At 38.0% G+C, this 70,033-nt stretch overlaps 1 protein-coding gene across 4 annotated transcripts; it reads right to left on the reverse strand.

Moving 5' to 3' along the window:
• Positions 1-13,116: 13,116 nt before the first annotated feature.
• WDR11 (WD repeat domain 11) lies at positions 13,117-47,261 on the reverse strand. 4 transcript variants are annotated; one of them, XM_042818563.1, is made up of 29 exons: positions 47,120-47,261; positions 46,498-46,609; positions 44,492-44,645; positions 43,890-44,063; positions 42,389-42,572; positions 41,411-41,576; positions 40,244-40,358; positions 39,799-39,994; positions 38,435-38,535; positions 37,344-37,520; positions 36,690-36,774; positions 31,478-31,584; positions 30,234-30,309; positions 28,997-29,105; positions 28,327-28,451; positions 27,851-27,998; positions 27,285-27,391; positions 26,693-26,807; positions 25,833-26,004; positions 22,998-23,106; positions 21,558-21,620; positions 20,555-20,620; positions 19,668-19,839; positions 19,341-19,436; positions 18,101-18,266; positions 17,766-17,863; positions 16,682-16,827; positions 16,243-16,322; positions 13,117-15,308 (listed from the first exon to the last, which is right to left on the reverse strand). In XM_042818563.1, the coding sequence occupies exons 1-29, from the start codon at positions 47,203-47,205 to the stop codon at positions 15,142-15,144; spliced, it is 3,672 nt and encodes a 1,223-aa protein (XP_042674497.1). In that variant the 5' UTR covers positions 47,206-47,261; the 3' UTR covers positions 13,117-15,141. The 4 variants fall into 4 exon arrangements, with proteins under 4 accessions (XP_042674497.1, XP_042674494.1, XP_042674493.1 ...); XM_042818560.1 differs by having other exon boundaries at positions 37,344-37,523; XM_042818559.1 differs by having other exon boundaries at positions 38,435-38,538.
• Positions 47,262-70,033: the final 22,772 nt, after the last annotated feature.

Below are 70,033 nucleotides of genomic sequence, written 5' to 3' on the forward strand. Positions count from 1 at the left end.
TTAGCCGGCCAGTTGTGCACTGAGACAGACTCCCTTCTTTGTCTTACGGTGTTATTAAATGCCTTCTTCTTTGAAATGCCGCATAAAAGTGATAGATGTCCTTTCTTTACAAGTCAGCCATCCAGGCAAGCGATGTTTTATATAAGTTCAGCCAACAAGAGCCCTCCTTGTTTAAATATAGAAGCATAGGGCAGATAAGGCTGAGCAAACCACTGCTGCCATGAGCCTGGGCTGCAGATAGGGGCTGGGGGCCGGAGGGCACTGCTGCACCAGATTTCACCCAAGAATTATGGGGTGGGGACAGGATACGATGCGAAAAACAAATTAGGATGAGGCCAAATGGTCATGTATATTTGCACTAGCACTATGGAAAGCTATCAGCATCTCCTAAGGACGTTTCATCGTTTTGAAGGGCAGTTTGGCATGGATACTGCCATGGAAACACACAGTTGTACAAGCAGATGAATGAACAGGGAGATGAAAAAGCAGGACTGAGACAGCAGAATGTTCCCCTTCCCAAACCACTGATCATCTTCTCCCAGCAGCAATGCTTCCCTACATTTTTGCTAACTAGCTTTTACAAGGTAAAACTGGTGCTCAGGAGAATAATGCTCACTTTGTTTGCCCCTGGTGGAAACACAAGGCCGTCAAGGCAGGGCTCAGCTAATGTATAATCTATATTTACATGTAAAAAAAAAAAACACCCTTATTTAGGCTTTTGATTTATAATCCCTAGTTTTCATAAAAGTCACTCATTCCCAGTGAAAGAATGCAGAGTAGATTTATAGGATCTGTATTATGCCTTAAATCTTAATGGCATTTCTAAAGCACTTTTATGAGTCATCCTGAGAAATGCTTTCCCCCTATTTCCAAGACATTGTTGTGTAAAAACAGATCCAAATCTTTACCTTAAAAGCAAGATTATTTTAGCCAACCATGCTTGCATCAACTCCACTGCAATGCTAAACACTCTGTCTGCAATGTCTTTATAAGCCCCTATTTCCAAGGGTTCACAGCTTGAATGTAAAATGCACTTTGTACTATGTCTGATAAGTTCTTTAACCTACATGAGTGGTGAATTTTTTTTCACCATTATAGCCAAAATAAAATAAATCTTTGGAGGTATCTGTGGGAAGGAGCTGGTGACACACTGGAACAGGTTGCCCAAGGAGGCTGTGGGTGCCCCATCCCTGGAGGCATTCAAGGCCAGGCTGGATGTGGCTCTGGGCAGCCTGGTCTGCTGGTTGGTGACCCTGCACATAGCAGGGGGAGTTAAAACTGGGTGATCACTGTGGCCCTTTTCAACCCAGGCCATTCTGTGATTCTATGATAAAAGGCCTGATGCTGCGCCCTCCCTGTCCCTCACACCAGGTTCTTTGCTTTGAGATATGAAATACACAAAGCTCAGGTTCAATCAGAAGCAGCACCATCTGATCCCACGTACATTAATCACAAGCACACATACAGAAGTGCTGGCTGGGCATTAACAGTGCCATGCCAACTCTCAAACAGCTCTCTGTAGAGCCAATATCCTTTAGATGGAAATTTAAATGTGTTTTGAAGAAGTGAAGAGTTGAGTATCATAACATGGAAAGGTACAGAAGCAATCTCTTAAACATTTTTTTAGGAAGCCAAGCAGCAACTAGTTCATGCAAATATGTTATTGCAAACCATAAATACGTATGCTCACTGATGAGATGTTTCAGCAGGACTATTCCTGATACCAAGTGCACCATTTAGCAGATGTATCAGCAGAAACTAGGTCCTCAGTGAGTGACGAATTGCGTAGATCTTTGTAAAGCATCTATCCCCTTGTTAACAAACGTGTTGCATCTTTTGGAAGAGGCCAAGAGAACTGACTACAAATGACAGAAACAACAGTATGGGATCCAAAGGAGTAGCACCAAAGTCTTGTGAGCACACACCTGGCTGATTCCCCTTTGCCTTTGACTCTGTATTCATGGCTTCACAGCTCATCACCTACCTCTGTTGCTGAAGCTGTCTCTGCACAGAATAGTCAAGGGCCTGGATCAAGCAGCACAATCTTGGGTGAAGTGGGAGCTAAGGAGGCAAGAGAGAGCCTGTCACCCACCCACCGTCAGTCTACTATGGAAAATGCAACAGCAAATTGTGAATGAAGTTGTCCAACCTAGAGCAGGTACAGTGATAGTCCAGAAGGAGGCAAGAGCTCCAGGGGGGTGACCAGGCACGACACAAATGTTTCAGAACCTGGAAAAGATACAAGACACAAAAACAAGATCTCCATATCAATGTTTCTGGCATAGCTCTGTAAATTCTGCCTAAATGTCATTTTAGTTATGTAATTTTTTTGATTTTTTTTTTTATTATTTTTTTGTCAGGAGTCTTCCAAATAACTTTTTTTTTGCAATAGAAATGTGAACATATCAGAATCCATGTCATAATTCAGGCTAACCTTCCATATTTTATTTCACTTTTTTATCCTGAGATTTTAGTGTTTTCTTTATGATGAAAAAACATTTAAAAGGTTTGATTTTTGTTTTCTTTTTTGTTTGTTTTTAATGGTATTCTAAACTATGTTATGTAACCTGAACATGCTCAAAATGATTGGGAAGTACTTGTGTTCCACACGGCATTATTGTATGCTATGTATCAGATACAACCAATAGAGAAAGACAAATAACCTGGGAACAGCAAACACTTGCAGTGAATTATGTTTCTGAGAATCCTGAATCACATTTCAAAGTGCTCAGAATATTATCCCACTAAATCAAGTATTTACTGTGGATCCAGTCCTGCAGCCTCCATTCGTGTGAACAGTCCCATCCATAGTAAGAGGACTGCAGAGGTAAAGGCCATTTCTGAGTACATATTTTCAGAATCCACTGTTCTTTCCTTACATGCTTTAAAATTAAAATTTTACATTTGCAATCACATTTTCTATGGCAAAGAGATTTTCAAACAGTCTCCGTTTCCCATCTGGTTAATCTTTACAGATAAGATCCATCATAAACACAGACATTACGTTTTGGCAAACATTTGGATTTTTTTCGATAGTTTTTCTTCGAGTCAAAAAATGAAATCATTATTTTAATGTCAAAGTAAGCAACAATCAAAGTCTTCAAACTATGCCATCACATTGTGATCCCCAGTACTAAAAAATACCTCTTCAAAGATTTTCTTAATCATGAGCCATAAAGCCTAATGACTTGTAGGTGTTAATATTCCTGCCATGTTTTGCATACATACATGCATACATGTCACTCCTAAGGCCATAGAAGAGGTCAGCATCAACAAGCAAAGAAACTCTGAATTTCTACCTCTCATATTACCACCAGTAAATAGATACTGATATTTGTATATAATCTGTTAAGATAAATTCTAAAAGAAGAAAGAAAGAGAAGAAGAGGAGAAAACAACCCCCAGGGGTTTATCAACAGAGCTCAAATTACTTCCAGGCATCCAACGTCAATAATATACACATACTTATACAGGTACCAACACGAGACGTGATTATTCAGTATTCAGAGTTCTTGGCTTTGGTCAGCCAAGCAGTTAAACAAGTGCTGAAATTGGAGTGTGTGAGGAGCCCTAGTGAAACATCAGATGACTGCCTGCCAACCACTTAAGGCTCTGCATACTGCTACTGCAGAGCGTGCTTTTGCTGCTATTCAGCTATTTTCAACGTTTGAAGTTAAAACACACATTGAGCACAGTTTCAGTTCTTTGTTACTCCACTGAAGCACGGGAGGTGGAAAAAAAACTTCAGAATTCTCCACTGCTATCCCCAGTGCATATCAGACTGTGATATCCATGGCCAAGACTGAAACTCATAGCAGGTAACCCATGGGAAGTGCGTGTTTATAGCCTCTAAAACCCCAATCTCCAATGGCGAAGGCAACCAAAGCCCTTAGGAAAGCTCCTGGAGTTTAGACACAGACTAGACTGCAGAAGCACTATCTTGCACTAAAACTCAGCTACTCTTTCATCTCAGCCTACTCAATGGACACATCAAACAGGCAGCTGTAAAGCACCCTCCAGGTAAGACCCCCTGTGAAATACTGCAAAGCAAGAATTCCTGTCTGCTGTCTTCATCAAGCATCCTGCCAACTACTCACTTTACCTTCCAGAAATGCTTATTATTAGATGGAATAGATCCATCAGAAGAGGTTGGATAAATCCTCTCCCAAAACAGGGAGCCATCCAGTGACAAAGTACTGCCTCCAAAGACAGATGGTGGAGGGCCACATCTTCTCACAGAAACAGAGGAATGTCAAAGGCCACTGTTCTTACATTTATCTCATCATTACAAATAACCAGAGTCAAGTGCCATAACATGCCAGTACCAAAGCTTTTCCTCATAAGGTCAGAGGAGCAGGCTGCCCCAGAGGCTGTGCTGTCTCCACCCTGCGAGTTTTCAACACCAGACAGCACAAAACCCAGCTGCAGTTTCCAAATGACCATTGTAATGAAATATTGTATTTTCAAATGCATATTTTATAGAAGCAGGAAATGTTTTTCACCTTCGTTCTTTCCACTAGCTCAGGAACATGCTTTTTCCCTCTTAGCAAAAGCTTTTAGCAGTTGAGATGTATAATCTGTGTGGAGGAGTTTACGGCTGCGCACGGCATAATGCCTGGATGTCAACTGAGACTCAAAAAGCAACGTCTTTTCAGCTGCACTAGACGATGTATTTGATACAGACAGTAAGCACATTTAATGCAGACAGAAAATTGTATTGTGGGAGGCCATGAGAAGCCAGCCTTACTCTGTTGCCTTTGGACAATCAACCTACGCTGTTCTTAGCATGTGTGTGTCTTTCTTTAAAAAAGCCTTGTCTGGTGTAGGTTACAAAATTTGCTCTGGCATTTTTTTTTTTTTTTTTTTACTTCAGGACGCCAAATGACAAAGATATTATCACACATCATGTTGGTTTGGCTCTGAGATTTAGTATGTGTCTTGTTCTTAGCCTAGCTTTTTCTTCTTTGTCACACTTATGCTATCCAACTGGAGACTGTTCACCAACCTCAATAGACATGTCTACATGCTGATTCACTAAGTCACATATATTTGTAAATGTATTAGCTGGCAGCTAAGAAGTTTTTCTTGATCACAAAGAGCTGAACATTCTCCTAGCAGAGATAATTAGCATGGACAAGTAGGGGCAGGCTATCAGCTACAGACACTGAAATGCATATTACTTGTTGAAGCACGAGTTACTCTTGCTCTTGAATTGCATTATCTCATACATTCCTCTCTTGAAAGCTTCCTTTTATTAAGTATATACCATGTATGCCTTAAAGCTAGCACTCCCTTTTTGGCTTGATCCAGTTTGGAGTATGGATAAACCACTTCAGAGAAAACGTCTGGAGATGATGAGAATAGTATTGGCTAATGCCTTGTGCTCCTGACCTTCACTTCATATCCCTGTGCTGGCTCAAAGTCTGTTGATCTGGTTACAGGATCACAAGCAGATGTTGCCAAAGTCTTTTCTGATTTACTGAGTCAGCAACTCAAGGTGCAATAAGGTTTAAGCCTGAGACTCCATCCCAACTGCTGAAGGAAATGAGGGGAGAGAGAGACAGAGGCCAGAAAGGGGAACTTCAGTTAGGAATGACAAGAAAACAGGACTTCTGAAGAGTCATTACATTCAGAAAACCAAATGTTATCTGTGAATTCCTCCCCTCCCGCTGAAAAAAAAAAACAAAAAAAAAAAAAACAACAAAAAAAAAAGTAACTGGGAAGCAAAAACTTCAGGCCATGTACTCACATGGTGGTCAGGTGCTCACAGGAACATGGGACTGCTGGGCTGCCCATTTGGCTTTGGTGTCTTCACCTGACTGTGTTGCAATCCTAAACAAGACAGTCGCATCATAAGATCTGCTTTGGGAATCAGATGCACTGCTATGAAAAAAAAAAAAATCAGTCCAAAAAAACCTGCATTTTCTTATCAAAATGAAATATTTTTTTTAACTTTCACCTGCTGACCTGCCCACTCCAGCTGAGGGTTACAGAAGAGAAGACTCTCCCTGGACCATGAGATCCAGCAAACATCTCTTAACAGAAGTACAGACTCATGGAGTGATCAGAAGTTACTTATTTCCAGTACATAACATAAAAGGTATTAACTTGTATTGAATCATGAATTGAGCTTATATTTCACCACTGATACCCATTAGGAAGATAACAGGTCACATTATTCGTTATGTCTAGAAAGACCATCAGAATTGCTGCTAAGGACAGGTTGGAGAGATTACTTTCCATCAATTAGCAGCATGTGGTATGTTCTAAATGTAGCCTAGTCTAGACTTTTCTGCTTTGGGTAGATAACACAGCTGATCTCACACAAGACTGTTTGATGAGAGTCTTTACAGAAAGAATCACTGCTGTGGGAAGTTCAGAAATGATTTTCAGGATCTGAAATACGATCAGAATGAAAATCTCAGCTCAGCTCTGAGACCGACAGGGGTAAAACGACACCTTCCTGAAGGCACATCTAAGTGGGGAGAAACCCACAACGCTTTGGTAAAACTCAAATGCAGTGCTTCAGGGGGAGGCTTCCACACCCCACTGTGCCTATGGAACAGGGCCATGAGCCAGTGGGGACAGGGGAGCAGGGTGAGTGGCACAGCTCCTCCAGCCCACAGCTGTCCAGCCCCACTCGGGTGGGACCTGGCCAATGCCCAGCATCCCTATGTTGGATCTGACACACAGAGATGCCCTTGGCTGCTCTCTGATGAATGGTGAGGAGCTGAAGCCAGGCTGATTCAAGCTGGAAACACAGCTTTTTTATTTTTATTAATTATTTATTTTTAGCAGAAGCTGTGATTTTAAATAAGGATCTAAATCTGCATTGGGTATCTTTCTAAAAGATGACTTTCTTTTAGCTCTTTTCTTTTTCATTTTGTGTGTCCTTAAGAATGTATTAATCCCAAATACGAACTTCATTTCCATCGTATCCTACTGTCCAGAGATGTCAGAGATCAGTTTAATTGCATAGACTGTCAAGACTCCCTGGGAATTATATGCTTTTTTTTTTTTTCTATCTCTCTCAGACAGAATCATCTTCACATTGAATAATTACTGCCAGAGCTGAATCAGAAACTGCCAAAGATGCAGGAAAGAATCCAACATTTTTCTACAAAGATTCACAGCAAATATGAATTCCCTTCCCTTTCCTTTTTCCTTTCCCTTCCCTTCCACCACAACTCCTTTCACTTCATTCCCTTTGAATAACTGGCCACGAATGAATTTAGTGAGGGAATGGTACGCAAGAAATCTTTGGGCAAATCCTCAGCTGTTTCAATTGGCTGCAGTAAAGCTACACTCAGTTACATCCTGAAGATGCACCAGAGTGGATGTGAAAAGCTCTCTTGGAGATTATTCACCTTGTATGAAAGCAACTGTTCCCATCAGCTATCTCAGCTTAAAGATTTTGGTTATTGAGTCAGGGGACGGAACAATGGTATGGGATTGAGCCCAAGCAATTAACTCTTCCCTCAACTTTATTACTGAATCCTGAACTGGAATCCCACAGAGAACCTGTAACAATCTTATTCAGATCAAAGCCCCCACTTTTTAAATAATGAGAAGTTTGGAAAACGAAATCAAAGAGCAGCCTACGATTCACACGCAGAAATTTTATAAAAACCACAAAAACAAAAGGCCCTTAATTGAGGCCTTTCAACCCAACCAAGTATTCATTCTGAGATAATTACTGCCATAAAACCCTCTGCCACGGAGACACCGACTAGAAAAAGTTTGAATTGCACACAGAACTTAAGGAAAAAGGTGGCTGGGATCTAACCCTGCTGAGACCTGAAAAGAAGGAAAAGTTCTGGGGGGAACCAAGCCTTCAGTGCAAGTCATTCCTCTGTAAAAACATGTCATCATTGAGAAGACTCTTCAAGAAAAGACTGGGGAAGATTTGCCAGGAGCAAACCAGGTACTCTTATAAATAAGAAACAAAAGGCAACGCACATCACATGGGTAAAGTGCCATGAGTAGCATTAAACATTGTCTTGAAGAACAGATGAGTCAACAGCCGGCAATGCAACTGATTAAAACGAAAATTAAATTGTTTCTAATTCGTGGTGCATGAAGTGCTACAGTTAAAAAAAAAAAAGAAAGAAAGAAAAAGAAGGAAAAAAAAAAAAAGGGAAGGTCTTCTACTGTTGGGATTCCTCTGTTCTTTCAAGCTACAATAGGTTCTGAGCTGCACAACATCAAAACTGTCACTAATCTTTGCTCCAGTCCTGCCTGTTTGGGCACCTCACCAAAGATGAGGGCAACTCTTGGAGCAATGCAATGCTCAGTCCCTGCCGTAGTCCTGCCTCACAAATAGTTTGGTTTTGTGGTTGTTGGCCAATATCTGAAATGATAGAATTTCCAGACTGAAAGGGATCCACCAGAACCACCAAATCCAACTCCTGTTCACTCTCAATGTACTGATTGAGAAGCTTTAGACTGACAAAAAAAGTACACTTACGAGGTTCTCCAAAGATTATTGATTATTACTGCTAAGAACTTTCAGATGAAATGGCTTTAACATAACTTTTACTGAAAATTCTGTATGACAGAGAGCTATACTAAACAGGAACTACTTCTCTCAATATAGATATACTTCACAATGGTTGCATGGTTAGTCAAACATCCCTACAAACAAATGCAATTGCTGAAATTTTGAAATAAAACAATTATGGCCCTCTTATTTTCTGATCAAGTCAATGATTTATTTTGAAAGTCAGATACGTAGTTAACATACAAAGAGGCACCCCTCCAAATATCATGTTTGGTTCCTATAAAAATATTCCTGCTGTAGTAGGGCCAAAAATACATGCAATCTATAAAATATCTTTTTTTTTTTTTTCCCTTCTTTGTGATATTACGATCAGTATTCTGCATATTATGCTAGGTTATGTGGGTAGGTCCTGACTGATGCAGCCCAGCCCTGCACCCAGCTTTGTTGCTGGATCACAACAGAGGCTGAGAGAAGGAAGTTCATTCCTTAGACCTTTTTGTAAGATGAAAGCTATGAAAAGACTGCATCAGTGAACCCAGGACAGCTTTAGGAAAGAGCTCCCCTGACATCATCCGTTTACATCATCTTTGTTTATGCAAGCAATTTATTATTCTCCTGGGGTGCAACTTCTGTCAGTCTGAGCTGGCTTCAGACTAGATGTGCAAGTGAGAGATTCAGCAATACTCATTGCTCAGAGCATCTCACTGCCTCCTCATGGTCATGGGCAAACAAATGAGCACCACCACAGAAAGATGAAGTAAAACTAGGCAACCTGTTCCAGTAGTTGTGAGAGTAATTTCAACGTGGGACTCATCATGGGCTTTCTCACAGCTTTCTACCATGTTAGCTGAAGAATTCTATCTAGCACATGAGATGCTTTGTATTAAGTGCAAACTTCACCATAGCCACCAACCACTGAAAGCTCCAAGGGGATACACACGTGGTCCAAAGAAACCATGTCCTTCGCTGAGCTGGTGGATATATCTGATTCTCTCTTGATTTGAGCACGCAGGGGTGGATTCCTGCTGAACTGCTCTGCATTCAGATCTGTTTCAGGTAGGGCTGGAAGTGTCACTACATGGCTGTGGGTTGGATGAGAGGCAGCTCCGGCTGGGTTCTCTCCAAAAAGGATGACACCATGTAGCCAGGAGACACAGCAGGGTGCAAGAGTTAGGAAACTATAAAAACAACAACAATATTCATAATAGATTGATTAAGGATATCTGTTGTTCAAAACAGACGGCCAGTTCTGCTGCCAGTGCTTCTTGCTTACTTAAAAATGCTCAAATCATACTGAAACTCACAGCCAGCTATTTGCTATGCACCAGAAATGCCCATTCCAGCAGTGCTGAGGTATGTAAATCTCAAAACGGTCAGAAAGAACTTTTCCTGTTGTAAATTTTCTGTGCTCTTTTCTTCCTCCCACACACACAGAATCAGCTTCTGTGATCCACGGTGCTTCGCAGGAGCGCTGCCAGCATTATGCCATGGGTTATTGGCATAAGCATCCTCTGATTCTCCAGGTCAGAGCAGAAACACTGCTTTCAACACCTGAACAGAGCACACGCTTGCTGTGATTTCTGTGCTCAGTATTTTCTTGGAAGCAAAATCTCCCCTTTATTGTAAATAATGGATGATTAAGGAACAGTTGTTCAACACAGAAACAGACCAAACTAGACTGGGCTACAGCCAGCCACCTGAACGTAACAGATCTACCTGTCTGCATTAGAGGCAAGGTAATGCTTAACATTGTACTTATCATGCATTTTCAAGCATTTACTTATCAAGCCAAAGCAGATTTCAAGAGAGGGTTAGCCTGGTGTTTAAGCTTATCCCAATCTCCAACTTCTTATCGCATTATAAGAAACCTGGCTGTCCTCAATATCCTCCTTTTCTCCCTAGCAGCCTGCAGCCAGTCGTAAATCACACCGAAATCAGCTTGTCCTGCCTGGCTGGTTCCTTAGGGCTGCCCCACTTCGAGGACAGAATTAGGGGTAAAACGCAGCACACCCCTTGGAACTCATTTCATCGCTGTGAGTGACTGTCCCCATTCCCTGAGCTCTGCTGCCCTCTCCTGCATGAACTGGAAACTGATGGTTTGAGAAATTCTGGGAGGGTTTCAACGAAATACCGCAATCTTGCGGCTTCCGGAGGGGATTTAGTTCTACTCTGAGGAAGGGACAGGAGTTGGAGGATGAGCAAAAATAAAGCTGGGAAGGGGTGATGGTGAGAGCTTCTGAATGGAGAGAGGGGAGAGTAAATATAATAATAATAATAGAAAACAAATATAACAATAGTAAAATATATATATATCCAGCCACCAGTCTGTATCTGTGAGGGAGACGTCCAGTGAGACAATATAAAAGTAGGCTAGCTTATCTACACTGCCTACTTACACCACCTCTTGTGCTGACAGGTTAGAGGCATGCTGCCACAAAACAGTGGAATTTTGAAGAAAAACAAACATTTATAAAACTTCATTGAAAATGAAAACGTGGCGGAGTCACAAAGAGAAGAATGCCCTTTGCCCCTAATTCTGTGGTGAGGAATTTGCCTGCAAAGCAGTCCAAAAGAATAAACAGATGATTTTGGTTGGGTTCAAAGAACGTCTCTTGGCTTTTTGATGAGATGGTTGTGGCATACAATAATCATGTAAAAGCTGTATGTTAGCCCAGTCCTACTAGGAGCAAAAGCTGCTACCAGAAAATATCGCATTCCGGACCGGGCGATCGCTGACAAATCGCCTTCCTGCTCTCCTGGTGTTGGAAGGCTGCTTTTTTCTTGCCATGCATCTCGGCTTGGTTTTAATCAAAACCAGGCATAAGTTGAGAAAGTGGAAAAAGAAAGCAGATGTTGAGGTAAACCGCAGAACAGAGCTGGAAGAAATTGTCATAAAGAAAAGTCTCTTTGGCTTGATAAGTATTCGAGAACTATTTTTCTAAAGGGAAAGGAGAAGGAAAACACTCCATTTTGTTTTTTTTTTTTTGTTTGTTTGTTTGTTTTTTTCCAGTATGAAAAAATGGCTGTGCATGCCTTCCTTTCCTAAATGTAGGGAAAAGGAAGCATTTTTCCACAGTATTTTTCTTCAGCTCCTACTGACAAGTTGTATAACATAGAAAGCAGCAAAAAAACAGTGCTAATAATTCATTGGTAAGTCCTCAGACTGTGCAACTAACACTTACATTCTTGGGGCAACAGGAACTTCAGGACGTTTCAGCTGCACGGTCACCTGGTGGTTGTCTCTTCCCAACTCATTACAACTTCGTTTGCTCACACGGGCTGAGGAGACAGCAAAATAGCAGAACACACTGAAAAGGTCAGAGTTCTTTATTGGGGGAGGCTGGGAGCATTCTGGTAGTTTTGAAACTGGTTCTATCAACAAAAGTAGTCTCTCTTCGTTATTCAGCACTGCTAAATTTTGCAGGATGGAAACCAGTGTCTCCCATTTGAATTGTCAGTGTGTACTTTTGTCAGACCTCTCCATTCACTGCCTATAATGAATGCTCGTCGCAGAAGCAAGGCATTTAGAAAGGGTAAATCTTGTATTTGGGGTCCTCTTTAAAGAAATACAAAGATACCACCCATTCTGTCCAATTTTGAACTGCAACTCTGACACTCACAGGAAGCAGTCACAACAAAGTACAGTTCTTTGCAGGCAGACAGCAAAGCCTCACTTGCTGCTTTGCCAACATGTGCCCACCCATTAGGAAGAATGAGCTTGAAAAGAACAAGGAGTAGTGCTCATGATCCAAGAAAACAACTTCACTGTGTTCAAATCTTCCATCCTGCTTCAAAAACCAAATCAATTTCAGACCTTACCTTTCTGGAAAGTCAAGAATAGTCCACTGTAAAGGTCAATAAGATACTCTATTAAAACCTGCATGTCCTTTAAAATAGCAGAGGGTAAAAGCAAATACACGTGAGGAGTAGTCTTATTTTCACACATTATCAGAAAGTCATAAATGGACCAATGGAAGCAATACAACTGTCATGGTATTATGCGAAATCGAGTTCCCCACTAAATGATACTGCTGGGATTCACAGAGCCACAAAGCATGCTTTTAAGTTTCATAGAATCACTAAGGTTGGAAGGATCTCTCAAATCAATAAGTCCAACCATCAACCCATGTCTCTGACCACTCAGACCATGTGACAAATTGGGTAGGCTAAAACTTAAGCACAACCAAAGCAAGCCCAGTTACCTTTCTCACCTGATTTTCAGACCCAGCAGAGAAATGTAAGGTCCCTCTTTTCACTACTGCCCAGGCTGCAGATTCAAACAGTTCACATACCACATTCAGCAAACTATTCTGCATTCCAGCACTTTCCATACTCAGCAGTGTTGTTACTTTATCCACCACCAGCAATTATGTACATAGACATTATAGAATACAGATTTGGGCAGCTGATCAAACCCACTTAGTCCTAAAGAATCTGTGACTGTCATTGGGACCAGTAGGGAAACTGTGCCTAATACATATGAAGGGTGATCACTTCCCCTTCTAAAAGCAGCCATGAACATTGTTCCAGTCCAGAAGGCAAAATAACAATTACACAATCAGCATTCATTCCAAGTGCAACAGATGACATTTTTGCATTAAATAAAGACACACAGATTTAGAAAGATTTTTCTTTTATTACTGCGATTGCATTTCTATCTAAAGAAAACTTTTAAATCACTTCTACACTGTATTTTCATCATAAAAGTTTCATTAAGGAATAAGCACGTGGTATTCTGCACCTTCACACTTGAAAGTATATAGAAACATTCAGTATCAAAAGGCCTTTGCCAGAGACCCAGTGACAAACCATTCTGTGTAATCTGCCAAAGTCTGAGTATGCTTACATTAAGTCTCTGGTGTCCCTGTCCTGCACTACTGCTATTGAAATCAAGCAAAGGAACTCAGGAGTGCTGTTGTAGTCAATGGCAGCTTGAATTTAGCCCACTGATAATGACATTTAACTTTGCTTAACTTTGTTGCTCACCAGCTAATGCTTAAGGCAAATTTCATTGTATGCTTGTTTTCCCAAGCAAGTATGTAAGTATAATTCATAAGCCACTGAACATCTTAAATGATGTGCATAAGATGTGGGACAACCTACATAAGGTACATTATCTATATAAAACATTCACTTTTAGAGCAACGAAACATTTTCAACTTGCACAAAAACCATCAGTATTGAAAATTCAAACCTTCAGTGTGTCCTCAGAAATGCGATGCTGGATTTTAATTAAAAGGTTTCCGGAGTTGAAGAGAGGTAATGAAGGTAGTGCTGCTCTAAGAAGGAATATGGAATATGCATTTACAAATCTTCAAGCTTAAGAAGAGTCAAAGACACAATTACATTAAGTAGTAAAGTCATGAATTACATTCAGATGGGAAACTTCTTACATGATATGATTCTTCTCACTACTGCATACTGAACTTCAGCAGCTCCAACAACTTCCTTTAAATAATTAGCCTTTTCAGCCAACTCTTACTTTCACATGCCACAGTCTTTCATTTGCAAATGCAGTCTAACATTAGCATCCACTCTTCAGCTGCAAAATCTCTCAGTCAAACAGTAATAAATAGAAAAGACATTTCTAATGTGAGGAACAATAATGAAAACAAATGCATCAACACTAAAATACTGTGGGAAGCTGTTTTGATCCTGCTGAAATACTGGCAAAAAAATGAAGAGAGATGCTTTCAGTAGCATCCCTAAGTATATAGACCACAAGATGTGATATCATATAAAGCAATGAAAAAAAAACCAACATCTTTTGTCTCATCCAACGTTCTTTCCACCTCTTGATTCACGACACATTGAAATACCTTACAGAATAGTAACTGTGGAGAAAGCATTAGCACCCTTCTGAACATTCTGAGGAGCCCACCTTACTGCATTTTGAGGTAGGATAATTTTCCCATCCTTTGATCCCATTAAACAGTCAAGACAAGGCAGAATTTAGTCCCTAAGGAGTGCAGGCAGTGCTCAATTATGAATGACATCAAATATAACAATATCTTAATGGAAAAAGAAGACATGTTATACGTTTCTGGAATGTTTGGAATCTTTCGTAAATAAATCTGTTAGATTCCATTCCATCCTGGTGTGAAAAAGACAACAAAGGGAACTCATGTAAAATAACAGTAATTTTAAAGAGAAAAATTGGATTTGAGAAAACAACTTTCCAGGAATGATCTGTGTGTGTTTTGTGATCTGTATTTATTCTTTACATAAATTCATATTTTTATAGTACAGATTGAATCATTTATACATATAAATACAACAGTAGTGAAGAACTATAAAGATTTGATTTTTGGAAGTAAATGGAGCAGGCTCTTACACAGGTACAGAACGCTTTCAGCATTTTGTTCAGTTCGATTTCCGCTATAGTTGAAAAACCTCAAAAATATTCATGTATAATTTTATCATAGCCTTTTTTTCCTTCTCTCTTGAAAATGAAGACAATTTAAGAATAAACAAAACAGTTCTTAAATTTGCCTCCTCACACATTTAACATTATTTGCTCAAATCACACATGAGCTATTACAGCGATTCAAGAGAAAGCACATTTTCACACAGTGCAATATCAATCTGATGGACAATCCAGTTTGATAGAAGAACTCCTCTTAGCAGTAAATACAGAATTGCTACTCTTCTGTCACTTCCATCGCCTCCCCTTTAGGCTGTTTGAGCTCAACCAATAAATCTTTACCAGCTTCTCCTGCTTTTGAGGCAAAGAAAATAGCTCCTTGCCTAAAGCCCAGGAGCTTCAAGCCTCTGGCATAATCTGCATAGACAGCATGGATCAGTTTATGTAAAGGAAGCATTAAGGAAGATACAAAAGCAAAATGAAAATATAAGAACCCATTTTCTAAACTCACTCCTTAGCTCTCCCAAGCTGAAAATGCTGAACGTTGCTGCTATATGTTCTAAACCAAAAAATGGAAAAAAATGCTGCTTTAAATTCTACTACTGAATGCATATTACCATTTACCAGGCAATACATGAAGTGCTATAAGATAAAACAGACAAATTCCATACAAGCAGAAGCATATACAGTAATATAACATCAAAATTTGTGGAAAAAAAAAGGTAGATCATGTGGTCACCAGTTTGATGTGTCTGACATTACCTCCCATAATGGGACAGTGGCTTTTTTAATTTACAAGGAGTCAGTGATGACAGTCAAGTATTATTTACATGTGCATTATCATTTACTGCACACACATAAATAAAAGTGTAAGAGCAAATGTTCAGAGTTCAAGAAGATCAGACCAGAAGGGCAGACTGTACTGCAGAACACTTTAGATACCTTTTCAGATCACCATGAATCCTGACCTTTAACTTCACTTGTTTTCACCTTCCCAAAATTGAAACCTTCACACAGCATTTCAGTCAGCAGTATGGTTGTCAATAGAGGGTTGCCAAACCACTGACCTTACTATGCAGTCTGAAGTAACCACTTCCAAGTTCTGTAAAGAACATTTTATCATCTGTACTTCTATTTTTAACTGTTTATTTGTTTCACAGTGCCACTGACCTCACAGAGCATCAGGAGAAGGAGGTTTTACATATCTATGCAAATGATTCCTTTACAGTCCTTTCCTCACACCTCCTTCAAGCACACATCCTGGAAAACAAAAGCAGAATCTTCTATTCCTGTGCAGGCTGGTTAACCTAACACTGACTCACACAAAACTGTAAATAAGTAACACAGATGAAAAAACAGGATTTCAGAAAAAGGATATTTGTATCATCATTGACTTCAAATGCCCCGTACTTCAGACAAGCTTCAACAAATAAAGCCGCTCTATCAAAATATCTCATACTGCAAAATGGGGGAAAAAAAAGGAATTATTTGTTAGGATAGCAAAACAGAAAAGTATTCAATATTGCATCAAAACAGTTGCACACAGACTTTATAGAAGTCTGCATGTAGCTCTGGAGTGGCAGATCTCTTCTGCACTGACAGCTGTACCGGGCTTCTGAACATCACTGGGGTTAAAACAGTGCCACCACTGAGCTGCCACCATGGCATATGTTCACGTTCCCACATCACACACACACCACAAAACACATACTGAAATAGAAACAAATGTCTAAAAGCAAATTGTAGGCCCCCTCCTTCCCCCTGGACTTCTAAGCTGCTGCGTTCATAAAACACAGATGATACTGTTTCAGTTTTACCTGTGCAACATCTCTGCAACTTTTGTAAAGCAACCAAGTGACAAGAGGACAAGAATGGCTTTGGACTTCTGGTTGATTTGAGGAGAGCAAAGGTGATCCACCCAACGCTTTAACACATCAGCACACTCCTCTGAGTTTAAGCGAACCTTCAGGAGATGGAAAAATGATTATGAATTCTAGCTAAACAGAGCTTTCTTCCACTTATTCCAGTCCTTCGGGCAGAAGGAAAAGCATCTCAAATTTTATTTCAAAAAGTGCCCTAATCCTTTGAGCAAATTCAATAAAGAAAAAAAGAATTACACAGATATATCAGAAGTCCACTCAGGTCACTCAATATTTAAATGTACTTAACTCTTTTCTTCCTCTTTTTTTTTTTTTCTTTAAATAAGACTTCACTAAAACCTCAGGTATTGTGATGTTGGGAATGTTTATTTTTTCTGAAGACTGAAGGACAATGCATCTTTATTTTTTCTTGAGAATGATCCATTTAGAAAATCCCAGAAAGTCTTTTTCCATACTTTCTGCAGGAGAAACAGACTACTCAAAGATAATCCTCAGTGACTTGTTTCCTACACAATTTAATATAGTAGTGCTAAGTCTAGGTACTTTTACAGGTACACGATTTTATAATGTGTACATACTGAACCCAAAGTTGGTGCTAATGTGGCTGGTGCTCATGTTAAAATCAGCACAAATGCTACACGGAGTTCTGCACTAAATCACTGTCTAATTATTTATCAACTTCCAGGAATGGGTTTCTACACTTCACAATGAATTCTCTGTAGTTGTGACTATATACAATTTCATAAATTGAAGTTAGAAAACTTAGTATTCCAACTATTTTTTGGGTCCAATCTTGTCATTTGGATGAGTAGGGCAGACCTCAGCAGTCGAAAGGCTGAAGGACCTGTGAGTGCTAGCTGAAAACATTAAGCTTCTTAAAGCTTAAAACATGGAAAGAACAAATATTATTTTCAAATTGACCCTTCAGGTTTTTAACTTTGGAGATCTTAATACTATCACTGTGCTTCATACCTATGTAGGTCATTCATGTTAGGACAGCAAAAGCAGAGAAACTACAAACCTTTGCAAGCCATGCTGCACGATTCCATTCACCATAAGTTTGCAAGTAGCGACAAGCATCAGCAGCCTTATCTATCAGACACAGTAACTGAACACCCTCTGGAAAATAAGAAATTAGAATATATAATAAGGGAAAAAAACTGTTACTATACAACTGTGAGCAGATCATTCACCACCAGAAAAAAATAGCTCTATTAAATATATCTCTTCCTAGCATTCCTCCATTTTACATATGCTACAGAAAAGGACTCATTCCTCTCCCTGAGGCATTACAAGCATTAATAACACACAGAATTGCTTAATTTATAAGCAAACAAAATTCAAGTCCCATTTTACCTGAGAGCTTTCCATTAGCTATCATGTTGGTTGCTACCAGCTTGATGGTGCTTTGAGATGGACCTGATGATGTGACAGTTGTTACCAAGCAAGCTTTGAGTGAATCACAGTAGTAATGTGCGTTCTCTGAACTTGTTTCTAACAGCAGCTGTACTGCTCTGTCAGTCTGACAAGAGAAAAACATAGAGCTTTGACTTCAAGTCATTCACTCTCAAACAAAAGTCCTTATACATATGTGTTTGTTACTCTTTTTAACACATGAAACAAACAACAGTGAAAGTTATTCAAAAGCAGACTGCAGAGATATGTAGCAGGGTAGTAATGGTTATAGCTTTATTTCAGTACAGCAACCTTAGGATAGCATTCATCATGCACATAATGTTTAACCACAGCCTACAAGTTCTACTAGGGGCAAAAGAAAAGTTTAGTTGAGAACACTTCTTTCCTTGAATCTTAGCAAAGTTATAGAAGGAAGAGAAGCACTTAAAATAAGCAGAGGAGAAATATAATGTAGAGATATAAAAACCAGGATCTGAACAGTTGATTTAATAGCTGGTATTTTGAAACAAAGGAGGAATTCATTCGTTTAAATGTTAGGCATCTCAAGACAGCCATCGACTCTAGAGTAGCTGCTCAAGAGCTGAACTGTGGAGGCTCATACACCAACTACAACCTGCTTCTGAATGGAATGAACCCCCACAGGTGGACCACCACTGCCACTTCACTGTAATGAGGTAATGTTTCTGCCATTTTTACATATATTTGCTGCCGAGCTCAAACACACAGTGGTACAGAAGACATTTAGATTCAAATTATTCATATCAGGGGCTCAGTAAGCAGCTCTCTACAGTGTTTTACTGCTCAGTACAGACCCATCAGATCAGAGACACTGCAGTGAAAGCTCAGACATGCCTATTATTACCTATTATGAGAGTACTATGTGCAGACAGAGTTAGACCAAAGATACTGTGTTTGTTAGACTTTTGGATGATTCAAAATGTAATTTTTCTTTTCTAGTCCCAGGAATACAAGGAAAGGTTTTTATAAGGTTCCCATGAAAATGATATGTGCATTATAATACACCAAGCAGTCACATGGAGGCTACAGAATAATAACACATTAAGACAGCAAAAAGTATTTAGTGGGATGAAACAACATGAGATAAAACAGACATTAACTGAATAGGGCAAAAATATAAAACAGAGCAGAAGGACACAACATTCAAATATTACCCACAAACCTGGCCCAAGAGAAGAAGCTGGTCAGCACATTTCCTGGTATGATCGTATGTTGATCTCTTCACCTCCTGGAGATTTACCCTTTCGAGCTGAAATTTCTGCATGAAGAAGAATTATTAAGAATATAAGACTAAGAGAAGAGAGAGAAGCAAGCAATTAAAAAAAACAACAACAACAAAAAAAAAAAACCAAGGAAATACTTGGGGAATTCTAAAAAGCTCCTATTTAAATAACAGGGAATGACTTAATTCAGAGTTGTGTGCTTACAATATAAGTGAAATATACGTCTTAGGGCTTTTCCCTGCATAATTTGTAATTCCTTGGAATACCTGAAAGTAATGACTTTCACATAGTATGTCATAGCATATATCCAATGGATTAACCAGCTGTTCTTGAAGGATAACTGCATCTGTTGGTTTTGCAGGTTTTTCCTGGGATAAACTGTGCAAATAGTGGGCAGCAATGGTCCAGAAATGCAGTTCAGACTCATCTCCATACAGTCTGAGAAAACAGAATTCAGCATGAGAAACAAGACAGCATTTTTTAAGATAGAAATATTGTACATTTAACTTGTCCTTTTACAAGGAAGTTGCATTATTATGGGACAATTTTGCATTATCAATGGGACAGACTACAAGAAAAGATTCAGACAGATAGATAAGAGGTTGGCCAAAAGACTTTCACAACAGCAAATTAACTCACTGAATTTTCAGCTTGTAAGTGATGGGTTTTTAAAAATTATTATTTCACACTTAAACAAGAACACTGTTTACAAAGTAAAAGAAATGTTTGAAAACACGTCTCTGGATACAGATCGATACAGAGCTACACTACAAAAAAAAAAAAAGAAATAAAATGAAAATAGGCCCTCCCCTGCTTAAACTATCTATTCTGTGTTGTAAAGTTCTCAATTATGGCCTTGGAATGCTGTACAAGTGTTATGTTCAACACATTAGAGCAGAAATACGTCTATGAAAGCATCACGAAGAACAAAGGATCTGTATATGTAGTAAGCAAACAAAACTCTCTCAGCTTTGTAACATTTTCACTTTCAGTCCTGAAAACGCTGTAACAGATGCATAGCAAAGTACTTCAGCAGCTTCAGTGTGCTAACACAGAATTAGCTGGCACCTTAAATTTTGACATATTCATATGCATTAAATGGATAAGGATTTTATTCTGACATATTTCATACAGTTCTCTGAATATCTGCTACCTGGCAATTAGGAGACATCTCTGCAAAAGAGTAAACTCTGGGTCAAGCAGAAGTTTCTTGATGTCACTGGAAAAGGAGAAATCCATAAAATGCTGTGCAAGATTTTTGTTAGCACATATTATCTAACAAATTAAAACAAAACAGAACTAAAAACATATCATTTTCTTTTCTGAAGTAAAAAAAAATGTTACTATCAAAGTAATTGCAAAAACCATTTAATGACATGCAATAATCACAATGAGCAACTTACTCTACCTGTTTAATACCAACACTGAGTGTCAAGAACACCTTATTCTTGCAATAAAGAAAGCAACCACAAGGGTGTATACAATGCTGTAATTCAATATGCACTGATTCTACAAATTACAAAATTAATTCAATTACAAATAAGTACATAATTACACAGTGTATGAAGTGAGAGCTTTTATGTATTTTTCGAAGTGCCCAAAAATACTCTAAGTTTTTTTGTTTTCCATCCTATTAAATGAAAGAAAAGGGAAAATGGAAAAGCTTCCAATCTAATTGCCATAGTTCAAGCAGAATGCCAAAAACCTGTTTTCTTTGTAAGCAGAGCAGAGAGCATGAACATTACATGCTGTAGGTCTATCTCCAGTAGAGTATTTTTTACAAGAGTTTTTCTTTTCCTTTTGAGAGCCTAAATATCTCAACAAACCTTGGAGAAGAAGTATAAATTAATAAACTTCAGCATGTCATGAGCCAGTTACAAATTACACACTAATTCTAATCAGTACCTTTAAATCTTTTGCGGGCAGTCACTACTACAATGTTAAACATTCAGTACTGACTTCCATCAGACTTTATGTGGTCAGAACAACACATTTTGACTGCTGGGTCAATATTTAACCAACTACTTTGAGACAGTTGCCTATATAGTAAGAATTGTATTGTATTAGGGTTTATTCTTTCATGAGAGAATATATTTCTTTTTCCCCCTTTCTCTGAACTCACTACCTTAATAAAACATTAAAGAGAAAACTCTTACTTTGACAGTGAATTCAGCTGCTCTTGAATCAGATTTTTGATGTTTTCATCCTCTGGATAATCGCTGCATTAAAAAAAAAAAAGTTGATTACCAAGATGACACATTATCTGTAAAGGCAGTGTATTACTCTTAGTAAAAAAAAAAAAAAAAACAACCAAGAGTACATACAAGACATATGAAACCAATCTAGCATACTTCTAAAGAAAGCTTTTCTGCAAGGTTTCTGTCTAGTCACTAATTCCATGACAGTCATCAAAGACTGCACTCACTCAACCTCAGATTCAGAACAACTGATCTTTCTTTTCCCTCCCTGTTTTTTTACACTTGAAATTAACGAAAATGCCAACACCAAGAGAGGCTGTGGATGCCTCATCCCTGGAAGCATTCAAGACCAGGCTGGATGAAGCCCTGGGTAGCCTGATCTAGTACCAGATCTGCAGGTTGGTGGCCCTGCCTGTGACAGGGGGTTGGAACTTGATCATCCTTGGGGACCTTCCAACCCAAGCCATTCTATGATTTCAAAACTGAAAGCTTAGCAGTTATACTCTTGTAGTGCAACTGTTTCTTACACATCAAACCTTTTGTTCCTGTTTTTTCTTCCCTGTTTGCAGTCTTATCTTCAATCCTTGCCCCTGTGCCTTACTCATTCTACAAAATACATGTTCCCTAAGCATCTACAATTGCTATGTCCCTCTAGTAGTAATCTCATCCTCATTGCAACATCTGAATTATGAATCTCCATGTATCCTTTAATTTTGTAAGAATTTGATTCCCCTTTCTTCTTTTATTTTTTTATCCCATGACCTACTGCTCCTTTATTGTCAAGAAGTTCTTTGCTGTATATGCTTCATATTTATTCATATCTAGTCAGAGAATAATATAAGCTTATGTGTTTATTACCTTTGAGCACAATTCTTATATACTCCTGGTTGTGTACTGCAGTATCTTTTGAGCATGTACTTATATTGCATTTACAATTTTGTTTTATGGGTCAGTGATCACCAACAGTAAACAAATGCAATAAAGGATAAAGAAAGGTGCTCCCCCTATGGTGTGAAATATAGCTCACTAAAAGTAACTATACATCTTTCAGACATCACTTAGGACATCTTCACTTACACTTTAGGGACCAACTCTGATTGTTCTTAAGTTAACTTCTTGTAAAAACAGAACACACTGATGATTTCTAAAGTAATATAACCTGTAAATAATAAATCATTGGCAGTACCTTAAAGCAGAAATCCTTTTTAAGTAGCTAAGGGCTAATGAAAGTCAAGGAAACACAATATTTGACCTTAAGCCTTTCCTATTTATTACTTTCCAAGTGACACTATTATCTTTCTGACAGTCCCAAAGACTGAGGAAGGCTTGCTAAGAGTTATTCACACAAGAATATTGATAAGAGACATACAGGTAGAATTCAAAAAGACACCTCCTTACATGTTCATAACATCCAGAGAATATTTTTCATTCCACGGCTGATGCAACAAGAATGCTTTTAAAGCTAAAGAAGCCCTTGGAACAAGTAGATAGGGACACCATGCAGGTTCTGAAACAAACAGAAAAGATTCACTGTTGAATGGCAAAGTGCAATAACACTCTGTTAGGTAAACCATTAAATGTACCACCTTGTTTATAAGCACCAGAAGAGAATTGTAAGTCATACAGTCATATATTTACACACAGCACGTGTTACTGGAGATAAAAGCTTATTGTAACATTTAAGCAACAGCATTTTGTAGAAGGCACAGGGTTATCAACCATGCTCAAATGAGAATTTCAGGACATCTCATATCTAATTTAGTTACAGACTTCTGGAACACGACACACTAACATTGAGCAGAGCCATATATAATACTTACTGCTGCCACAAGGGCATGCTTGAAAGTAAGCACAGCTACACCAAATGCACTGTAATGTGCATTTTACTTTCAAATCGCAATCAGAACTTCTGCAACATACCACGTAGGTTAATACCCATCACCCCAAAGGGATGCTGTGAAGTTAAATACCTGCTTATATGTGCAAAGAAAAAAGATGAAAATTATAGCACTACCTGTGTTATACAAATATAGAGGTCAGAGACTCTGTATTCAGGATAAGGGTTGGATGGTATGCAGTACCTGATACCCAGTGACTTATGGGTAAAACAGGTATCAACCAGTTACATTATCAAATAAATATTCAGAAATTCCAGTGCTCTGCACATACTGAATGGTGTAGGAGTCCTGTAAATGTATTTTTTTTTAATTAAAAGATTGTAACAGCATAGAGGAAGGCAACCTTAGTCCTGGCATATCCTAATGTTGGTGTGCTTGGTTTTGAACATTAATTTTTATAGTTCAACATTACAGAACATTCATTTGATTTAAAAAAATGGTTGTGATAAATGATGTTTTTCCCCAAACACTCCACACCATAATTTCCCCACATCGTTATTTTTTTTATGAGCATCATAATCAGAATCTATTGACTTTAAGGAGATTAATGAGTCAAGGCAGGACTGACAAAAAGAAAAATCACAACAAAAGCAGTTATTTATAACAGCAGAAAAAAAGGAAAGAACTCCTCATATTCCTTAGAAGTTCAATAGTGAGGCATTTTAATTATTTCCTGATTTGAAAGCTCTAAGGAACCTGTGCAGATGGGCCTGGGCTACAAGCGAAACAGTAAAAATAGAGAAGGTGAAGGTGGTTAATGAAAGCCCTCACAATCAATCCTGTCTTTCTCTAAAGAGAGAGAGCTTCTTAAGACATCCAAGACATTATGAAAAGCCTCCTCATAACCCCCAGCCTTTTGTTCTGGGCTCAAGATCACAGACACAGACCATATTCACTCTTTATTTTTTTTTATAGGGCACTGTGAGCATCAGAAAATATAATCTTTCTGCATAGCTGCCTTGGAAAGAGTGGGACTCGGGTAACAATATCAAAGACTTATTTATCCATTAATAGTTTTATGTTCATCAGTTTGCTATTAGTAATGTGTCTTGGTGAAATTGACTCTTGTGATTCAATCTCCTTTTCCTTTGAGGATACTTCTGTGCAAGTACAGCTTTGTGATACCCTGCAGAACAGACTGGCCTCACCTTGAAAAAAGTCCTCAGGAGGTCAAACGCACATCATTCTCCTGTGATAAGTGACCAAAACTTACCATTCAACTGTACTTTACAAGCCATACTTTACACTGGGAGTCAACCTTCTCTGATAAATCATATTTCAAAACCCAGAAGAGTTTCTTTTTTTTTTTTTTTTCCCAATTAGAAAGCATTTTTTGATATATGATATAGAAGAACATCTACCTGCATTAAGCACATGCCAGCAAGCCGTCTGTTTTAAGTCTTGCAATATATGAACCCCTGCGGATTTTGTTTTTCTAGTAGTAAGAAAAGAAGGCTAAGTACCTAGCTACAGCAAGATTAAAGAGAATTGATTTTTGATGTCCAAGAAACAACGTGCCGTTAGACCAAATTGCTTGTTTGATAGCTAAAATACAAAGACTTTATTTTAATTAAAGTAACCTAAATGATTGCCAGCTTACAAAACAACATTGATACATTTAAGCCTCCAGGTGAAGAAACTTAATATGAAGCAAAAGAAGGTAGTATGTATTATTCACGTGAAGATTCTGTGAAAATGTACTCAAAGCACAAATACAACTCTGTGTTACAACAGCCAGTGTGGTCTGTCATAAGAAAAGCAAAGGATGTCAGCTGACAGAACTGTCAGTCCAGCAAGGTTCCTTAGCTATTGGGCTGTAAGCAGCATACCAGAAAGGAACGGTAATGTACTGAATCATGACAAGGACTCAGTTTTAATTTTCATTTGGAGTTTCCCAGATCAATAACAGAATCGTGCACATGGAGGAATCTAGTAGGTAGATTCCTTATGTACCTTTACAAACAAAATGCATGACTGAACTGATTATTTACCAAATTCAATTTGCTTTTTTAGATGAAAATTGACACAGATTCAAATAAAAATATTTATCAAGTACAGCAACAATCTACACAAAGCATTACTCATTTTGGATAGCAACTCACTGCACTCAACTGATTCCTAATTTAAAAACAGTATTCTCTATCTCAAAATTTTCTGTGTTTACCATTTATCTGCAGTTTGATTCATTTTAGTTGCAACTGTGAAAAACAGTGCAGGGATACCTAATCATTCACATATGACAATTCTATTTTCTACTAAAGTTGTTCAACATTTTTAGCATTCCCTTTCAAAATGAAATATCCAGCAGTGAATAGCATAATAGAAATCAACATACCTAATAAGTCTTGTTCATCCATTCTAAAACACGATGGTTTCATGGACATCTCCAGAACTCTAATGCACCCATCATCTGATGCCAGGATCACTTTGTCTGAAGTGCACCAGTCTACATCCAGGATTCGGTAATTCACGTTTCTTCCGCTTCTTAAACTGCTCACCATCTGTACCTTGAAGAGTTGAGGTATTTTTCACTTTTAGTAGGATCTCCATCATACAGTGTAAGACTCTGTCACATGCTCTGAGGCATGCCATGAGATTTGCAATAAAATGTGAAGTTAGTTGTAAATCATTTCAATCTCGGAGAGCTGGCAATGCTCAAACCTTTAAGCAAGGCACTTAGTTGCCCTAAACCAATGTTTTTTCCCCAATCAGTAACTACGAAAAAATTCTTTTTGAACACAACTGTATAACTCTCTTTTTGTTATCCTTCTTATAATAAAATTTCCATGGCAAATTGGAGAAATCCTTTGTCAACTCCAATCCTTTGCTTCTGCTTTGATGCCTTTATGTCAGATTAACTCATTCTTTCACGAACTTCCTCGATAAATACTGAACTTGCCTACAAATATACTTAAACATACTATTAACACAGTATTATGGGAATGTGATGATTAGCTATTCACAAAAAAATAAAAAACAACCTGAGATATGTTTTAGCAACTGAACTACGTTTTTATGTCAGAAATTTGCAACCCTCCTGTAATACCAACCGGTATTTATGTTGCCTCCTGTAATGTAAAAGTGTCAGCAAGATATCATGAATAGGTAAAACTTCACCTTTGACTTTTCCTCATATTCAGAAGCAATACGTGTATTTTGCAAAGAAACATGTAACAAAACACAACCAATGTTTACCTCTTTTGAATCCCAAACTTCTGCTCCATCATTGTACATAGCAATAAGTTTTTGATTTCCTTTCCCTGGGGCAAAACGTATCTTCTTCACCCAGCTTCGGTGTGTAGGAATCCCCCTAAGAACAGCACAGCACAAGAATTATTATCAATCGTGCTATAGCTAACACTGTGGGCAGTTACATCCCTTCTGTGAATACCACACATCATGATATGGTACAGAGAAAGAACTGAGAAGAACAACAATCCATACCAACAAAATAGGTACATCTGGCTATCCAAGATATTGTGAAAGTAAAAAGGTAGTTGTTTGTTTCAGGCATTTAATATTACTTAAAATTTTGAGAAGCCATTGCAGATTTAACATGAGAATGATATCTAGCTAAACTGAAATATTTGATAAAATGTTAATTCACCTGAAAACACAAAAAATAAGATGTAGAGAATTGTGCTGCATTTTCTGAAATTGTATTTCAAAATACTTCTGTTTTTCCCCTCAAACACCTCCTGCAGCGAAGATCACACATGAGGGACTAAAACCATTCTATTCTAACATTCATTATCACAAGCTTACCAGACACCATTTGCATTCATACCTGGATACTCTGGCTTTCAAATCCCAGAAGTTTAAGTTTCCATCAACATCTCCAAGAACCAGGGTATCCCCTTTCCAGGCAATACATGTAATGCTACCCATACTTCCCTGGAAATATTTCAGAAGCAGGACAAAATCTTATGGTAAGTAGAGCCAAATAGGAATAAACATGGAAACTTTAATATTTAATTTTTAAAAAATTGTATGAAATTACAAATGCTCCTCAGTTAAAAATTGGAAAGAAGTCTATTCAATGTCAGTGATCCCCATGGGAAATTTTGGATTTAAAGCAACAGAAATCAGCTCTCTATCTCTTGTCACAACGAAATGCCAATGTGACAGTCATCAATTATTAAACACAATACTAGCTAAAACAAAGAACAAAAATGAAACAATTCTTATCTGTGGGAATTAAAAGAAGGAATAAAAGGAAATGAAGTTTCTCCAACTTGATAGCTCTCAGCTTCATTTTATGTAGATCAGAAGTAATGGATCTGTGACATATTCATAAACTTTTCCACAGTTTTGGGATCATATCTAAACGTTACACAAGAGATTTAAACTTACATCAGGAGGAATTCTTGCACTATCTTTCACTGAGTTTCCTTCTACTGTGAGATGATAGACCTGCCCATCAGCATCTGTAAATACAAAGTGCTCCCTGGCAGAAATGTTCTGGCTCAGCTCAGATTTACTTTCGGCTTCCTGTAATAAGCTTGAAAAAGAACACAATGAGGCAGAAGTGTTTGTTTCTTGAAAGCAGAATTGCAACACTTAACTCATTTATACACTCCTGGAAAAGTTCAGGGGGCAAAAGAACAACTTTAATGGTCTGCAACAGACACTAGTTCCACTTGGTACAGTTTTCCTCGTTCTGCAGTAAATTAGAGATCAATGCCTGAAAGTTCAAGAGTGGCACAGAAAGTTGTTTTGCCTGGTATGTACTCAACAATCAGCTTGAAAATACACTGTTTTTTAGAACAACAGCATATGGGGAAATGAACAACTGATAAATCACAGCACTAAATCTGAGTCAGAAATACCTGATAACAGAAGATTCGACGCTGCTCACTTCAGTATCTGATGCAACTGTCTGCCGGGCCATGGCCTCGCGGGCTGCAAGCTGCTTCTTTCTCAGGCTTTTCAGGTTATGAGAAGGTGACCACTCCTGCAAAAATTCGTTGAAGAAAAATGAAAAATATTAATCATAGAATTACAGAACTATTTGAGTTGGAAGGGACCTTCAAGGATCACTAGGTCCAACTCCACTGCAATAAATGCAACATCTCCAACTAGATCAGGCTGCTCACAACCCCATCCAGCCCAACCTTGGACATCTCCAGGGATGAGCCATCCACCACCTCCCTGGGCAGCCTGTTCCAGTGCTTCACTATCCCTACTGTAAAAAAGCTTTTTCAGTGTTTGCTTCCAGAACTCACAGAGGAACCTGTCTGCTAATTATAATGGTTTCAATGAAGATTGCCTTCTCTGACACATTCCTTCATCATCCAAAAGACAGACAAGTATCTAGCAGTATCTCCTTTTCCTTCCTGTATTTGGTAACAGATGGGGAAAAAAAAAAAAAAAAAAAGAGAAAGCACTTACATATCTACTATAGATAAAATAATATTCTGATGCAGAAATGTTCATAGGTTTTCATACTTTCTCAACAAATTACATTTAACAAATAGCAAGGAAGATTCTATTCCTTACCAGAGCAGTCACTGCAGGAAAGTTTTTAGACATTTCTCTGAGCAGAGTGCAAGTTCTGACATCCCATATTTCCAGTGGCTTGTCTTTAAATACCACAGCTAGATACTGCCTGAAACACACAACAATTTACTATATCAAAAGAAATCTTTCCACTTTAAATTTAGCATTTTACTTCATACATTTTCCACATCCATATTCCAGAAAATGCTGATTTGAAAAGAAAAAAAAACCACCCCACAACTAAAACTCAAAAACTAAGACAGAGATGAGTAAATTAATGTGGCTCAGATCCCAATCCAAAGCTTGTGATTTCCTTGCGTTACTCAGGTGCTTAAGACTCAGTTTGAAATGAAGGTCTCCTTCAAGGCTAAAATAATCAGACATTTCTGTCAGGTTGGTGGCACTGTTCAGTTAACGTACAGGAGACAAAGTAATGAATCCAGAGAAAGCAGCAGCCCCTCTAATTTAGTCACATTCATCCCAAGTCAATGACTGCACAATCTATCAGAAAGATGCACCAAGTCTGCAGTCTGGATAGATTTATTTTCTGCTCCAGACACATGGCACCTTCCTAATCCAGTGATAAATGACCATAAAATCCTCTTACACTAAACCACTTGTCAGTCATGTCTTCAGATCTTTCATCTGTGCAGCTAATTTAGGAAAACACTTTCAATCTTCCACTTTTCACATGTTGCATGAAAATACAGACGGGTTCTATAGCTTTATGTACTCATCTCAACTTCATTAACCTCTGTTCAAACAAACTACACTTCCTTGTTCTCACTCAACTTTTTGTAGTCTCTTCATTTAAGCCAGTGCTGTTCTTAAGTATTAATATATCAGCAAGACCATTATATGGCTGAGCACTTGACCACATAAACACTTTCCAAAATATTACTATGCAAGCCAGAGAAGATTACTTTTTTTCCCTCGATTTTAAAGAAAAAAACTCTTAAATTCAACACTATTTTAATTCCATTTACACAGGAAAGCAAAGCAATCTTTTGTGATTGGATTCTGAAGCGTGTGAGAATGTCTACCACAAAAACATTTCCAACTTTTGCTCTAATACTTTACATTATGCTTTCATTAATGCTGTTACATATTCACTTATCCTTTCTGGACTAGTGGGTTTTCTTTTTTTCCCGATATTCTTGTTATTCCTATTGAGCAATGAGGACCTTCACACAATACAGTAAAATTTATTAACTTCAGAAAGGTCATAATTACTTACTTCAAATGAGACACCTTTATCATTTCAATAGCTGGCTCATCATTGCCTCTCTCCCCACGAAATGGAATGCTCCTGCCTGGAACACAATCATGATATGAACATAAAAATTTCCATGGTGGATTGGAAGGAAAAACACTTAACCACACTTACCTAGAACATCCCCAAGTGACCTGCATAACTGACATTACTCCAGTCATTGTTATACTGTATCTCAAAATCTGAATGTAAACACTACTGTGTATCACAATCCCTGACTTGCTTCTGGAGCACAACTGAAACTGATGCACCTCTTCTGTTTTGATTTAAACAAACAAACAAAAGACATTATTGAGAAAAAAATACACAATATTACCAGTTAGAAGGACAGCTTCTTTTAGCAGCTATGGAAATGCAAAAATTGAGTCTTCTACATAAGTTTAAAAAACAAATCACTTTATGCTACATAAAGCAATTGAGAATTAGCCATGCGCTGCAAGATTCAGGCTCTTCAATTAGAAATTAAATGGCTCTAGGGTTTCCCACTCAAAAATAATTTAAAATTATTATTAAAGTGTTCTCTAACATTTCAGATTTTACCTCCTGGTATTCTGCAAATAATAATCACAAATGTTCTTGGTATTCTTGGAATGGTTTGAAAAACACAAAGTTAGGCTTGCTAGCAACTATATCTTTAAAAAAGATATTTATTTTTAACCCTTCCAATCCTTTATAGAATAATCCTATTTTATTATTTAATTACTACATATATAGGGTTAGGGTTATACATACATAATTACTACAATACCAATTTTACATTCATACACATTTATGTATTTTATCTGTAAACTCCAGCGTTATACCATGCAGAAATACAAAGACAAAAACCAACAGACTACTCAACTCAGAAGAACAACCTGCAACAATGGGTTCAGGCTCTAAAAAAACACATTTGGAAATACATGCCTTTTGTCAACACGCTATACCACTAATAGAAATGTTGTCTGAATGCTCCTAAGATACTGCTGACACACATGCATATCTGAGCCACAGGAATCTCTACAAAGGTATTGTTTCAAATCTGGCTGTAGAGCACCAGTTGGAACACACACCACGTGGCTTTCACAAGGAAGAACAGAATCAATTACATTCCTCTTTATTTTTTTTCCCTTCTGTTGTCATGACAAAATAAAGTATTAACAACTTTTATTTGTGACTCCTCAGCAAATCTGACAGCCTCTTCTACAGGTGTCTCAGGAAACACCAACCTGTTGGCAGGTCCACCAGCTGCAGCTCGTTTCTTACCAGCCCTAAGTTGTTAGGTGTTGATGTGGCAAAGGAAATAAAACCAGACAAGCTGATCCATTCTATTCCCCTATGACCAAAAGAAACAATACAGAGCATATTAACTGTGATACTGAAATGGATAGAAAAGACACTATTTATTCTCATATTCTTCAAGTTTGAAAATACCACAGAGGTAATTTTCTACATTTTATGGAAATACTGTATTTGAGCATAGAAAGAAGTCAAGCATTTACAACTATGATACAAATACACAAATAAAGATTACTAGTTTAAGTTAAAACCAATGCCTTTCTTCAGGACAATGTTGGTAATAAGGTTCTTGTTGGGTTAAACAAAAATTTCAGTCAGGAGCACAGATAATTTTTATGGAACAATCCCTCATATACTCAGCACTGGAGTAGATTACCAAATCACAGACCATTGAGTGGCCTGGGTTGAAAAGGACCACAATGACCATCTAGTTCCAACCCTCTGCTATGTGCACGTTTGCCAACCACGAGACCAGGCTGCCCAGAGCCACATCCAGCCTGGCCTCAAATGCCTCCAGGGATGGGGCATCCACAACCTCGCTGGTTCTTCCCACTGTAACAGGTTGCCCATTAAGTAACTCAGATTTTTAAGCACAGAAGAAGGGAGAAATATTCACGGACAGCAGGGTGAGAAGACAGGTATCTTGCTGTCTAGAGAATGGAGAAACAGAAGTGATAAAACAAGGGAGGCCCTGAACACATTTCACAAGCTATCAGAAACAAACTAACAGTCTGTATTATTTTTTCTGCTCCTTTAGATCACGCAAAGGCAGCCACAAACCAAAACGCCTTCAAGTTGTAAAGTTACAATGTTTGTAACAATGTAAATACCTTTGGGTCCCGTCCCACCCTTCCCCACTGTCCACACACACTGCCAGTAGGAATATCTGAGTGCTCAATCTGTGAATTAAATCAAGTACTAATCTGAAAGAAAACTGAGACTGTCCTAAAATACCTTTCCCTAAATTAATTTCAACAGGGATTAAAGGGTTAAAGTTTTCCTCAAATCCTTCAAACACTGATTACTTAAAAACTATCTCCAGGAGAGCTCACTCTTTCATTACATCATTTCTAACATCCAGGTCTGTTGTAGGGAATACGTGTGAAATATGTAACACATATTTATAATTTTTATCTATAAATCCAATTTACATTGCATTGAGTAGAAGTTTCCTAAACACAATTTAGAGCAGGAAAAGCAAAAAATCATTCCCGTAACATTTTATACATAAACTATATACATAAACTATAGCCATATTTATCTTTCTTTTCTTCCTAATTCAAACTACTACAACAACAACAACAAAAAAAAGAAAAAAGGAAGCATTACTTCCAAGTCCTCAAGAAAAGCTTAAAAATTCAGAATCCAATCTTTTTCCCACCAAGACAAACAAAAGTTTAACCAGAAACTTCAATCATCATTAGAAATACACAATTATTAAGCAAAACACTACAAGAAAGACTGAACAGAAATCTATGATTGCAATGTCTCTCATTTCAAGCCTCCAAACAGTCCTGAATACAGGGGATATTCTGAAGTGGAAGAAACATTAATTCTGACACCTTGGCAATCTATTATCTTTTATTCCACTGTGCTTTTTTGGGAAAAGCACAGAATGCTCATAATGCATTGTTATTGACAACAGTTATTCATCATTCTCTCTCAAAGACCTGAGGCATTTTCTTCCCCTCACTCATCTGCACAGATATAACACCACAAGTCCTTTTGTTTGCTGCCAGCTGGCCATGTGTCAGTGCCAATAAAGGTAACAGAATCCAAGGGCACCCATCATCAAACACAAACCTCAGCCTAGCTAACAGCTTGCACCTGAAACAATACAAATTTTTGTTACTGTCCTACATGTAAATTGAGAAATTTGAAGGAACTACTTATTCACCAAATTAAGGAAGACAGTGGTTTACCTTTTAATGAAGGAAGCTACTGATGCCTTCCCTATTGCAGTAATTCCATTTGCAGGATTTCTCCATAAGAGACCACTTTATTTCCTAGAACTACAGGTTACGTTCAGCTGCAATCTGTTTCTCAAATAGCATCTACTCTTTCAAAATGTAAAATTCAGAGATTCTAGACATGCAACTTATTTCAGTTACTTTGGGTGTAAAACTCAGTTGTTCTGATGAATGGTTTCATTGCAGAATTACAGAGTAGACGAAGAATTACAGAGTAGACGAAAATGGATAAAGAAACAAATGACATTTCTAGCTGGGAAAGAATTGCTGTGATCTTACAACAAGGCAGCTGTTAGTTCAATTAACTATAAAAAAGAAAGAAAGAGGTAAGAATGGAAACAAAACTAGGAGATGTACAAACTTTTTACAGTCCACTTGAACCCTTTTATACTCTGCTTTTCACAACCTCACATAATGATGACTTTGGAATTCAGCTCTGGATTGGCAGATTTCATTGCTATGCCACTTAACACTCATCAGACAATACAAAACACACAGAAAGAAGTCTAGCACGCCAACACCTGTATGGCAGAAGTGGAAAACATTTTATTTATCTTACCCTGGGCAGGATTTTTTTTTTCTAGAAGGTGATGAATGTTTGCAGAACAGTTTCCCAAAGGAGAATGAGTGTAAACTCAACTGTCAAAACTTGAATGTAACTCAGCAACCCTTGAGTTTTGCCTGCAGGCCATCCTATTTATAGCCAGTGGGGCATTTTAATGTACACATTGAATACATTTTCCTCTGCACTGAAAATGTACTATCTTCACATATCTAACCTTAGTTTGGATATAAGGATAAAGTTTTTTTACAGTAAGGGTGGTGAGGCACTGGAACAGGTTGTCCAGAGATGCCCCATCCCTGAAGTCACACAGGGTCAGGCTGGACAGGGCTCTGAACACCTCATGGAGCTGTAGGAGTTCCCTTCCATTGCTGCGGAGTTGGACCAGACTGCCTTGAAGGGTCCCTTCCAATTCAAATGATTCTGTGATTCTACCTCATTAATGTACAAGAATAATTTAGATTGCTCAACTTAGAAAAAAAAAAAGTTGTAAGAATCAGTTATTGCATTTGTCTTCACATTCCATTTATCAGTAAAAAATATTACATTTCTCTGTGTCTTAATGGAAGACTGACCTCCTGCTCACAGCTTCTTTTTCCACACATGCTATGATCTCTGCTGTTTTTTGCCCACTAATGCTCCAAGCTTAGCCTGATTGAGTTTTCATCTCTGTGGACTCTGAAGCATTACTGCTTCCTCCTGCCTTGTACTCCTAATAGAAAGCAAATTAAACTCAAAGGAAAACTAATAATCCACACAGTCCCAGTGAAATGGTAAAGTAACAGCCATGAACAGAAATAAATACATTCAAAAAAAATAACCCACGTGTGACCAAATAATCTAGCTTGGAAGAAAAGAGCACTAATCTCCAAAAGGTGCAATAATTGCTGGTATCTAGAAAACTTACTGGCTATTATTTTAGCACAACTGACATGTAAAGGATGGCTGCCAATATAAAGACCCTTAGTTCCATTACATTTTCTGTGTATACTACAAGGCACTGAGTTATAATTACAGGGCATTATTAACTACACGCTAAAATGGTGCTCCCTGAAGGTGTGTTTTCAGTTAAAACTGACACAGAGGCAATATGCAAATTATCTGCATTTCAGAAGTAAAGTAAGAATTCCCACTGAAAGAAAAACTGTTATGCTCCAGGAATATTAACTTAACATAACCACAGTGCTTTTTTCTACATGGCTTAAAGCGCTCCCGGGAACTTCTGAAGATTATGTAGAAAGTCACTCTTGCCATTAAGGGCTGGATTGAGAAACTGAAATAAATATTTAAAGGATTTAATGACTGAGCTTTGAACAAAATTCACAATCACTTTGTGTTCTAAAAATACCACCTGGGTGAGGACAACTGCTAAGGAAGGCAATGCATTCTGAACACTTGTTAAACATTGCAGAAATTTTGCAACATGAAAAGCACCTCCTAACAGCACTCCCAGTCACTCCTGACACTGACACGAACTGGAAGAAAAAGAAATATGTTCTCAAAGCTGCCTCTCCAATTTTTATTCTTATTTTTTATTAATCTGTGAAGCATCAGTGGTGGTTTTAATTTTTAATTCTAGAAACTATTGTGAAAAAAAAAATCAGCATCTCTCCAGGCTGCATAACAGAATATAAAATTAGATTTATATTCTAAGTATTCTTCATGGCATTAAACAAACAAAAAAAAACCTAACTCAAATGGATTAAAACAGAAAGAGGAATTCTATTTTTGAAGTGTTTGCTAATCACACCACAAATGCAAATTTGCTTATGTGATTTTTGTGGTAGATTCAAAGCAGTTTTACATAATGAGCTCTCTCAGATGAAGTTATTCTCAGACAGCTCTGTTCCTCTTCTCTTTTTGTAGAATGAACAGTAAAATGAAGACCTTAGTCTTAAGAAGGCTTCAAGCCACAACTCTGACATAAACTTAACTAATATTGCTACTAAAATATTTTTATTTCCCTTGGTTAATCCTGTCTGAAAATACACATCTGGTCAGCACCATCTTGAATATTTTTGCCATTAGTTACATGAATAGTTATTCCATTGTGTACACACAAACACCACGTGCAACAGGTTTCAAACTGACTCTGTTCCTTAGGATAGCTAAATCCTGAGTCCTGTATGTAGTCTTCAAAGTCTTTGTGTGATTTTTAATGATAAAATTGTTTGGACTTCAGTTAGGTATAGAACTATGTTAACAGCAATTTCACAAGTGAGCAAAGGAAATAAATTCTGATGTACAAAACAGAATTATTTCAAAGTACACAGTGTGCTAGTCAGGACTATCAATAAGACACTGAAATAGTTCTTGTGCTAAAAAGATTTCTTTGTACCAAAATGTGCAAAAGAAATGGAAAGTAGCTGACACACACACACTAGATCAGAAGGAACAGAAAAAATTCAAATATTTATAGTTCAATGGATTTTTCACTCTAATCTCAACACTGTTCCTGCTTATATGAAGATACCATCCAGTCAGACTGCTCAACAGGCAATTACTTGGGTGTCATTAACAATGAAATAAGACATCACACTTTGCTTTCAACGCATTAGATGTTTTAATTTTTGGCTCCCTGAAGGGTTATGCTAGGAATTAAACTCTTACTTGACTTCGCAGGAATGGATGCTCAACTCTTTGTGTAATAGTCCACTTGTAAGGTGAAATACCAGGACAGAGCCATTACTTGTACCTATTAAAAATGATTTAATAAAATAAATCACAGAATATTCAGACTTGTTTTATTTTTCTATTCCATATTTTAGTGAAAATGCAGGATTTACAGCTATTTCTCCTTTCTGCCACTTTTAACTACAGTACTCTACCCAATTTTAGAAAAGGTATTTTGATTTCTAGCTCCCAAACCTCAGATTTCATACCCTCCAAGATTCTGCAGCCAGCAAAATCAGTTTGAATAAATGAAACAGTTTCACTTTCCTGAACCTATCCGTAGAGCCTACGGAAAGCCTGTTGATTCTTCCTGTATTATCACAAGGCATCCAGATGCAGGAAAACAGGAAGGTTTTTTTGTTTGTTTGTTTTGATGACTCAAAGATGAGCAAATGTCTTAAGGAAGAGTATTAACTGTTAATCACCAATAATCCAAGGGGAAAATCCCTGCACAGATTTTACCAAATCATTAAAATAAGTCCACTTTCTCACCCATGAAATAATGACCTTCTGGTAACATATGACTGTATTTGTATTTAATCCAGAATGCATAATTTGCAGAGTAATCAATAAAACAGTCAAGATACTTACCAACAGCAAGGAGTGGCTCATACTGTTTAATGTTTTTTGTTGTAAGAGGTGGGCACATGCGGATAGCAAATGGAGGCAAAGGAAGGCCTGAAAGAAGTCCAGTCAGCAGGAATTTGAGATGAACTTCTTGCAGAAAAGAACTTTTCAATTGCTCTTCTCCAGCAACTGTACCCTGCCCTGCTAAAAATTGAAGATCTTGTCAGTATTCAACTTTAATCTGAGATTACAGAAAGTATCACAGGAGTTTATAAAAGAAAAACTACAAGTAATTTTACAAACTACCAAAACTTCTCTGAAGAGGCATTTCTTCTTGTTGAACTTGGTATGATAAAACTTTTTGGAGCAATGTACCTCAGCTCATTTCACCAATATTACAATCCTAACTTTCTTCCCTAACACTGGAAAAAAAAAATAAATTAATTAAAAAAAAATTAAAAAAAAACAAGACATGAAGGAAGATGGGCTCAAGAACAGGTGGGCCCTCTGAAGATGGGTACAAAACCCATCTGCTGCCCACCTGCTGCAATCAACTATGCAAGTCCAAGTGTCATCAAGTACAAATTAACAACAGCTATGAGACCAACAACTAAAGAAAATTCAGATCAGAGAAAAATCATGCTCTAAATATCCTCTTTCCAAAAGCAAATCCAAATCTGCACCTTGAGGAGCACCAGTCACTTTTCCACTAATAAATTAGTTTTAAAAACATGAAGGTAACCATTTTTTGGAAGTTCTTTGTGGAACACTTCTCAGTACTGATATTGCCATCTAGATTTCACAAAGATGGATTTTATCAAACAACATTGTCTTCATACAGTTAAGAATACATCTAAAAACAAAAGGGGTTTGGGGTAAATTCCATTTTAAATTCCATTTTTTTCTTAGAGTAAGTGAACTTCGAATGTTGGTCTTCAACAGAATAACCTCAAAATTATTAATATTTTCTAACAGATGGGTATTATGTTTCTTTTCTTTTAGAATTAGTACTTAATTTACACACAAAATAATTCTAACATATGCAATCTTAAACCAAAATGTACAATGATTCAAAAATCCTAGAAATCAGTAATATTAGTAGAAAATACTCTTACCTATCATGTTGTCTAATGACAGGTCAGGAAGTTTATTTTGGAATGCTCCTACAGGAATTCCACAGAATGAGACTGGGGAATACAAAGGTGATGCACTTGAACTGCTGCAAAAGAAATGAAAAGAAACTCCTGATGCAAACTGATCACTTATTGACTCAGGTTCTTAGTTTTGCTTTCTCCACAGGCTGCTCTCTCACTTACTGCTTGCAGAGTATGTTGACAAGACTATACCCAACTCTTACCAGCAGATGATGCAAACAGAAATACACACATCTCAAATTCATGTATCCTTTGCTCTGAAGTGCACCTCATCACTCAGTGGAGGCTTTTCAATGTATTAGAGTTATGCTAAGAAATACAGCTAAGAAAGATTGCTATGCATATTAAAAAACAGATTTCCAAACCTTCTTACATCAATTCCAGATAAAAAAACCTATAGCTGAAGCAATGCCTTTCATGTAAACAAAAGAAACACAACTGCCTTTGTATACTCAAAGCTGCAACAAAACCATGAGCTAATGGAGGAATACTCCTTAAGTAGCCATTAAAGACTCTGCACCAACTAGAAATATGCACTGCTGTTCATTGCAATCACTGAGCCAGATTCCTCCAGGCTCAGAGCTGCTTGTAATATAACATTCTGCTGGATTATATAGCCACAACAAAAAATCAATGCTTTGGAAATGAGCCTAGGAATCCAACAAATACATCCCAGCAATGCATAGATCCTATACAGCTATACTGGTTATACACCACAGTGAATCCATCTAATAATATTTTTGGGAATGAGAAGATAAAAATGTTGCAACACTGATGTGCAACAAAAGAAAATGTTAATTGTTTAAAATATTAAGAAAAGTATTTCTGACATTTAAAAGTATATTAAGTATTTTTTTAAATAACAACAAGTTATCTATTTTATCCAATAATATATTAAAGGTTTAGTACAACAGAATAACCTTGATATGTATGAGAGGCTGCTTAAAACCTGAAATTGTAAAAGCTTCATATGTAAAATCATTAACAGTTCACACAGGCATATTCAAGCCACCTACTGTGCATTCACACTGCTTTGTGTCAAACTGACAAATTGCAAATGATTGAAACTAAGGGCTCCAATCCTGAAGAAAATGATACAGTTTGCAGAAAGCCAGATTACAAGAAAACGTTCCCCTGAAATAATGTGAATATTCATTCCTATCTTTTGTTTCCTTATTCCAAATGTCTCCCTCATCCTTGCATTCATACACAAGTATAGCACATGTCACACACAGAAGCACACCACCATTACTTTCAGAATATAATAAAATAGCACTTGTAAATACATCAGATGGAAACTTTGATCAGAAAAACGAAGTCATTACCTGTTACGCAGATTTTTGCTGGCAATACTGGATTTTAACTCCCAGATCATTACCCTGCCATCACTGACAATGAGAGCTGCAGAATTCTCATTCACTGGGCAGCACACCATACTGAATGGCCGAACTGTTTTTGTTACCCTAATTGCATCACATTGACTTCTTAAATCATAAACCAGCTCCTGAACTGGGTCTGGATCTGTAACATCAACATGCCACAACAAGCAATTAGATCAGAAAACATACAAATATCCACAAAGTAAAAAAATTAAAAATAAATAAAATAAATAAATTTGGTAGAACACAGCCTAAATTTACTGAAGACAAAAAACACTAGGAAAGTTGTAATTCACCACTCTGCACAAGGCATGATGGCTGATACTAGTGCTAACGTACTGAATAAAATGCCTTGAAGTTGATTTCTTGCCATTTTTAACACATAACTTACCTGGCTCTTCATTTGGAATTCCAGTTGCAGAGCAGTTAGATCTGCGAACTCTCAAAGTTATACAACCATTTTCATGTAGGCAAAATAAGCCATCACGCTGAAAACAAGGAATTACCTACACAAAGAAAACATATTATATAAGGTTAAGAAAATTTGACCTTTGCAAAAAACTCTTTAACTAAACATAAAACTCAGAATGAGTATGTAAGTCACCAAAAAATTACCATTAAATCATCATTTCAATGAATTTCTGTAGCTACACTACTTGTAATGAAGGAAAAGTCAACAATCTGTGCCAGGAAAAAGTTAGAGGAAAAAAAAAATAATCAGGCAAGAGCACAATAGTGTTTAAGACTGATATGATTTTAAGTTTGATTTCTTAAAATCATTATTCTTAAAGAGAAATTTTTAAATCAAATAGTAAAACTACACTATGGCATATTCATGTACCAACAGATGGCTTTGAGAACTTCAGTGAGCTGTCTGAATTGTTTGAATTCCTTCTTTAAACTTGTATGCAGTCTCTAGTTATCACTTTGTTTTAAAACATTATGTTTTGGTAACAGAGGTGTTCAGAAAGGGTGGTCAGGCACTGGAATGGACTGCCTAGGGAGGTGGTGGAATCACCGACCCTGGGGGTGTTCAAGGAAAGACTGGATGTTGTGTTGAGGGACATGGTTTAGTAGGAGCTATTGGGAATAGGTGAACGGTTGGACTGGGTGATCTTTTAGGTCTTTTCCAACCTTGGTGATTCTACGATTCTATGATTCTATGATTAAAGATGATCATGAAAATCACTGAAGATGTTCATGAGAATAAAGATACTTTGATAAGATCTCAGACTAGATGCAGACATCCAGTTAAGCAAAGGCAAACACCCAAGGAACTAGTATTAAATTCTGGATGAGCAGCTTAACCAGAAGGGAATGAAATGCCTATTCTTCACAGCATTGTTTCCATGCTGGCAGCTTCTGCAGCAACAAAAGGAAGCAGGTTTGCTACAGACACCAGAACACTAAGTTAAACAGCAGTTGGTACAGAGGATACTTCTCCTGATGAATATATTTCTTTTCATCCCCTAGCATTAATCAAAATGCAACAATCAGTAGGTCGTGAACTTATAATTCATTTCAATGATCCATTACAAACCAATCCAATTTTCGTTACCTGTAGGAAAGGCACACCTGTTCTTTCAATTGCAATCACACCCACTGTCTGATTCACTTCCAAGTCAAGAATCAGAATTTCTCTGGGATAGAGTAACAACATGTAGTTCCTTTTGGAAGGCAAGTAGGATAACTGAAGGCAGTCATTGAGTGTCACAGATTCAGCACTGCAAAACATGAAAAATAAACTTTAAGTGGCCCACAAAATGAAAGCAACTTTCTTCAAGTTAGGTGTATAAAATTCAATGAATTGCATGTATGCAAGTCATGCTGAAGAAAATTATTCTTACACTGTGTTCAGTTTGGACATGTTCTTAACTGATTTAATGCCCTTTTTTAAGGGTTTTTTGTTTGTGTTGATCACATCTGCCGTACACTAAATCCCCATTATCAGCTTCTGTCTCCAGGACTATAAGCCACCTTGTGTTTGTAGTCACTTTCCCATTCCTCTTCTCCTTATCTGATATAAAATCAATGACAGTCAGAACTTTCATTCAGAGCTCAGGGATATCAAAAGAGAACAACATCCAGCTTTCCTTAAAGGCTGTATTTGCTTTATATGGCAATAAGTGATTTTTTGCAAATAAAGGATATTTGTCTATATCATAAATAGATGTGACTAAAAAAACCAAATCACACAGTGTAGATATTATATAAAAATATTATATTAAAAAGAAAGATGTTACTAAAATGAGGGACCATTTTTTGAAAGAGGGCATCAACTGAATCTCAATTAAAAAAACAAAGTTGAATAAGCATGAATTAAAAGAAGCCAAGGACCTTCCTCACAGATGCATCTTACTTTCAATGCCATGAAGACAAACAATAGAAATTATGACCAGCCTACATACCCCACAACACATGTATTTTTTTCATATTTAATTAGATTTAGATAATTAAATTATATTCAGTCTAACAGTAATCTAATACTACTTACTGAACACAGGCATTAAAAAAACGTATCCATAAAGAAACCTACCTTGGTTTTTCATTACTGATTAAGATTTTTACTTTATCAAGGGCCTTCTTGGCCCCTGTAGTAGCAGCCAGCCTATGAGAAGGACTGGAATGGGGACTGGAGATGTAAACCTTCTTCCCTGAGCTGGCAGGAGCTTTGGAAGGAGAGAAGTCAGAGATGAACACTATCCCTTCACTGGTAAGCACTGTATGGGGAAAAACAATTATTACAAAATGCAATCTGCAATTTTATTTTGGCATTTTACTTCAATAAAGTTTTGGTGGAGATAAATAATAGCCTAATTAATGCATTAACACAGAAAACTCATAATTCTAGACAACAGGCACCTTCTACTCAAAGAGCAAAAGATAGCCCACTACCATTAACGAAAATGCATAAAAAGCAATTAATTTCAGAATTAAGTCAGTATTAAAAAACACAACACTGCGTGGATGAATGGTAGAAATTTCTTGTTTGTCACTCCATATTTGTTCAGTACAGTTATTCTGTCATCAGCTATTGTTTGTTAAGTCTCACAGTACCAACAGAAAGTAGAGTTGCCCAAAAAGGCTGCATAACCATTTGATCTTCTCATTGCTCAAAGAACCATTAACACATGCTATTTGTGTGGCAGGATAAAGATTCAGCTAAACTGTGAAGATGTAGCTAAGGTTTTACTACATGTTTATACTGCAAAGCTCTTTTCCCATGCTGAATGGTACAACAGATATAAAAAAAGAAATCACAGCTACAAATCCTGGAAACTGCAGTTTGTCTCTTAACACATCAGGAGTGATCAACATAAGCTAAAAATAGTGACTCTTATTTATCTTAGTTTCTTTCCACTAAAACCTGAATTAGCACACACTACATCCCCCTTATCATTTGAATTGTTTCTGAAACTGATACTCACATTCCTCCTCTAACAAAAACTTCTGTTCAAGACACTGTTCAGTTGAGGTCTGTTCTTATCTCACTGAATCCTCTCTCAGCATCCTATTATTTTATAGCCTTTTATATCAGTTCAACAGGGTTCTCTATGCCTGGCTTCCTCTCCAAGGTGCATTCCAACTTCTTTATGAAATCACAAAGGATTCTTTTCAGATCTCTATATTTTCTGTTCATGAGCACTTTTGCCCTCCCCTCTCCCAATTACAATTTATTTTAGACAATCTCATAGAGGCCAAAGACTCCCTGTCATCGTTTAGAGACTTCTTCCTAGCATTAATAACCTAATCCCATCTATTCCATTACTTTAATCTCAATTTCTCTATCTACTTTGACATTTTGATCTCACATTTTTCCTGGTCACACCTGCCAACTTCCTTCCTATGTTACTTAGAGCACGCCTTTTTTCCCCTCCCTTACAGCTCCCCTCAAATTTGAACTAATGATACTATATCCTATAACACAAGTATCCACAATTCTTGACACAATCATACAGACATTTTGTTTTTTTGCTAGCTCCAATTAACTAAAATTACATCTGTCTTTTCTTATTATTTTATACAAACAAACTTACGTGCTAAGTGGGATGGATCAAATGGGTCAAATGAAAAAGACAGAATATTTTCTGCATAACTTTTCTTCCAAAGTTTGGTGCCCGTGTCTGCATTCCACAGCACAATATAGTTAGGTGGGTGAACTGCAAGCAGTAAATCTCTAGAAGCATCCTGATTCCACAACCACTGCATGTCTGTCAAAAGAAAGAAGGACCAGTAAACACCCAAATTAATTTTCAGAAAAAATCTGTTCTGTTTTAAAACGATTCTTTTTCTGTAATACACTGTGAAAGGCAACTTGTTAGTAACAAGATGTACAGAAGTCTTCTGAAAGCATTCTTCTCTGTGGTTTTATCGGTCATACCCTTCTATTTCTATTAAGTGCATTAAGACTATTAACAGTATAGAGAAGAAAACATCTGTTTCCAGGTCCAATACTAACACCACCCCACTGTCAATCTGAGATGGCGCATGGTTCTTTTCATCGCAACTGACATAGTTCTGTACAACATAAATACAGAGTGATGTTTCAGATTGAAATTCACTGGCTGAACTGAGCCGAGGATATGGACTTGTCCATGCTACTCTGTAAAGCAACCTTCAATCAAACATCATGCATTACCTTGTATTGGTTTTGCATGTTCTTGTATTTCACAGCGAGCTGTTCCTGTTGCCACATCCCACACAATTATTTTACCAGTAGCATCAGCAGAAGCTAAACGTAAAGAATATGGAGAGCCAATATTGTGATGATAATTTTCTTTAGCCCATTTAACCTGAAGACAGAGATGAAAAGTGGTCAAATGAGAAAAACACATACAACAGAAATCCAACTTAATATTTTTCAGATTGACGAACAAACAATAATTAACTCACCAAAAAACCATAGCAATACTTGATAATATCCATTACTGCATCTGCTATCTCTATGCCATTGAGCATGCCACCACTACTGATTTTCATACACCACTTTCTGGTTTGGGATTGCATGCTGCACTGGCTTGCAGGAAGATGGCAATACACACGTAAATTAGGTATCTTGACATACAAAACATTCTGTCTGCAAGTCTGCAGAGATAACACTGAGATAACACAAGGAGATAACACTGACTCCTTCCCTAAATATTCAATCCAGAATTGTTTTGCTACTTGCTGCTGACAGAGAACAAAGATGCAAAAGGAGTAAATAAACCTTAATACTATGCTAATATAAATTCAATTACTACAAAACTGATCTTGCAGCTACCTTGTTGTATTTTGTCCCCATAGCTGATGGAGAAAGGGTTAGGTCAAACACAACTCTTTCTGCAGGTATTGAAAAGGTGATTAGGTAATACAGTTGATTGCAACAAAAGTTAGATTTATAACTGCACCCAGGGCCCTGTGCTACCCCTGTCAGAGGACCAGGATGCCTTATCAGCCCTGTTCATTAAGATGGAGAAAGAAAAACCAAGGCAGATTTCAATCCACTTTTTTTGCGATGCATCAAAAAATCTTTCCTGTAATTACACTTTCATTTGTAAAAGCACTCCTTCAAGCACTCTTTGCAAAGCTGGAAAAAAAAAAATAAATAAAAAAGGTATAAACTACTCTGTACAAATTTATCAGTCTCCCAAGAACACAGAATTACCACCCTGACAAACGACATGGGATATTTTTCAATGCAATTGCTGGCTATTCCAGATGCAGCTGTAACACAGGAAGACTTAAAAGATCAATAGCTAAATAGACTGCACAAAGTTTATGAAACAACTGCTTCTTTCTTTTTTAAAAACAGTGGTGTGTTTTGAAATGTTTCAAAACTGAAGCATGAGGATTTGAGGAAGAAAACTGTTTGCTGGTGTGAACCTCTGCTACAAAGATTTGAACAGTCAGACAAACATAGCAGATCTCTTATATATCTCCTCCAGTCTATATAAGCTATTAGCAGTTATAAACTCTTAAAAAAAATAAATAGAAACAGGACTTGAAGAATATTTCATACGCATATAAAGATATCTACCAATGATCACAGCTCTCAAATAATCTCTACTTAAAGTGGAAAAGAATTTCAGTCTTTTTCTTCACAAATAAGCCAATTTCTTACAGTCTGTTTCTGATAATAAGTCACCAAAGAGTGGATGTGAAAAACGCATCTTGTAAGTTACATAGAAACTACTTGGACTACTGAATCTGGTTTCCTATTGAAACAGTTACTCCTCAAATCTGAACATAACTGAAGTACACTAAAATGCTATCATTTCCTGATAGATGTCTTATTCGTTTTCAACGCTAGCCCAGAAACAACTGAGGCTAAGGGGATGCTTGCCCAAACAAGCTGCCAAAAGGTACGACAGGCTCTGGTTAACTGGTTAATCTTTTATGTGTGAAAAATGAGAAACAACCTCTCCCTACTAAGAGTCAAATATGATTTTATAAATCTAAAAGTCTACCGCCAGCCGCAGTCCCAATTTGAGTATGTGTGGTTTGACAATGACAATTTCAACTGCTTAGAATATGTGATTATGTAAACATATATGCAATATAATTTCAGTTATTTGAAGTGATTAAACATACATGTCTGTATAGGTACGTACACCATATGTATACCAGAGACAAGTGATACACCTCAAATCATGTGCACCTCACCTTGACAACATTTGCTTTGTGCCTTTCCAGAACCTGCAAAGTCTGGGCAGTATTGGCATCCACCACCAGCACGAGGGAATGGCATCCGTATGCAATCAGACCCTGCCAGCCCCTAGGAAAGCACATCTCATCACCAAACCGGCAACAAACAGAGCAAGCAGCACTTCACATCATAGAATCATAGACCTGTAGAATGGGCTGGGTTGAAAAGGACTAGATTCATCTAGATTCAAGCCTCCTGCTATGTGCAGGTCACCAACCAGCAGACCAGGCTGCCCAGAGCCACATCCAGCCTGGCACTGAATGCCTCCAGGGATGGGGCATCCACAACCTCCTCGGGCAACCTGTTCCAGTGCCTCACCCCCCTCTGTGAGGAAAAACTTCCCTCTAATATCCAACCTAAACCTCCCCTGTCTCAGTTTAAAACCATTCCCCCTTGTCCTATCGCTATCCACCCTCTTAAACAGCCGCTTCCCCTAACATCAATACAGAGGCGGGTGTTTTGTACCGCCAGGAGGGATCAGCACTGCATCAGTGACCATTCTGCATCGTGGGGCTGGGAAGGGATGAAGCACCGCCTCCCCCGTAGCCCCACACCCGTCCCCGGCCCGGCCCCTCTCACCAATCCGCCGCCCCCCGGTTGGACGCGCTGAGAGCGCCCGTCAGCGTCCGCGCCGACAGCTTGATGTTCACTGTGAAGGGCTGCATGGCGAAGCGGGCAGCACCGATCCCAGCCCCGCTGCCGACAGCCTACCGACCACGGCCCGACCCGCCGCCGCGGAGCAGGAAGCGCAGCACCGCCCCGCCCGCCGGTCCGCCCCGCCGGGCTCCGCCGCGCCCCGCGCCTCGAGAACGGCAGTTCCGGACCGCCCCGCCTTTTGGAGAGCATATTCCGACCGTCGGGCCCAGGGCGGGGTTCATAGAATCATAGAATGGCCTGGGGTAAAAAGGACCACAATGACCATTTCGTTTCAGCCCCCCCCGCTATGTGCAGGGTCACCAACCATCAGACCAGGCTGCCCAGAGCCACATCCAGCCTGGCATTAAATGCCTCCAGGGATGGGGCATCCACAGCTTCCTTGGGCAGTGCCTGTTTGCTCTGCAAGGCACCAAGTACAGAGCACCCAAACGTTATGAGCAGTGCAGTTGATACAACAGAAGGAAGGGATGCTGTCCAGGGGGTCCTCGACAGGCTTGAAATTGGGACCATGGGAACCAATGAGGTTCAACAAGGCCAAAGGCAAGGTGTTGCACTTGGGTCACGGCAATCCTGGATCCGTGACAGACTGGGAGAACTCATTGAGAGCTGCTCTGCCAAGAAGGACATGGAGTTTCTGGTGGATGAAAAGCTGGACGTAAGCCACAACTGCATCCTGGGCTGCACCCAACAGAGAGGTGTCAGCAGGGTGAAGGAGGGGTTGTCCCCCTCTGGTCTGCCCTCATGAGGCCCCATCTGCAATCCAGATCTTTAAGATCCCTTCCAACCCAAGTCATTCCCTGATTTTTATGATTCTACATGTATTTTCTATGCCACAGCATCAATAACAAGGCAGTAATCATGTAGCTCCAAGCAGGTTTCTTGAGCTGTGCTTGATGTGCGTTGTGGTTTTTGGGGGGTTATCTCTCTTCAAAATAGAGATTGCTAATAATTGTTTATTTGTTGTTTTTCATAATGGAAAAGATGCCACTAGATGGCCAAAGTTAGCATGATCATAATGCCAGCTTCATGTTTTTGCAGTGCTGGAGCATCACTTTGCCACTGAAAATGCTATTCCTCTTTTCTTCTCTTTCTTTTTTCTCTTTTTAATCACAGTTCAATTTGTGCAAGCTGGAACTCAAGGAGAAATCTGCAGCTGGTGCCTTTTCCAACTCTCTTCTAGATAAATGGAACAGTAGAATCACAGTACATTGCTGACCACCATTTTCAGCTGAACTTCAACTTTTTATTTCTCAAAATCTTCTCATCTGAAAATGTCTCTGTCAGTGTTAAAGCTGATGAATTACTGTTTGGAGATGTAGAGGACTTCTTTGTTCCTTTATCACAGTTTGAAGACAACATGATCTATAGATCCACCCTGCAGAATTCTTAGCAGTCATTAATCTCACTAATTTTAGTTATTTTTTCTGAGTTTCTGTACTCATGAAGTAGATATGGGGAATGAGTATGTGAGTGATCATAAGAAAAAATAAGGCCAAATACTTTAGATAAAGTGAATAACAAGACCTGTGAGCTTTGGGCTCATGTCTCTAAATAATTATGGTGTGAGCTTGAAGTAGAAAAAGCAGGATTAAGGTAAAGATATATGCACAGTCTCCCTTTTGCATTTCTCTTTTATGTAATAGTGATTACTGAAGAAATAATCCTGTGAAATCTTCTGGGACTTCTTTAATTTCCATGGCCTTAAGTTAGAGCTTCAGGAGTTTCTGGGATCCACCAGTAAACCACCATAATTCTAGACCATGTGCTGTTGTATTTCATTATCCAGAATCCCATCTGAAATCAGGATATGTAACTAATTCATATATGCTATTGGGCACAGCTATATTTGCCTTACAAATTATGTTACTGTTACCTTAGCATTATCATTTCTACTTCATGTATTTAAAGCTTCTTATGTTCTCTCTTAAGTGTCCCTTGTTGAGCTGGGGCTGTCAGTGAAAAATACAAAGCACCAGGCTGCTCTCATCTTTGTCAGGTCTCATGCACAGACCAGGGGGCTTGCAAAGCTATATATATATACTTTGTGCATCCACAGCACTGTGCCATACCCTCTGCCACTATTAAAGCAAGAGTTTGTCCTCCACATTCAGTGCAGCTCCAGTCTTTGTGGGAGATACTTGGCTGCTGTGAAAGACTGCTGCTATCGCAGCCTGTGGTTGTATTTTCCAGTTCCTAGAAGGTATCAGCAGCTTTAGATTATTGTTTCAGCTAAAGCATTATGTATTAAATGTCAGTAGAATCCGCTTCTAAAGTTGGTCCCTTGATAGTGACAGTAGAAGGCAGCTCTACAGAAACATCATGTGCATATGAAGTGAGAAGAAATGAAAGTTGATAGTAATAAGAGTACAGGAACCATGGAAAAAAGAACATATGCTTAACAGGTGAAGGCAGTCCCAAGTGTTTCTTCAACAAGGCTTCCTCCTTCAGTGGCTGATTTTCATGCTTTAGACCTCTTTCTCACATGGCATTAAGTTATGGAGAATCAAGTGACCCTTGGTACTTCTACTGCAGTGTGTTACTGTTCAGATGTAGAATTTTAAAGAGTTTATGTAAATGCTTCCCATAAGTACAGTATATTTTTTATCTTTGAAATAGTGCTGAAAAACAATATTTATGGGACTGATCAAGGCAACATAGAAGCAAAATTCCTCACAAGACATAAAATCTCCTATTCATCTGCCTGTGGAGTGGAAAGTGACTTGGCTGAAATACTGTATTAACAGGTAAATGCCATGTATGCATACATTTGAGAATCATCCTCTGAAGTGTCCATTTAAAAAAAAAAAAAAAAAGATATTGGAATAGACACCTGACCTCTCCCCAACTAGCAGTGAATTAAAATGTATTCCTTTTCCATCCTGTCTGAGCTGTATGTGTTGTTTTACACTCTGTGGCATCAGCAGTATGTGTCTGTTTTTTCACTGCAGTAAAAGTAGTGGATAGAAAGTTGAATCTTTGATTTACTGATCATTTTCTAAAATTTTCACATCCTCGATCTTAAAGAAAACTCTCTAAAACGTAATCCTGTTTTCTCAACATTCAGTGGATGTCATACACACACACACAAAAAAAAAAACAGCTGTTATTTGAGTACATTCCCATGCATGCAAGAGACTATTTGGCTTCAGCCATGTGATAAGCAGACTTCTAAACCTACCTACTATGACAATATTCCCATACTTGATTTTATTTACCTTTCCATTTCTGACTTTACTCTGTTAAGCACAGAAGACAAACAAAGGGAGGTTTAAAACAAACAAAAAGGAAACCAACCGGGCCTCCAGAGGTTGGCGTGATGTTCTTTCTAGGAGTGCTATCAGCTGGAGAGCTCTCAAGCCTCAGAAGTATGATCTCTGCTCAAGTGGGAATTGCAATGAAATTCAGGACTTAAATCTCTGAAATGTAGGACTTCTACAAGGACACATGGTGTTCTTCTGCACATCATTAAGGTCAACTGAAGTCACTCAATAAACATTGAAAAAATCTCAGAAAAGATGAACTACTTGAGAAATCCTTTTGTTTTTCCCTATGATATCATGAAGGATGAAATATATTCGGTTTGAAGCCAATTATCTCAGGAAATATTAGCGTAACAGATTTAATGGTTGGCATTCATGCTGGGAGAGAAATCATAGGAATGAGAAACTTTTGCTTCCAACTACTGTTATATGTAACCACTGAGTTTCAGGGCTTGCATGTGTGTACTAAAAGCACAGTATCTGTTGTCACCAAAATCCTCATCTTCAAAACCTTAATGCACAGCAGATGTAAGCCTCGGGTGGAGAGATGGAATAGCAATGGACAGAATCATGTTTTCCTGCATGCTGACTGTGCAAGGCTTAGTACAACGAAGTGTTTCTCACACACTTTTAAGAATCAGAAACTAGTTCCATTATGTCTCTTTGGTATTAAGTACAGAAGTGGGAAAGAAAGGAAGCTTGATGGATTTGAGAGGCACCAGTCTGCAGACTGTGCAAATGAAAAGACACTCATATTTTTTCACAAATTATTATCCACTAGAAATTATCAAAACAGAATTTGGTTTATTAAAATAAGTGGCATACATCTCAGAATGCCAGTGCCTCCTACATTCAGTGGGAAGATGATCACTTTTCTTCAGTCCTAGGATGGTTATTCCTCACATCAGCTCTCCTGGGGTTTGTAGGGTGCCTTAGTTTTTCAAAGCCAATCAGAGCCACAGTGCTTCTAAGAAGTAACTGATGCATTAAATGAGAGGCAGTGGGGAAGTTCAAAAGAAGAAGGACTCTGAAAATACAATTGAGCGGCACTGATCAACGTGGCTAATTAAGATCTCAGCTGTTACTGACCCAGAGTAAGCTTAAGTCTATCATAAATGTTATTTTCACAGATTAAGTCTTCAACTCTTCTTGAAAGATTTCCTTCACTTTATTTCCTATTCTGCAAACTATTTCTTTTGACAATTATGGAATTTCTCCCATGAGAAGGCCTGATACTCGGTTTTAATACAAATTAAACAATCATTTTTGCACTGACAGGATCTAAACTGAAGATCTAAACTAAATCTAAAAAAGATCTAAGACTGTGAGGCTAAAAAATTGTTGCTTGCTTATCAATTCTGTTCCATCTTCATCCTTGTATTTTCATGTTCATTCTTTCTTTCCCCTTGGCTACTTTTTGACATACTGGAGAATACGGAAGTTTTTCAAATAATGTGTTCTTGGAGATCAATTTTCAAGGATCAAACAGTTCTCTAGCTCCCTATTCTTCACAGAAATTTCAATAAAATATCCATGATTTGAAGAGAGAATCATCTATCTGAATCACATCGCACACATGCATGCTTCAGAGCGAAAAACATACAAAAAATGAAATATTTAGCAAGAGTTATACAGTACTAAAGCCACAGGGGATTTGAAATCAGAGTGGTGATATTTATAAAGCATTCTTGATTTTCATAATGAAAAAACGTCTGACCTATAAACAAATAATTTGTCTAAATTTTTACTTAATGCATTTCTGACATTTTAATGCCCAAAGCTTCAGACTTGCATTTGAACAGGTAAAAAGCACGCTGTAATTATACGGTGGTTTTCTTGTTTTTACTTCTATCTATTGTCTACTGTCATCATCAGTATCACCATTATCCTCCAAGAAAATGTTTATACATAGCAAATATTCCATCTGCAGCTCTGTCCCTAATATCCACAACAGTTGCTTTCTATGTGGGTCAGCACTGAAATTCTGTTTATCAAAGAGTAAACATTGATTGTTTCATTTACAAGCTTAGGATTGCTCTTAGTTCCTTTTAAAGGATTTCTCAATCATTTATCTGGGTTAGGAAAAGTTGTATATTACTGCCAAAAATAAGACTTCTCACACATATGGTAAGTACATGCAGTTGTACCCAGTATAGCCAGATGTATATCCATTTCCTATTCACCAAGATTGTGGAAATAGGAAATCTTAAATTCCAGAAGATTATAAGTCTTCTGATTTTCCAGGATGCAGAACAGCTTACTGGCAGACAAAATCCAATAAATAGGATACATGCAGATAATTTGCATGGCCAACAGCCATGATTTCTTTCCTAATTTTAAACCAGCTCTGAAATATCATTTTCTGCTTTGTAATTTTTTCTAAATTAATTTAAACACAAGTAATCTCAAGGGCTTAATTTTTACATGGTACTGACAAGCATTGTGCTACAATTTACTGAGAGATAATTGCTCATTTACAGGAAAGAAAAAAACAACACACAAAACAAAACACAGCAAACATAAAAAAAAAAAACCAAAAAAAAACCAAAAAACCAAAACCTTCAGAGATTCCTTCCCCTGCCATGATACCACATTTCTTCACTTTTTTTCTTTATTTTTCCTGCTTTCAGAACTTGGAAGGATTCATTATGTGACTCACAATGAATTTTTTTTTTCAATGGATGAGACTAATTATGGTGGCACTGTAAATATTTACATTGTTCTAGCCTTCTTCCTATCCTTACTTATGCATTAAATGTCAGAGAGCAGTTTAGCAATTATTGTGGCAAGATTAGCAATTACACGAGGTTGTGGCAGGGAGGGATAAAGAGAACCAAATAGAAACCTGATTATATCAGATATTACCACTGGGATCACATAATTAAGCACATTCCTCATTCAATTAGGAAGCTCAATGAAAAGTATGTTATTGCTAGTCAGCAACACTTTTTACCAATTTTCATGTTGATTTCATCAGTCCTCAGAAGAGCTACCAGGCAAAATGAGTTCTTACATCTTTGATTAGCTGGAAAACAATCTGATTTATGATTTTTTCAATATCTGTTCAGTGAGTGAGTGGCTCAGGATCCTCAGCGTACAAAAAGGTTCAGCAATACCTATCCTAAGAAACCTGCTTTAGCACGATGGTTGGATGAGCTGGTCTCCAAAGATCCCTTCTAACCCTTACAGCTCTGTGATGATGTGATTCAGTAATAGGCAATTGAATAATGTGGCAGTGCAACTGAACAAGTTGCATATAGATCACAAAGTACCAATAGGCATGTGAGTGGGAAAAGGGAGTTTCTTTACTAGGAGCTGTGAATGCTACCCATTGGCTATGCTTTTAAATCACAAAAGCGAGTCCTCACTAGTCAAAAGCCAGTGGTACCTTGGACAACAAAAAGTTTGCCTTTGGTTAATTGTGTTTAATTGGTCCTGCTTAAATGAGGATAGGAAAATAAGAATCTGTAGAAGGGATCAACAGTGGTTACTATTTGCTTAAAAAAAAAAAACCAAAACCACCAAACACAGAATTAGTTAATCTTATAACTTCAATGAAGGAGAATACTTCTGTGCTGTACTGCATATTAGCATTCCTCATCACACATTTTCTAGGTGCTGATTGCGCTCTAGTAAAAAGCTTGCAGGATCTTGACTGTTTATGAAGGTGTCTAGTGATAGATCAAGGGGGAATAGTTTTATAATGTGACAGGGGAGGTTTAGGTTAGATATTAGGAGGAAGTTTTTCCTCATACAGGGTGGTGAGGCACTGGAACAGGTTGCCCAAGGAGGCTGTGGGTGCCCCATCCTTGGAGGCATTCAAGGCCAGGCTGGATGTGGCCCTGGGCAGCCTGGTCTGCTGGTTGGTGACCTGCACACAGCAGGAGGGTTGAAACCAGGTGATCATTGTGGTCCTTCTCAATGCAGGCCATTCTATGATTCTATGATCACAGACAGATAATAAGCTCATCTAGAGCAGCCAACAAAGTGGTGACACAAGGAAGAAAGTGTGAGGCTCTTACATCCCAGCCTGCTGCCCTGAAACATGTTCCTTCACCTGAAAGGGTTCACAAGCAGCAGGAAGCTGCTCAACAAAAACTCCTCATTAACTCACGCACTGTGGCTATCTTATCAACTCTTCCTTGAAAATTACTGTTTAGCTGTGAGTAACCCAGTTATCTCCCATAAAAGTCCTTGTAACACAAAAACCACTTGCAGCTACTGGAATACGAAGCACATCTGTCAAAAGAAAATCCTCATTAATAAAGTATGAGAATTCTGGCTCTTTTACAAAGCCTTAATGTGACACAAACCCCTTCTCACCACTTGTGATAATTTTGCCTTTGAAAAGAATGAAGTTTTCTAATGCGAGCTCACATCAGTGGATTTATTGCAAGGATGAATTCGATCCCTTCTTTTCTCATAGCGGCAATGAAGAAAGCAAGTGCAATAAAAGAAAGGGTTGTCTGAGACACTAAGAAGTCAGCAGGCTCTTCCAACTCTTGTTTTTTTCACTTTTCATTGCAGTGGAGGCAAGGCACAGACTGGGCTTTGAGCAGCCCTGTGTGCTCATTTGGCCAGTCTCTCTCAGCACAAAAGGATGATACCTGGAAATAGTGTTTGATTCATCTGCTGTTGGTGTACTGAAACACCAGCCTGCCTGGAAGCATTTATCATATTAAGTAACCTCCACAGCATCACTACAGAAGAAGCGTGACAGCAAGGAAATCAATTGTTTCAGTGAAAACTTTTTGCCTTGTCAAGAGTGTTCCCAAATTTCCACAACAGCAATTGCTATGAAACTTGAGGCATTTACATTTATAATTTTCCCTTGCCACAACTGTTCTAATGAACCAATATTACAGTGGCAGTGATGGGCACAGATAGATAATGGAACCAATTACTAAGATGGCATGAGTTAAGATTTAAAATGTGGATTTAATTTTGGGAAACAAGCACAATATAAAAAAATCTGCCCTGCAGCTTTTTTGAATATAACTGACTGCACTCACAAGATGAATTTTATTTTCCCCTCACTTGCAGGAAAGTGCATTTTGCCAGCATATTTCCATGCAGTCCTCTGCCCTATTTACTGTAGCCTTCTCCAAAGGCCATTGCTCATGCGTTTACAATTCCCATCCATCTCTTTCATGAAACAATGGAGTTTTTCTGTTTCTACATATTTGGATCCACTTGCCACTGTAGGAATATATTTTCAAAGCTCTGTGCACAAGGTTTGCAAAGACTTTGGGAGTTTTGATTGTACCACCTGCAGTCCTCAAAGGCAGTAACATCTGCTAATTAACAAATAACTCAGTGTATTAAAAATCTATCCCCGTAAGCTTTTGGTTGAGAAAAGAAACACTTTGGTAACTATATTTGCTTTTCAGTACGATTGCCCGCATGCTTTTACATGGTAGGTGTTTTCTAATAGTCAAAGAGTAGGGGAAAAAAGGACCAGAAATAGGAAAGAAAGCAGAAATCAAAAAAGAACAGATAAAGGACTGAAGAGTAGGATTCCAGTCACGTTCAGTAAGGACAAAACAAAGGCTTCTAGAAAGCTAGGGCAAAAGTCTGTGTTGTCCTCTCCCTACTCTGTTTTACTCATACGATCAGCCAAAGCTGACTGTTTTTCTGTATAATCAGCGTAAATCATTTGGGGAAAAGTCCTGCTTTGTGATCTGGCCATCTGTTACTATTTCTCAATATCTTACCGTTAAAAAATTTGGACATCAGTCTTTTCTTTGTCAACTTTAAATACGTGTTCTGTTTATATATTTTCTAACACATACTGCAAAATATTCCTTTGTTATTCGTGATTTTTAGTTTATTGACCATGTTCCATATGTAATTTTTTAATTAAAGTTCCTTTCAACTCAGTCTTTAAAATAGTTGCTTTTTAAGGAGTAGGTAGAAGATTCCCCACATTTCTCCTGTTCTTAGCTAAGGTTTGAGGTCCATGATTTTGGAGCAGATCTACTTTGTCTCATTTTCAAGCTATGGACCTTCTTTACAAACTGAACATTCATCTTTGTCATAGCTCAGAAGAGAGTCTTCCTAATGCTGTTTGAAATGTATCCAACAAATCCTTCAGGGCATGAACTGTTTTAGAAAGTCTCATTCTAACATTGCCCAAAGCACTAGTGGAAAAAGCTCTCTTCTGGATTCATTTCTCTTTGATTAATTTTAGCCAATTTCTCCTTTAATCACCGAACTTCAAAATACAACATTTAGATTGACACCTTTCATTATCCCAATCAGTTTCCCAAAAGTCAGAAATTATACCAATCATTTCTAATTTCTGACAATTAAGTTTCTATCTGATGCATTTGCAGAAACACTGTATTTAGCAGAAAATTACAGGCTACCTGTAGAAGGATGCAATCAAGGTGAAGCATGACTTTTGGCTTAGCATGATTTCATGCACTGAGTTGCATAAAAGATGATAAGCATTAGAGCAGCCCATTTCTAATGCAATGCAATCAGGACCTCATGGTAGGTGTAAGGCAGCTGTCAGGTTTCTCTCTATGAACTTTAGGGAGGGAGGGAGGGAGAGAGGTCCATGCTGCAGCAAATGTGCATTTCTTTTTAGTTGAATTCATATATACACTGCTATTGCACAAAACTAAGATAGTATTTCTGTAATCATCAGGCTGCTTGTGAGAAGGGATTAATCAATGAGGTGACACATGCATCTATGTTAAAACTTATTGTTTCACAGATGAATTTTTCAGACCACAGATAAGATGTATAGTAATGTACTGTGCATTCCAGGGCTTTCTGAGAGGTTTGGTTCTCTCACTGTTATGAAAAATAGACCAAAATATGTAGAAAAATGATCAAGGTTTCAGGTTTTAGACAAAAACATAAAAACAAAGCTCTAAATGCTTTTGAATTCAAAGAAATTGTGTGTTACGTGTGAAAAACAGATACTGTCTGCTGCAAGCTAAGCATTATTTTTATTAAAAGCAGCTTTATTTTGGCCATACTGAAAAAGAAATATTGAGATGAATAGAATGTAACTTCAGCTTTTGTCCACATTTCGATTTAAAGCAGTGTCACTGCCAAGTACCTGTGTTGGGCATGACAATCCTTCATGCTCACACTGAACAGGCAATGAGGGAATGTATTTAAGCAAAATTCCCGAGCTGTGAGCTGTGTTTTATGAAGCTGTGTTGGATGTCACGTTTCACTGCCTTCAGGATGTTCACAAGACCTTCTGTAAAGCAATCACCATCACTTTGCGCTTAAAAGAGAAAAGAGGGCTTTCGTCTCAAAAAGACAGCTCTGCTTATCAGAACATATAACAGAAGCAAGATAAATTACACCAAAATAGATCATTAATAGTTACTTTGTAGTCAATGGTTACTGGGTACGATAGTCACTAATACTGTTACATAATGCCATTTTTGTTTCGTTCATTTCATTTTAGACAGCAGATGTAATTGAAAACAATGCATTTTAGGCAGTGCTGTACCATGCACAATGATTGCAAAATGAGTCCTGAATGAAAATATGAGTTGAAAGTTCTATTGCATTTTACAGGGATTTTCACAATGAAAGCAAAATTTAGTTAGATGATATTACTCTAAATGGAAGGATGGAAACTGAATTTAAGTTAAAACTTAAATTCTAAAGGCACTCCAACTTGAGCTCTTAAACACATAATTTGCCCCTGAAAGCATAAACTCATCTCTGCCAGCTACATCTGGAACACGAAACAGAGAAGTTGTTGCTGTCACTGACTATGGCAGCAAAACACTACACAGCAACAAGGTGCATATGCACAATAAGATGTCTCCAATAAATCCTTGTTCTAGTATTATCTACTTGTTCTGTCCACAAGAGCAGAGGAAGTTTGATTCCTATTGCAACAATATCATCAGTTCTGCTGACTTCCAAAAATAAAGAGAAAATGACACAAATATTTAATTCTACACTTGAGCTATCCTCAGTAAAGAGAATAATTTACTTCATTTAGGTGGTGTGTCAAAAAGAAAGGAAGCAGAATCCCTTACATCACATAGCTCTCTTCTCAGAAAACAAAACCTATTTTCCCAAGATGTCTATAAGGATGACTAATCTGGTCTATCATTTTTTATTAACACAAAATGACTTCTGTGGTACCACTTAGGCTGAACTGGATTTCATGCAAATCAGTGACACAAACAGATCTTATCCTGTTTTTCTGTACAATATATGCAAGTTGTCATCCAGCTGCCTGGGATGCTTGCAGTATTCCTCCTGCCTTTACTCTGTAACATCTGGACACTTCATTTGCCTATTAATAAAACATCTTATTTCTTACTCCTTTGACAGAAAGCAAACCAGAGCCCTTTTGTCCCTCCAATCCACAATGCGTGACAAGCTATAGTCTGTCTTTTTATGGCCTGTTCTTATGAGTTAGAACCATAGAATGGTTTGGGCTAGAAGGACCTCTGAATTCCAACCCCCTGCTGTAGGCAGTGACACTTCTCTCTAGACCAGGTTGCTGTAGCTGTAGCTGTAATCTGCTCATCAGAGAGCCCTAGTACATCAATGACACTTCTCATGGATGCTACACTTACCCGGGGTCTGCTTAGGATCAGAACTGAGATAACTGGTTTAGCTACAACTGCTTTGATGACTGCATGACAGTCATTGAAGAATAAGGTTAGGATACGACCACCCACCTCCACCTTATTGACTATAACGGCCTCAGACTTGTTGCTGATGCTTCAAGTAAAGTCAAAAGCTGAATCCAGATGTCCCCAAGCCTCAAATCAGAGATACCAGAGTGCTTTTTTTCCTCTAGGCTTGCAGGACTGGGAGGGATGATGCAAAGAATTTGTATGACTTGGATAGGATGAGAAAGACCATTTCCAGTCTGACATTTATTCTGAGCTAGAATTCAGTCTTCTGCTCCAGATTATATCTACAAGCGTGCTGGACTCAGTGAAAGATAAAGGGCAAACCTATTTCCTTTAACAGGTTTCAAGCAGCCAACTGAAACTTTATCGAACTGAGCCTACAGCTATTAAATCAGTGGTGGAAATGGAAATGGTCCACTCTTCTTCTCCAGACAGATGGCAGAGCATAACAGCTCTGTTTCATCTTTATTTTCACTCACACTGCCCTTTATCTGAATTTCAGCCTCATAGGTCTGTGGAGGATTTCTGTAGTGCATTTGTTTTGTGAAATTTCTTCCCTGGAAAGCTGCTCTGTTCCTACAAAGAGTTATACTCTGGAACACAATACTCACTGATCCCAAGCATTATTTCTGAATTCCATCTCTTCTCTGCTACTGAGAACTTTACTAATTGCTGAATTGATAAACATGATAACATAAAGAAAGATATATAAAATCATGATGTAAAGGCGAGTGCCTTAACTCTACAGACCCTAAAGGAGAAAGAAACAAATCTGTAAGAAGAGAAAACAACTTGCAGCTCCCTGTAATTGTACCCTGCAGTTTGCTTGTTGGTACAACTTCTGTGATAATAATATCTATAATTGATCATCTCTGGCTGAGAAAATTTGATGAACGTGGTGTAAAATGATGCTCTTCTACTGAAATGGAAGCTGCTAGGCTGCCTCCTGTTTGAGGTTCAAATTTAGCTGATTCTTGCATGAGCAGGAAAAGTTTGAAAGAAAAAAGTTTCAGGCAGGTGGAAAGAAATTACTCAGATTTGAGAGGTGCTAAGTTTAATATTCCCACATGTATAAAAAGTGACAAGCAATTTTTACTAACCACAGCTTCTCATGTACATGGATAACGTCTTGCACAAGTAAAGAACTTACTAAGTCACCACATGTATTAAATTATTCCCTCAGATTGGAAAGGAAAAGGTGCTTCCCCAGTCTCAACTCCAGTACATTACACCAGAACTCACCCATTATACTGTCACTTCAGAAAGTGGTTGCAGGTGCTTTGTTCTGACAGGCAAATGGCACTGCTGAGGTTGGGGCTGTCCCTAAGCAAGAATGTTCATAGCATTCATGGTTAGGGATCACTGGGCAGTACTATCAGGAATAGAAGCTTTAGAAGCTCAGGATATCTTTTGAAAAAGATATATATATACATATATACATATTGTTTTTCCTAAAGAGCAAATTCCTTCAAAGACATTTGCTCAGGAAGACATCTCCTCATGCTTCTTCCCATCCCCTGCAGCAGAATTCTCTGTGCTAATGAGGACCTCATCCATCCCTCTGACCCCTGTTAGGTAGACTCCTGAATTTTCCACTACTGTCAGATACGAATACAACTTTTACAATTGCCTGGAATGGAAAATTTCCTTTTCCTTTCCAACTGTTCTTAATCTGCCTTATTTGCTTAAACAAATCTCCCGTGAAAACAATCTGCACACTCATGTTTGTATTTGTCATTTCTTCGCACCTGTGATCAGAGATAAACTGGATTTATTTTCAAATAAACCTCATTTAACCCCTTAACTTAATTCTAAATTACATATTAGTTCATTAAAATTTCCTTCCTAAATGTGTCTCTGAACATGTACAAGCATTTTCCCATTGCAAGCACTGCCACTTTATTAATGCAGCCCTAAGTATTTCAACTTCCATCACAGAGCTGAAAACCATTTGTCTGGTTGAAATGTCCCCTTTTGCATCCAGGAACTCAGTTCGCTTCTCTGACTGCAGTGGCTGTATTACACTGAGGAACAAATTAGAGAAAGCACTAAGAACTGCCAGCAGCCAGCACCTTCCAGCCCCTGCTCTTGCAGATGAAGATCTGTAAAGCCTCTGGAACAATAAATAGAAAGATTCCAACTGCAGATTGTTGCCACCTCAGAAAACTGTCTTACTGGAAGATTCATGAAGATGTTTTGTGCTGCATTTGCATTTATTACTATTCTGGATGAGTAGTTGTTCCTCCACTTGCAGTCCACCCATAAAAATCCACTCTGTGATATTATTGCTAAAATACAGAATTTTGTTCAAGAAACTAAGCTGATCTAAATCAAAATATATAGCATATTAAAAACAGACTAGATACGCTGTAGCAAACAAAAATTCAGCTATTGTGCAATGCTTTTTTTGATGTGATTTTTACACAGTCAGATATAAATTTCTAACAGCATGCCAGCTCCTAGTCCAGGTAATTTGCTGAATTTAAGGTTTTTGAGGAAGAAAGTTTATTCAGAAGTGCTTCTTGTCCTTTCAGCCAGTTTCTTCTTTCAGAGCTTCATAACGCTGTATAGCCTGGGACTTCTGCATGCATGGAAAGAGAGGATTAAGGAGGTGAGGAGCGCTATGAAGGAAAGCCTCACTTTTGCTTAGAGCTGCAAATTTTAAGGATGGTCGATCTAAATTCTTCAAACTTCTCTGCAGTGCCATGAAAGCTGAAACGTGTGGTTATACTCTTAGCACTCAACCTCACAGCAGAATGAGTAGAATGCAAGAATTTTTTACTTTCTCAGCCTAGCCTGTAAATATTTTTTTGAGAGTGTCTGTAGCAAGGAGGGTGTCAGGAGATACTCAAGACAGTGTCTTAACAGGGATATAAGAAAGAAGAAAGCAGTACAGAATAATACAGTTGTTTGAATTGGAAGGGCCCCTTAAAGGCCATCTGGTCCAACTCCCTGCAGTGCACAGGGACACAGGCAGCTCCATCATGTGCTCAGAGCCCATCCCCTGACCTTGGATATCTGCAGGGATGGGCACCACTATCTCTCTGGACAGCCTGTGCACTACCTACCCTGGAGGTCTCTCAGGCTGCTCTCACAACAGAAACATCTCCCTGGTTAATGGGAAAGGGCTTGCATAAACTCTAGCACAGTAAAACAAAGAGCTTTCTCAACTCACCCCTTTGAAAACAGCATTTTGTTTTATGAAGCATCAGCAACAGTGTGCAAATAAATCTAAGTGCCCTCGAAATGCTTCATAACCTTTCAGCAAAACAACAGCTGTACATCCCCAAGCAGCACAGAGTGCTTTATTAAGTCTCTAGGTTGAGGTTTTGAGGAATAAATAAATAAATAAATAAATAAATAAAATCCATTCCTTCTGACAAATGCTGTTCTGACAATTTGGCCTGCGACCTTGTGAGCTTCCCTGCTCTGTCCCATCCCAGCTTTATGCTGGGAGCACTGGCAAACCTGGAAAAAACAGCCTTGTATTATTTGCTTTTAGTAAATTTTAGCCATTGAGGATTCCGTGTTAAGATAGTGACAGAATAACGCAAGAATATGAGGTTACAATCTCTAATTTCATCCTTGGATGTCCACCATGTTGTAAATGTTCTTCTGGAAACATTTGCAAATGATTTAAAAGTCAGAATGACCCATTTATAGTATACTATCCTTTCACAAGTGCAAAATATTGAATTTCTTTTGCAGGAAGGACAGCATGAGGAAAGAGAACAACAGATGAAAGTAACACTCAGAGTGTTGTTTAAAACTCAGGGGTGACATACAGATGTCATGAATTTGTACCCACTGTCATTTCAGTCTGGGTTGAATATTCAAAAGAAATCTATAATGAAAAGCAAACAGTAGACTTAAAGTTCTAAAACAACTCAGATTCAGTCCAAATTGGCTACTCTCTTATGTATAAGGATCTTTTTAGTCTAAAACACTAGGCAGGAATTTACAGCTATCACTTTGTTATATATGGAATGTTAGCAGACAAAAAGAAGTGTAGCTACTATATAAGATTTTCCAGGTACGCTGTGCCAGAATTGCAATGTACTACTAGCAAGTGAAGTAAATGGTAACCAGTTCATTGGGATTTATCCTTTCTTTAAACAGTGAAATGAACTCCTGTATTTGCTGAATCAGTCCCAAAGAGCACATACCAACTGCTCTGCTTAATTAGTTAATATCTTTTCTACAGTGAGTCTTAAACTCCCTATAATAAAATGTGGTGAGATTAAACAATGCCTTAATTACTTGTTAAACTGTACAATATTGATAAAAAATGCTAAATCACTGTTTTGCAGAGGTGGGTAGTATTTTCTGAAATCTGATACAGCTCCTGCTGAAAGAAATTTCAGTCTCAAGAAGTCAAAGCGAAAAGTAAATGCAGCATGGTAATTTTGCTGTAGGGGTATCATCATTTAGGTGCCTACTCTCTTTCAAACCATTTCATTTCCTCCTTTTAGTGGCATATGCTAAATATGCATCTTTAGTACTACTGAAATCTGCCTAATGCAGAGAGGTGAGGCGGGGATAAGATTGCAAGCACAATAAATCATTTATGACAGAAGTTTTCCTGGCTTGATTCTAAGGGCAAAATTAAGGTTAGTAGGAAAAAAACACTCATGTTGGTAAAATTAAAACTGTTTTCCACCATCAAGAAAACATGCTGTTGGATTACTGGTAGATACTGATAACACTTTATTGCAAAGCTGATATCTTTGGCAGCTTTTTAATCGCATCCATTGTCTATGACAGTGTGGTCTAACAAATCATATATGATAACTGCATGAGTGTTTCTTGAAAGTCATCATTAACTGATGACATTAAGCTAATGATAAAATAATGGCCTGTGAAGGACTAATGTTGCAATTATAATTTAATAACTCAAGCGGGGTATATTTAGGATCACTCCGTTATTTCCTTTAAATAATTTTCAAAACTGCTTGATTTATTTTTTTTTTTGAGGCTATTTTGCCAAAATGCCCAGTAAAAACATACCATTCCAGTGTGCAATGGACTGTGCTTTGATAAATAACTGGCTGTGGTGACATTTATGGTAGTAAATCCTGTCCATTTTTTCACAAGTCTGAGGCTTGAAGGGACTTTCCTGCAGCAGTTACATGTGGATTTTACAACCTGTGATAGAAATGGACACCCCCATCACTTTCTCATTCCAGCCACTTACCCACTTACCAGAACAGTCTTCCCCAGCCCAAATCTTTTTTGTATATCCAAACTTGTTGCAGGCTTGGCTGGTTTCAGGGCAGAGTTTTCTATAAAATGCTCTGTTTATTGTCCTAGGTAAGGCTCTCTGCCTTGGATGTCATGGCTGTGTGCTGCTAAAACAAGATAAAAGAGCTAATTATTAGAGCTAGAGAGAACAAAAGAAGTTAAAATATTTTCCATGATGCAAGGCATTTGTCCATATAGTCTTCAAAAGGGTCATCAGATAATGAACACAACAAATAATAGCCCTTAAAAATAGTAGCCATTTTTTTTGCTTTTAATTAGGCAGAGCACTTTGATTGCAAACACTGTTTACAAACTGTCCTTAAAGACACAGATTAATTTATATTTTAAAAAATAACCAAATAATCCAGTTTTAAAAATTCTGGGATGGCTCAAAGAGAGAACAATTAAATGGTTTAAGGCAGTGAAAGTCACTCATGCAATACAAGCCAACATTAGGTCTTACACAGCTTCTATTGACTGCATGTGGTCAGAGAGAAAAATGATGCCCTCAGCTGCCGCATGGAAAAGTTGCTCGACCACATTTCCAGCAGAGCAGAACAGGTTACCACCACCAATGCCACCAATTAAATGTCAGAGAGAAAGGCAATAATTATCTAGAATTTGGTAGCAAATAGTTATTTCTCTTCCATAACCTGAACAAAAGCTAACTAAATTCAGCAGAAAGAATTTCCATTAAATAACAAGCTTCATCTTAGGACTTCAGTATCTTATTATCTAAATGCACTGTTGGGAAAGATGATTTAGTGTAGGTTAGCATTTTCTTAATCTTATGTATTTGTAGTGCGATTTAAATTACTTCCCCATGCTTAAGTGAAAGGTGATGATGTAACTATCAAGTTTCCTACAGAAACAGTAAGTTTTCTTAGCACAGCCTGTAAACACTGGAAAAGGAAAGGCATTCCCTGTGCTTCAAATCACATGGAACATGGACTATTTTACATTTCATCTGAAGTGTTATAAATAATAAACATTCTAACATAAGGTCACTGTTTCTGCTTTTGCCTCTGGAACAATGGTTAAAAAAAGAAATCTTTTTCTTCCCTTCTCTCACACACAACACACATGAAAGATTCAGTGTTTGCCTAAATAATCCATATAGTTCTCCTTACTTTTTCCCTTACAGATTTTTCTCCATGCTTTGGTGATGAATTTTTGGTGATTTCTTCCTCAACACTCCTTAATAATCCCTGAAGGCTTTCTCTAGTTTTCTTTCATCTGTTACCTCCTCTTTGATCTTGGGGATTCTTTTCTTTACCAGTCTTGAAGCTTGTGAGCCATATTTTCAGAATTAAAGCTGAAATTGTGAAGAACAGCACGGAATAAAGATATGCATATTAAATGAAATATAACATCTCAACCTAAGAAAGAAATCAGAAAATGAATTAAGTAGCTGAAATATACTAATTTAAACATTAGGTTCTAGCTGTTGTTGCCTGGAGGTTTTCCAAATACCACCTGTTTGTGTCCAGGAACCTTTGGCCTTAGGTCTCTCAATAAAAGTATCTCGTAAGGATGAATTTCTGTTTGGCAAATCAAAGGTGTTAGGGACTTTGCTTGATGATATTTTAAAGTTTGCTGCACCTCTGCACAAGATTCACAGTCTGCCCCAGAAGTTGTGGTCTTGAAGGCAAGAGATGTGACTGCTGCTGGAGCTGCGGTTCTGTTAATAGAAAGGCTCAAAGCAACTACCTTGCTCTTGGTGAGCTGCCCTTCTTTTGCTTGAGATAGGTCGACATGGACCTGGGGAATGAGTAGGGGAAGAACAACTGGAAGGAAACCTAGAAGCTGGGAAGAACACACTCGTGGAACAGCAGAGGTGGGGAAGGTTCTCAGGCCCTGTCCTCTCAAGAGACTTCTGGGCAAAGAAGGTTCCAAAGCAGCAAAAATGGGCTAAGTGCTCTCAGTTTGACCAGCTGGGCTCTGAGAGTTGATGGTCTGAAGTCGCACCAGGGGAGGCTAAGAGTGGATTTCAGGAAATATTTCTTCTCCAAAAGAGGTGCTGGAAGGGGCTGCACAGAGAGGTGGTGGAGTCACCATCCCTGGAGGTATTCAAGAACGGTGGAGATGTGGCACTGATGGATATGCTTAGTGGGGATGAGTTTGACCTTGTGATTGTTGTGGTTTCTCCAGCCTTTATGATTCTGTGACCTTGGGATATTAGGGGCAGGGAAATATATCTAGAGATGTGGAGAGCAGGTAGAAGTTTTGCTGCAGTGCAATGCAAAAAATGCAATGAATAGAGTGAGGAAAACTTGATCCAGCTTTTGAAAAGATGAAGCTGTTAAGCTTTGTTCACTGTTTTATGCAACAATGCACAGGTGTATTTATATGCTTTGTCTGCCCTCTCACCTTTATCAGAAACTCAAACCTGCATGTCCTTCTTGCTTGCTCTGTCCAGAGAGCCCAGCACAGGACAGCCCAGCAAAGCTGAGCCCATCATTGCATTGCCTCCTGATGTGTGCCCTTCACTGCCCATTTTCTCAGTATTTCAAAACTCTGCCACTTTATACAGTCTGAAAATCTATAGCAACTCACAGAGAAGTCAGTTGCTCCTTAGATTCTGTCACAAATTGCCTTGGTTAATAACTTTCTCACAAGAATTATAGCCTTTTTTAAACCTTTTTTGTGGTTATAAAAGTACAGTGTGCACTCTGATTTCATTGTAAAGCATGATTTAATTGATAAGAATTTGTGGACTGTGACAAACAAGATCTTTCTCTTCATCCGCTTTTTAAACTTAGAATGTTAAAAGACATTAACTGTGTTCTTCAGACTTCTGTGTATTTCTGAGTATGCATGAACTGCAAAACAGTATAACAATACTATAAGGAATGATAAACTAGACAGTGAAAAATATACTTCTAAGTTATATGGTTCTGTTAAGCGTAGAGTTGCATTTCATAATATCAACAGTACAAGTGAGTTGTTACAGCAAAAACAATGCTCACATTCAATCCACAAGTGTTTAATAAGGAAAAGTAGAACTTCTGAAGAGCCTAACCAGTTCTTAGCAATACTCATGCAACTATAATAAATTACATAAAGTCATTCATGCAGGAAATTATTCAGAGATTGTTACAGATCTCAATTCTCAAGAATGTCTCTTGTATTAACAAGTAATTGAAAGTTAGAAGTGTTTAGAATACTCAAAAACATTTTCATATTTCAAACTGACAGGGACATTTTATGTTATCTAGAAACATGCCACATGCTCCTGGACTCAGAAATTTGTTTTATTTGCTGTCATTTTTATAGAGCTAGTAACAGCACAGCTGTCTGTATATCAATACTGATCTTTCTGTTCCTCTCTTAGGCCAATTCCTTAAATCATTATCTGCTACTACTTAATGAGATTTCTTGTTATCGACCACATTAGATGTCAATATCTGTTGTCAGACAGATCAACATTCAATGCATTTTCCAATAAAGTTCATGCCAATACTACACTGGTGGAATTCTGCTTACCTATACATTGAAAATATATTAACTGCAGAGCTGAACACGTGACCAGCACATTCACTGTCCTTCGATACTGGAATCAATTCAGAGTCTTCCAGCATAACCAAGCCTTCAAGACATTTACATAAAGAAAACTTTGCATTTAGGATTGCTGAAGAGGAAGGACTGAACTAAAAGATATCTGAGAAGCAGCAGAAATTTCACATTGAATTATGTAGCAGAATGGGAGAAACATATGCATTTTCCCCCTCAGCCTATGGTATTATCTGTTACCCTGATGCTTAATTGCAATAACTGACTATGCATTTGCATCTATGCCTTTTCAAAAAAGTACATCTATAGCTGCTGGGCTATCTGTGCTAATAATACTATATTGATGAGTGGTTTAAAAGTGCCCATAAAACACAGGCTGATCTTCAGTTCATCCACTTAGCTTCAGAGCAGGTTTTTACAGTTTCAACAGCACAAGTAGGCTGACATAGGTATATATATTTGTGCCTGCTAGCTATTAATGTATTAAATAAGCAATACATGAGCAGTTGGGAGCCTATACAATAATCTGTGCCTGGAGTCAAGCTTTCTGGCTGTACAGGCAGCAAATCCAGCTTTGTGGCTGACCTCCTACACACAGTAGACATACACTGATGGACTTCTGAGTCTCATCTGAGAGTTTAGCATGTGGTGTTTTAAGCAAGGATGGGGCAAGATAGCCCCATTAAGAATCAAATGCACAAAATAATTAGACTTTCATTCCCAGAAGATACAAGATGATAACCTACATCAAGTCTCATCTTGTGTATAATAAATATTTATTCATAAATAAATAAATAAATAATTCTATTGGTTCCAGAGGACTTTAGATCAGCTTGTAGCACATCTACACAAGAAACACAAGAAAGTAAAGAAATTTTTATTTAATAAATAGGGATAAGTAGATATCTGCATCTAGAGACCAAACTCCACGCCATGGAAGGTTAGGAGCATACTTCCTTTTTTGTCTCAAGCCAGATCCAAATATTGTGATTGTGATTGTGATTATCTTTTAACATGCTACAGTTCTTTCATACAATGTTTTTCATTAATGCAATTTATTCATGGACCATATTTTTGTCAATTCCTGCGAGGGCAGCTTGCTCAAAACACTGTATGCTTTCAACCTTAAAACTCTGCCTGGCTCTATAGACTGATGAGTTACCTTGTAATTTCAGCTCCACATGATCCTTACTACTATAGTTTGCTTTAATCCTTATTACTGTTATTATTTATGCAGTTCCTAGTGGTATACAAGACATTCATTAAATATTCTGTGCTTTGAAGTAACTGAATATAAAGCAGGTCACCCATAGGAATTTATTACTTAAGCATCTTATTTCATCATATCTTTAGAAAACCCAGTGCTTTTATAATGTGATTCCCTGAATTACAAATTCATGAGGGATTGATTACATGGCTGTAAAACATTTCCAGATGAAAGGGGCTTATTCAGTTACTAACTCTTAAAACTCCAGAACTATTGCATGAATACTCGAAGGTACCAACTCACCCAAGAGATCAGTGCTCCATGAAGACAGATTTAGGTTAGATATTAGGAATAAATGTTTCACTCTAGAGGGAGACAAAAGGTGTTGGAATAGGCTGCCCAGAGAGGCTGTGGATGCATCCTGATGTGGAATTCTCAGTACAGGAGAGACACAGACCTGCTGGAGTGCATCCAGAGGAGGACAACAGAAATGATCCAAGAGATCGAACACCTCACCTCCAAGGACAGGTTGAGCTGGGGCTGTTCAGTCTGGAGAAGAGAAGGCTGGGAGGTGGCCTGATAGTGGCCTTTCCATATCTACAGGGGAGTTACAGGAAAGAAGGGACAGACGTAATGGGTGATAGAACAAGGGGAAATGACTTCAACATTAAAGAGGGTAGACTTAGGTTGGATATTAGGAAAAAGTCTTTTTACAGTGAGAGTGGTGAGGCACTGGAACAGGTTCCCCAGGGATGTGCTTGATGCCCCATCCCTGGAGACTTCCAAGGCCAGGCTGGATCTGGCCGTGGGCAACCTGATCTAGGTGTGTGTGTCTCTGTTGTAGGGGAGTTGGACTAGATGGCCTTTAGAAGTCCCTTCCAACTCTAAGGATCCTATGATTCTGATGCCAGTTGTAGTGTGTTATATTTTTTTGGTTTGTCTTTAATCCTGTAAGTACTTCTTCCTCTGCTTAGACTCTCTTTTT

Source organism: Centrocercus urophasianus, unplaced genomic scaffold, assembly GCF_019232065.1.
Source record: "Centrocercus urophasianus isolate 14NV4802_14NV808 unplaced genomic scaffold, USGS_Curo_1.0 seq_17, whole genome shotgun sequence".
NCBI classification, from domain to species: domain Eukaryota; kingdom Metazoa; phylum Chordata; class Aves; order Galliformes; family Phasianidae; genus Centrocercus; species Centrocercus urophasianus.

What these genes read in the sequence shown, in the direction of transcription:
- WDR11 (XM_042818558.1), bottom strand. Translation starts at nt 47,205, where the DNA reads ATGCAGCCCTTCACAGTGAACATCAAGCTGTCGGCGCGGACGCTGACG. An exon ending in TGAGCCACTCCTTGCTGTTG is followed by an intron (nt 36,775 to 37,343) that starts GTAAGTATCTTG and finishes CATTTTTAATAG; the next exon opens with GTACAAGTAATGGCTCTGTC. An exon ending in ATAAAGGTGTCTCATTTGAA is followed by an intron (nt 29,106 to 30,233) that starts GTAAGTAATTAT and finishes TGTGTGTTTCAG; the next exon opens with GCAGTATCTAGCTGTGGTAT.